General features: G+C 38.4%; 1 protein-coding gene across 2 annotated transcripts; it reads right to left on the reverse strand.

Moving 5' to 3' along the window:
• Positions 1 to 726: 726 nt before the first annotated feature.
• On the reverse strand, positions 727 to 45,682 carry LOC306852705 (tumor necrosis factor receptor superfamily member 16-like). 2 transcript variants are annotated; one of them, XM_079389761.1, is made up of 6 exons: positions 45,356 to 45,682; positions 38,971 to 39,112; positions 27,751 to 28,110; positions 10,676 to 10,952; positions 9,834 to 9,994; positions 727 to 4,257 (listed from the first exon to the last, which is right to left on the reverse strand). In XM_079389761.1, exons 1-6 carry the CDS (start codon positions 45,386 to 45,388, stop codon positions 3,929 to 3,931), a joined length of 1,302 nt encoding a protein of 433 aa, XP_079245887.1. In that variant the 5' UTR covers positions 45,389 to 45,682; the 3' UTR covers positions 727 to 3,928. The 2 variants fall into 2 exon arrangements, with proteins under 2 accessions (XP_079245887.1, XP_079245888.1); XM_079389762.1 differs by having other exon boundaries at positions 733 to 4,257; positions 10,676 to 10,844; positions 45,356 to 45,679.
• Positions 45,683 to 51,058: the final 5,376 nt, after the last annotated feature.

The following is a 51,058-nucleotide window of genomic DNA, read 5'->3' on the forward strand; positions in this document are numbered from 1 at the left end:
TATGTTTTTTTCTAAAGTTCCCCATAACGTAAGAAGGACCAGGTACACACAAGCACACACACACATACACAGAGGAATGCTGGCTTCGATGACTGTTTGCTTATTGACCCAGAACTGGGGGAATAAGTCATCAGTTGTGTCAACACTTTTCCTAATACCCAAAATCCTCAGAGACATTTGTGCAGATGTAAGAACTACAGGTCAAATAGTGTTAGGAGACCTGAAACATCAGTACGATTCATCAGATTTCATCTTAAATGAGTGATTTATTTTTTATTTTTAAATAAAAATAAATTTCTTATTTGTGTGTGTGTGTGTGTGTATGTTTATGTGGTTTATGAGGACACAAATTTGTATAATGACATGGGTATGACAGAGGTATTACAATATGAAGGTGGTTTATGAGGACACTGCCTATGTCCCCGTAATTCAAGAGGCTTAAAAAACTTTGTTTTTTTGAAAATCTAAAAATGCACAAAGTCTCCTGTGAGGGCTAAGTTTAGGTGTAGGGTTGGTGTAGGGCAATAGCACACACAGTTTGTTCAGTATAAAAACCATTACGCCTATGGAGAGTCCCCATCAACCACAAAAACCAACATGTGTGTGTGTGTGTGTGTGTGCGTGTGTGTGTGTGTGTGTGTGTGTGTGTGTGTGTGTGTGTGTGTGTGTGTGTGTGTGTGTGTGTGTGTGTGTGTGTGTGTGTGTGTGAAAAAATCAGACAAATGTCCAGTTGCATTCTTATTTAGTTTATTACTTATTTGTAACAGTAACTGCATTAAACCTACTTTATGAATTCTAGTAAATTCACATTTATATGATACAGTGTACATAACAGTAAATAGATGTGACATTTAATATTGTTTCTTCCTGCAGAACCTGTGTCCAAATAAATCCAACAAAACATCTGTTCACCATCTAATGCTCCTCATACTCATCTCACAAAGCTCATCTACCAAGTGCAAGATTCATTCTCTGGTTATTAGGGGTTTCTGAGCAACTCCATGTCCAATAACTGCACAAGTGTGATTGTCAGAGAGCAATGTGCCACATTATTACATCCGTCTCAGAGATATGTGCTCTGATGTTGTGTGTAACACTACAAAAATAGTCTACAAATAAATTCAAACCAAAATGGTACATTTGTCAAATAATCAAAAGGATTTCAAAAACAGCAAAATAGTATAAGGGTTGAAGAACAGTGGCAAATCATGTGACTTTCTTTTAGTTTGTTGGGTTTATGGTTGCAGGATTGTTTGATATTGACCTCCAGAACAATTTAAAAAATAATAATAAAAGCAGTTTTCACAAACACAGGAAAATTCTGTACATACTGAACAGAAAAAAACAACACAAACCTGATAGTAATCTCAGGTATTTGTTATACAAAATATTATACTTTGCAAGTGCTACACTCTAATCTTGTAGAAAAAAAATTCATAAAAAAAAATCGCATCCAGAAATGGAGAACACCTTCATTTTAAGAGACAAATTACATTGTGTTTGCATTTTTCCGAAAAATGTATGGCCATAAAGTGTCTTTCTTCAGTATTTAGGCTGACTGTAATATTCAAATATATTAAGAATGTACGCTGCTGCATCGCTTTTCGAACTGAATGAAAATCACAAGTATCTATGAATACTGACAATCATGCAGCTAGAGAATTTTAATGTTGTTTTATATCTTTTGCATAATTACATCAAACATTTCTCCCTTGTCTGACCATCTCCCATCCTTGTAAATAATAATAATTATAATAAAATATCTGAAGTTCAGAAGATCAGCTAATGCTTCCTGCAGCCTCCATTGTAAGGCCACTGATATACAGAAACTTATATAGAAATAATATGGAATAGTGATAGATGGGCATATCTCCACACAAACCCTGAGACATTACAAAGCCCTGGAGATTTCTTTTGAGTTGATTTCTAAAGACCACTGTATCCTACACCAATATCAGTATATGAACCAAATATATCAGTTGCACAAATTAACAGATTTGAATTGTTTGAGATGTTCTTCTAGTTTCTAAGTCCTTCAGTGTTCCCACACGCTTTGACCAATGAACGTCCAGTCACCCCTAAAATTCCCTGAAATATCCAGGTTTTCCATGACCGTGGGAACCCTCAATTGTGCCTTCAAAAGAGTCGCATTTAATCACTCTAAACGGTCATATCAGTCACCGGTTAATTTTATGGGGAAGCTTGTTTCTTTGGTGTGTGTTTATGAGCAGATATGTGTCTTGTGTCTTTAACATTTTTCTATCTGGGTCACAGAATGCATGGCCAAGCGCTTTTGTCATGGTGATGACTTGAGACAGGTAGTGACCAGTGTCACGTTACCGCTGTAATAAAGAAAAAAGTGAAAAAAACAAAAAAGGAAACTGCTATCATATTTCAGCCGGACCACCAGGATGACAAAAGCTCCTGCTTATTAATTCCATCTAGAATGTTCTGACTCAACTGCCCAGATGCAGACAGAACAAACACTGATAAAGACAACATAAAATGAACAGATTAGTGGTGTTTCTGCCATTGCTAATACTATTGCTCTAGGGGTTAGGGGTCTGAACAAATTTGGGGAAAATTATACATCAGTTACAATTTTCGCTATAATTTTTCTCGAAATTTGGACAAGCCACAAAACTACAATGTCAGATATTTTGGGTTTGGCTCTTTTAACTAATGTTTCCTTTTTCACCATTGCACCTCTGCAAAAAAATAAAAAATTGACAATGTCTACATGACAGTTTAACTCTTACTGAAACATTCCTCTCTGTTACTGACACAGCACAAGATGAGATATGGAGGTGCTAGACCTGGAACCAAGAAATGCAGTTGATTACTCATGTCAGAGTCGCTTTAAAGACAAATGAATAGTTTTTAGTATATTTATCAATATGCCAGTATACTTCTTAGTTGACATTCAAATAAAAATTGAACAGATATTTTTACTACATATAATTCACAGAAAATATTGAGTGCTACACAATTTTTGGTCCAAACCAATGCTCTCCATGAGAAGAACGTCCCTCTCCCTAATACCACCTGGCACTGTCTAGCAATAGCAAGTAGTAAATCAGGGCTCATTGTTAGTTTTCAATTAAATAAGCAAAAACGCTGACAATAATGGCATCATAAATCTAGCGTCTTTATGTCACGTGACAGAAAAACTGACAATTTCCACAATTTTTACAGTTTCCATATCAAGCGTTGTGACTTCTCTTGTTTATTTTTCTACGACTTGCTCTTCTCATACTGTATCTGGTTGTATTTACAGCACAGGAGCACAACATCGACTGTGTACATGAGAGTTTAGGGGTCAAACTATGACAGGATATAATCAGTGGATATGGTTTGTGGTTATGGTACACTCAATGCATAGACAATGACTGAACTGGCCACATTTGACATATCATTAGCATATGCATTATGGTATGCATTATGGATGTTACATACAGGTTCCCGTACAGAGACAGACAAATGGATTAAAGAATGCTAAAAAAAAAAAAAATTTTAATGCTACATTTTTTTTTTTTTTACTTATACTTAAGCATAATAATCGGTATGCTAAAGATGGATGTAGTGTGTAGTTTCTATAGTTGTGATGTTGAAATGTGTTAAACATAAAATGAATGATTTTGATTTGATGAGTCATTTATGGTGAATTTCTTCAGGAAAGACATGAATATTCATGTTCGCGTCCGTATGGCTTTCCTCAAATTAAAGGAACATGCAAACAATATTTACTAAATTGTGCATTCTTTGTGCACAGTTTGGCCATAATCAAGGGTAAAGGAAAACGACACTTGAGTTTACAGCCTAAAGTTAAGGATATAGTGATACATCAAGATCGAAAAATGCTGAAGGCAATGTAAGGTGTGTATTTGAGCGCTTGGGAGCATGTGTGTGTTTGCAAGCTCATGTTTTCTCATACAGTAGATGTAGCAGTTGGTTTCACTGTGATGCTCTGCGCGATATCCTCCCTATTGATCTTCTTCAATGCTGTGCAAAGCGTACCAATATTAGCCGAATCCTGGCTCGCCCAATGAGACAGAAGGGCCTGGATGGGCCTTTCTTCCTGCTTGAAATTAGCAATGTGTTCTTCTTTGTATCCAAGTAGACCTGCCAGGCTGCACCAATCAGTTTCCTCATTGGCTCCTGACTCCTCCCCTTCACCGGTACGAGTTAGCAGTTTCTCAACCTCCTCCCGTGTGTGTAAGGGCAAGGACAGGGCCGAACCTCCATCTATCTTGACCACTAAAACAAAAAGACTACATTTAGCCATTTGGATTAATATATCTAAAGTAAGACTACAAAATGTCCCAAACCATATTTATACCCATTCTGTGTTTGTTTGTAGACATAACCAACACGCAAACCACACAAATGCATGGAGCCCCGGAGGCCTGGGGGCCCCTTGCTAAATATATATAAAATTCTGTTATGAATCTTTAGAATGTCCAGCCTAATAGGTTTAAACTAAACTTTGACTTTAACAACTGTAGCCTACAACTTGGATTGTAGCTTAAAAGTGCTTTTTTGTTTATATATGTATAATTTTATATAATTTACAAATAATCATCCAACTGTTGCAGTAAATGAGCTTGCTTGCTCAATATTTAAATAGTCTGGTTCAGTATTTGCTATAAGCAGAGTTCCTCTGAAACCCTCTACTACCCCCAGCTCCACCTGTCTAGGGGCCAGGTTTATCAAATAATGAAAATTAGCGTGAGACTGTAAATCTCATAAAAGTGCAGATGGGATTGGGACGTTTTGCAGGTGATCTACTGAGCAAGTTAGAGAATACAGAAAAACGTCTCAGGTTACGTATGTAACCATGGTTCCCTGAAGGGAACGAGACGCTGCGTCGAAGCGCATATGGGAACGCCTTCAGCGTGACCAGGCTCTGAATATGATGTGCAATCAGTCAAACAAGGGCGAGGCGTCACGGGCGGGGTGACGTCACGACCAGGAAGCATATAAGCACGTGCGGTGGAGCCGGCTTCAGCTTCAAGTCATGAAGCAAGCGCTGGCAGGGATGCCGGAAGTGTGGCAACGCGACGCAGCGTCTCGTTCCCTTCAGGGAACCATGGTTACATACGTAACCTGAGACGTTCCCTTCCAGGAACTTCGAGCTGCGTCGAAACGCATATGGGAACGAGATACCAACGCCGCCAGACTGACAAGTCCCTGCCTGGTGTGAGGACGAAAGGACAGAGGAGCCGGGAGTGGCTCGGATGTCGAGGTCATAGAACCTAACGAAAGTCAGGGGCGTGGACCACCCAGCTGTGTTGCAGATGTCCTGCATGGAACACCTGCCCAGAAGGCCTTGGAGGCCACCACACCTCGGGTTGAGTGCGCTCTGACTCCCACCGGCAGGGGGAGCTCAGAGGCCTCGTATGCCAAAGCCATGGCACCCACAATCCACCTACTAAGAGAGGGCTTCGTAGCAGGAAGACCCCTACTAGGCGGACCATAGCACACGGGCAGCTGGTCCGACTTTCTCCACAGGGAGGACCCGTGGATGTATGCGTCCAGTGCTCGCACTGGACACACACGGTTGTGCTTCTCCTGGTCTGGCTCCCCGAAGGGACGAGGACAGAAGGCCTGCAGTACGACCGGCTGTGGAACGACCGACGGGACCTTCGGAACATACCCCACGCGGGGGTAGAGGAATACTTTCGCCGAACCGGGCGCAAAGTGAATAGAAGCCGTTGTCAGGGCCTGAAGGTCACCCACCCTCCTCAGAGAGGTGATAGCCAATAGGAAGACGGTCTTGATAGTGAGGAGTCTCTCAGTTATCTCCTGAATGGGCTCGAAAGGTGCAATGCACCGAGCCTCCAGAATCACAGCCAGATCCCACGTAGGGACGCGAGATCGTACCGGAGGCCTCAGCCTCAGCGCACCGCGGAGGAAACGTGTAACTAGGGGGTGTCTACCCACTGACTGGCCACCAATAAGGGCGTGGTATGACGAAATAGCTGCCACGTAGACCTTAACAGTGGAATGGGTTACCCCTGCGGAGAAACGGGCCTGCAGGAACTCCAGTACTGCACCAACGGGGCAGTTGACTGGGTCGAGCTGGCGGTCCCCGCACCAAGAAGTGAAGAGCCTCCACTTCAAGGCGTACAGTTTCCTCGTAGAGGGAGCTCTGGATTGGAGAATGGTCTCGACAACCTCGGTTGACAGACCGGAAGCTATGAGCTGTGCCCCCTCAGGGGCCACACCCATCGCTTCCATAACTCCGGGCGAGGGTGCACCTCGGTGCCCCCGGCCTGTGAGAGGAGGTCCCTCCTGACGGGCACTTCCCACGGAGTGCCGTCGAGGAGAGATATCAGGTCCGAGAACCATACTCGGCCCGGCCAGAACGGTGCTACTAACAGTAGACTGACCTCCTCCCGGCGCACTCTCGCCAGAACTCCAGGGAGCAGAGCGATCGGGGGGAAGGCGTACAGACGGAGCCTCGGCCACGTCTATACCATAGCGTCCAGTCCCGGAGGAGCTGGAGGAACCAGAGGGGACATTGCGCTGACTCTCGAGTGGCGAAGAGGTCCACCTGTGCCTGGCCAAAACCTTCCACGTCTGCTTCACCCCTCGGGTACCCCGGGTCTCGGCCCCTGTCTCGACAGGGCGCCTGCTCCCACATAAAGATGCCCAGGAATGTGCACAGCTCTCAGTGATAGGAGCTTGCCCTGGGACCACATAAGGATCTGGTGTGCCAGCTTATACAAGGGGCACGACCGCAGACCTCCTTGGTGGTTGATGTAAGAGACCACTGCCGTGCTGTCGGTGCGCACCAGCACGTGGTGATCTCTTAGGTCTGGGAGGAAGTGCTTGAGCGCACGGAACACAGCTAGGATCTCTAGCTGGTTGATATGCCACATCAGGTGGCGACCACTCCACAGACCGCGGGCAGGGTGGCCACTCATGACCGCACCCCAACCGGTGAGGGAAGCGTCCGTCGCTAGCGAGACGCGGCGACAAGGAGCTCCCAGCACCGGGCCCCGGGACAAGAACCAAGGATTCCTCCACATGTCGAAGGCACGGACAGCGGCGTGACACTTTGACAGCGCGGAGCGAGTCTCCCCTCAGGGAGACCCCCTTGGTCTTGAGCCACCACTGTAGGGGCCTCATGTACAGCAGGCCAGAAGGAATCACGCTGGACGCAGCTGCCATGAGCCCAAGCAGTCTCTGAAACTGCTTGACAGTGAATGGTATCCTTCTCACACTCTCTCGACTGCCGTGAGGATCGACTCGATCCGAGCAGGGGTCAAACGAGCCTGCATCGTGGTCGAATCCCACACTACACCTGGATAAGTGGTTCTCTGAGCTGGAGAAAGCACACTTTCCTTGGCGTTTAGTCTTAACCCCCCAAATCTTTCATGTGGGCGAGAACGACACCTCGATGCCGAATCGCCGCCCACTCTAATTAAGCGAGGATCGACCAATTGTCGATATAATGGAGTATGCGGATGCTCTGCAGTCGCAACGGGACCAGTGCCGCATCCACACACTTGGTGAAAGTGCTTGGTGAGAGTGCTAGGCCGAGGGGAAGAACCCGATACTGATACGCTTTGCCCCCGAAAGCGAACCTCAGGAACTCCCTGTGAGAGGGAAGGATGGGTACATGGAAATAGACATCTTTGAGGTCTGTCGTGACAAATCAGTCAAAGTATCGACTTCCTGTTCCAAGACCAGAGCCTGCTCGGGGCGGACCGTAGTCACACAGACCCTGTTGAACAGCGGAGGTGGCCCATCGAACTGGATGGAATAGCCAGCCTCTACCGTCCGCAGGACCCAAAGAGACACATTCGGTAGTCGCTGCCAGGCTGCCAAACGATCTACTAAGGGAATCAGTCTCTCGAGACTGACCTCTGGTGTTAGAGAAGCGGCCAGACCGCTGCCTCGCTGCGGCACACCGGTAGGAGACGCGTAATCTGGCGGCCGAGGCGAGTTTCTCAGGTCCGCTGAAATCACAGGCGGAAGAACCTGAGAGTAATACTCGCTGGGACCTGCTGTGCCCTGGAACTGCAGGGTTGACAGACAAATCCCCGGAGGGCACCGAGGGGAGACGGTCACCGCGTGCCGCGGTGTAAGCCGCTCCACCCCAGTAGGGGTCGTCCTCCGTAGTCCTGGGGCTCACCAGTCAGGACCTCTGAACGAACCAGACCCTGCAAGGCAGGACCCAAAGAGACACATTCGGCAGCTTGCTGCCCAATGATCTTCTAAGGGAATCAGTCTCTCGAGACTGACCTCTGGGTTCAGAGAAGCGGCCAGACCGCTGTCTCGATGCGGCGCACCGGAATGAGACGCGTAATCTGGCGGCTGAGGCGAGTTTCTCGGCTCCGCGCTGCCGGGCGGACAAACCTGAGAAATATACTCGCTGGGACCGGCTGTGCCCTGGAACAGCGGCAGGGTCAGCAGACAAGTCCCTGGAGGGCACCGAGGTGAAGTGGTCACCGAGTGCCGCGGTGCAAGCCACTCCACCCCAGTAGGGGTCGCCCTCCGCGGTCCTGGGGCTCGCCCGTCAGGACCTTTTGCGCGAGGAGCTGGTATGCGGAGGAGGCTGCGCCCGCCCAGCAGCCACCTGAGTTTAGAGAGCGCGCATACCCTCTGCCCACCAAAGATGTTGTAAGCAGAGCAGGAGCCTTCAAAGGCGATGCCGTAGAGGGAGACAGATAGCTCGCAAGCGTCTGTTCAACCCGCGGCATCACCGCATACCCGCGCTCATTCAGTTCCCGCGGGAACGAATGGCCGGGACGAAAAGATTTCACCCGCGATCTCAACACCTCGGTGAGGAGATCGGGGAAAACGGAAGGCTCCTGTGTATTAGTAGCTCTCTGGGGCGAGAGAGGTGGCGAAACCTCGTCAACGCTCGTCACATCAACCTCCTCGGAGGAAGAGAGACGAAGCGTTGAGCCCTCGTCTCGGGGGGGGAAGAGACCGCTTCCGAACCGAGAGACGGGGCGCCAGATCAGGCGCGGGAGGAGATAGGGACATGCCCGTCTGACTCTCGCCAGCCAGATCAGCCTGCGAGCCCCACGAGTGCAGCCGCCGCTCTGCCTCGGCAGCAGCGGGACCGGCACCGCGTGGGGAGCTCACGAAGGCTCCCTTCTCGAAGAGAGCCCTCCGGGTGCGGAGACCGATTCTGCGTGCTCCGCACCCAGGCAGACCACGCACAAATCGTGTGTGTCCTCGCTCGTGATATAGCGAGGGCAAGGATGCACACACGACTCAAAACGTGGTCTGAAAGCTTCACCCCTGAGCTTGCCCTTGGCTTTGGCATGATACTGAATGCTTTCCACTTAAAACTAGGACAAACAACAGTAAATAAGACTGACACACACAGAGCGCTTCGCTGAATGACAAAAAGCTGAAGCCTGCTCCGCCGCACGTGCTTATATGCTTCCTGGTCGTGACGTCACCCCGCCCGTGACGCCTCGCCCTTGTTTGACTGATTGCACATCATATTCAGAGCCTGGTCACGCTGAAGGCGTTCCCATATGCGTTTCGACGCAGCTCGAAGTTCCTGGAAGGGAACCAGGCTCATTTCCATAATGATTAATGCAAACTACCAAGAGCAGAGCAATTTAGCCACTTTTGCAACCATGTGAAGTGCAACATGGGTTAAGACATGATTTCTTTTGGCATTAAATTATGGCACAAATATCAATAAATTGACTACCATAAGCCTTAGAAAAATCATGTTGTGTAATTTATTTAAATACTCTCCCATAAAGTTTGTGTCTGAAAAGGAAACTCCTCCAAATGCATATGCAATAAGGTCAGCAGCAGCACGTGTGTGTGTATGTGTGTGATTTAAGGGTTTGTACCTGTATGTGGAGGCCCCTGGCCCTCCTGTAAGCTCTGACTGTCCACTGAGATGCCGCTGTCACTGTGGAGTTTCTCTCCCTCAGGAGAAGGCGTCTGACTGGGGTTTGCACTGCACGCTCTGTTATTAGCTCCTTGCTTGTTCTGCTTACAACTGTTCCACCTGAAAGATATCAAAGGAAGCATCAGAATATTTTATTAGAAAATCAGCATTCATTTCTAACCTAAAATTGTGATATTTCTGCACCACTCTTCCTCCTCAAGTCAATGTTCAGACAAGCTTGGCCCACCCAAACACACCCTATTGGTTTAGCCAGAAATGGAGATGTTGGACCACTCAAAGAAGCAATGATTTGAAAGCACCAGGACATTCACACCCTAAATGAACAAAAGCTGATCAAAGTTACATTCCCAGCTGTGATTTTAATATTTTATGAGCCCTTTGCACCACAATCTCCATCTGTGTCTGCTCAGAAAACTATCTGACTTATTTGAATTTGTATCAACATTGTTATCAGTCAGTAAAAACAATCACTTGTTATTTTGCATATTTGCATATGCGGTCTTGATTATTATATTGCCAGATTTGCTTAAGGCTTTGAATGCATTACATTAAATCAGAAAGGAAAGTTATGTTTTTAATCTGATCTGAGATCAGTGTCTCTGTTTTACTCCACATAATAAACAATGTGCTCGTGATGGATCAGATGGAATAACAGCCTAGAAGCGTTTTTTGCTTTTTGAGTTTATAAATATAGCTGAACTAAAGCCTACATAGCTGTACAACGCTTTGTGAGTGGAGATGAAAACAGCTCAGGGAGAGAATGAATCTGGTCCTCCTCACCGTTTAAAGATGATGAAGGCCACCAGGCCCAACAGCACTGCAGCCAGTATAGAGGTGTAGATGGGAATGAGGTTGTCACTCAGCCCATGGAGTCTCTTCAGCCCAGGGTCAGCCGTGGTCACGCTCTCCGTAGGACTGTCAGGAGGAGTCTTGACTGTATACAAGACATCTGATGGAGCACGAGAAGAAGAATAAGAGGGAGAAGAAAAAGGAGGAGGAGAAGGTGTAGAATATGAAAGAGGAGAAGTAATGGTTGAGCTGTTAGGGGGATCTACATCTGTTGGAGGAAAGGGACAAAGAAAAAGACAAAATCTGTTAGTTGCTAAAAATAAGGAATTGGCATGAGAGATTTCTAAAGCAAGTTAAAAATGCATAAATCATGCAGTTATTACAGTATATGAAAGGAGGTACAGCCATTCATGAAACACAAGAAGAACACGTTGCTTATTTCTTTTCACAATTTAAATAAAACTAGTTATAGAAATGATTTACACAGATATTCTTATTGCAACTGCTGCAATAATATTTTATTTGTGAAAATCATTCATGAAACCACTTTCATGTAAATTGTGGTATTGAGTTGATAGTTGAAGTTAAAAGAAAAAATAAAATGAACAGTTTGCGCACAAATTCTTTCTGTTTGAATAAGGTCAGTTGTGTTTAAGTTCTTTATTTACTCATCCTCATATTGCTCCAAACATGTATACACAAAAGATGACACTGTGAAAAATGTTTGGACCCCATTGACTTTCATTGTATGGACTCACACATTTGAAACATTCTTCAAAATTCCACAGAACAACACAGAAACAAAAATCATACAGGTTTGGAATGACATGAGGTGACTAAATTATGACAGATTTTTTTGGTCAACTATTACTTTAAGATCAAGTTAGTTACAACATTAGAAGACCTTGACATGGAATCTGTATCTACAAAAAAGCTCAACTGCATAGAATTGAAAAATGTTCCACAAAGTTCTCACATTGCCTATGTGTTTGTTTGTTTTTTGTTTGTTTGTTGTGTGGAAAAAAACCTGTGTACAACGTTACCAGATTACATCTATGTCTAGTCATCAGTTTCTAATACAATCTCAAAATAATAGACACAAAAACAGCCCAGTGAACATTGTAAAATTGAGTAAAAGCACATTAGTACTGAGACTGCTTTGTCTTGGCTCTGTGAACTCCGGCAAGTAAAAAAAATGATTCTTTAGATTTGATTATCTTTGATTCAATTGGGGGCCGTAATAAACAGGCTTTGTCCTAAGTCAAACCTAATGGACACTCAACTAGTGCAGGAGACTGTGATTAGATTGGAGAGGTAGAAGGAGAACAGGCATCGCCCCGGGCTACTGAGTGAGTGTGTGTGTGTGTGTGTGTGTGTGTGTGTGTGTGTGTGCACCTGGTATTCATCACGTCCTGGGGACCAAATGTCCCCACAAGGATAGTAATACCAGTAAATCTTAATCTTGTGGGGACATTTTTTGGTCCCCATGAGGAAACAAGCTTATAAATCATACAGCATAAAGTTTTTTGAAAATCTAAAAATGCAGCATGTTTCCTGTGAGGGCTAAGTTTAGGTGTAGGGTTGGTGTAGGGCAATAGCACATACAGATTGTACAGTATAAAAACCATTACGCCTATGGGATGTCCCCATAAAACATGGAAACCCAACTGTGTGTGTGTGTGTGTGTGTGTGAATGGGTGGTGTAAGTTATACCATAGACAGATGGACAGGCACATTGAAGAACATCAGATATTCTGGCTGTAGGGGGATGAGGGGTCATTGGGGGTTTGGTTTTGGGGAAGGGCTATGCTTCAGGCAATGTTGAGTATGGATTTATTGATCAAAGTACTGCAGCATGAAACATTTTGGAGGGAATTTTGGGCTTGTGAGCTAGTTTTGTGGCACACTTAATAATTTACCACATTCATGAAATAAAAGCAGAGGAAATTTCTGAAACATTATTGTTGCATTAATGTGACAGTTTGTGTACTATTTCTTAGAATCGATTTACAAATAAATTGTCCTTAATGAATGTGAATGAATATAGGTGTTGTTGCCCATGCAAAAGTCACTGCCACAGTGTTATTGATGGTTGCCAGGTGTTGCTAAAATTATATTTAACTTAAATGTTAATATTTAAAATGTTTTAATGTCTTGAGACAGTATGCATTTGCCAGGGTTCAGGGTGTTTGTTTAGGCATTGGTGTTTAAGTGGTGTTGTCAAAGATGGTTTTAGCACATTGCTGTGTACCGTAATTGTAGAAGTACTTTTTCCTTTTTTTTTTTTTTTAAACATAGGAATCTTTAAAAGGTATTTGTTAAAGTGTTATAATCCAAGAACCAAACCAACCAGCTATGAGGTGAATCAAAATATTACAAACTTTGATTTGAAGCGATACATACATACATACATTACATTGCATTAAAAAAAAAAAAAAAAAAAAATTATAAAAATTTGAAATTCAGACAAAAAGACAATGGTATAAGACTTAATGTTTTCAAAGAACTAAAATCCCATGAAGCTTTGTGAATGACATATTTGGTTTTAAAACAATAGAGAAGTATACTTGCTGTTTCTTTGTGAAATTTACAATTCCCCAAAAAGGGAAATTAAGAAACTTTTTCTACACATCATGTATTTTTTTTATTATATATATATTAGTGCTGTCAATTGATAAACATTTTTCTGTAATTAATTAATTGCATATTAATATAGTTATATTGTCATAATGTCACATTGACTCGCCAAATTAATCAAGAAACAACATAAAGATGGTTTCAAAATATGTTTATTGGCATCTTGCCAATGGCATGTTATCTCTGTCTTTATTCAACTTTTTCTTATGGTTTCTCAGCAGAATTACATTGCTAACATAATATAAGAGTAATACTTGCAACATCTGCAACTGTGATTTAAACCCAACTATTTAGCTAGGCATTATAGAATTCTCTAATCTGGTAAATAACAGATTGAATATTAAAATAATAGCAAATTTGTCTTAATTAAAAAAAAATACTAAAAACTGAGAAGAAAAAAAACTCCAGTAAGAAATATACTTTTGCTAGAGTTAAATGTTCAGTGATATCTTCTTATTTTTTGTATTTTAGCACAATTTCTATACTGTTGATATGGCAAATAACTTAAAACTTAAAATAAAAAAGGTATTGTCATGCTAGCATGTGAGCACCCTCAAATGAAAGAGAACCATCAGCTAAAACTGTAATATTAGCAAGTTGATGAATCAGATCTGGCAAATGCTCTAGTGTGTATTTGCATTTGCACTCTGGAGAGCATCAAAGCTTTCTTTTTACAACGTGTTTTTGCATTGTTGTGCAATCACAGACATATCTGTAGCCAATCACAGTTTGTTAGTCACAAATTTTAGTGGTTATAAAGCGAGCGATCTTTGTGTGCTTTCTAGGGTATATTATCCATGCAGAATTTGAATAAATTAAAAGTTTTATTTTTTATGCTGCTAAGAGGACCAATGGCCACACACTGCTAATTAATCTGTATAGAAATGTAGGACTCACTTTTCAAATTGCAATGAATGACATAGCGATAACCATAGCAAAAGACAGGACAAAAATATATGTCAAAATATATTATCAAGGCTAGAGCATCCTCACTAATTTCACAAGCACCCCTAGTGATTTAATTCTGGAATCGGGCCTGTACTGATTAGAGGTAGTGGATATTCACACGAGTGGCAAATGTGGTGCAGTTTTACTGTGAATGCTCTGCGTGGATTACTGGCACAAAAGTGTATGTTCATCTAAATTTGGAACGATTTAGTCTCTTATCTGATTAACAGTAATGAAGCAAAATGTCTAATGCTAATTTATACAGTGACTCAACTTCCTTGAGTTCAGGAAACCCAAACCCGATGGTAAACCACTTACTTCAAATATGATGCACACTGGATGAAAAGTGTCATGCCACCATGTTCCCATATTCAATGCAACAGCCCAACATCTAGTCACCAAATCTAATCAAGCAAAACGTTTGCTTCAAGAATGAAGATAATGGCATTGATGAGTTTTGCTGTAAAAACAGCGCAAACGGAAAGAGCAATCTATATATCTCTCTATATGAAGCATAGACCTTATTCAGTCCACAGAAAGACAAAAGTATTATTGAAAATTGTCTACACACACTTCCAGCCTAGGGTGAAGACATTCATTGCACTTACAAAGAATATATATACATATATATAAACATATACAAGGTTATAAGTAGCCTCATCTCATTTCCAGTGCTTCAAGGGAGTGCTACAGTGTTCTTTTGGTGCAATTTGCTTGTTTGAATTTTATATGATTGGTTGAGATTTCTCGGCAGAATCATGGGTAATGCGGTTCCTCACCAGGACCTGCACTGTTAAACACGGTGATTTAAAAATATGACTAAATAATGTAGACTGATGGTTTTAGCAAAAGCGAACATCATTAGTTAGCAGCTTTATAGCTCACAGTAGTTATGCCTTTAACGGTTTCTAAGTTACTGTTACTGTCCCTAAGGAGAAAATGAATGTGATTTTTTGCAGTATCTCTTTTCCTTATGCAGTCTCTGAATAATATGCCAGTCCATAATCATACACACACTCACTCTCTCTCACACACACACACACACAGACACACACACACACACACACACACACACAGTGTATCATTGGACAAGGGACACCAGACACCATCATGGACAGAGATGTTCTTTGTCAAGAAACAATCCCCACATCCAAACCCTCATGTCTCTGTAACTCCTTTGCCTCTCCATATCGCTTTCTTTCTTTTCCATTATCTCTCATCACATCTCTCTCATGCATGGCTGACCTTTAGTCAGGCGGTTATCCTCTGCCTCATAAAGACAACTCACTCATCTACACAGTTCTGTCTTTTCCTTTCTAATGCTCTGCTTCCTGCTCCTTCCTTCTCGGTATTTATTGTTCTTTTGATGTTTCTATGTATCATATTGTTCTTTTGCATATTGTTCTTGCACACATATGATCAGTGGTGTGAAAGTTGAAGGGAAGTGCAACATGAAGTGTCACATGACATGAGAGAGGGCAGTGTCACTGTGATTGGCTGATTATCCGTCAATGTGACAGGCTATCATCTCAACAAGGCCCTGCTTTCATGATCGTAAACGGTCCATAAATCGAAATGGGGTGCATTTCCCATTCAAAGACTGCTTACCATAGTAGTATGATGTATTGTTGGAGAAATTATCTAGTCATGACTGTTTCCCGAAAATGTAGAAACACAGTTACATCCCTGCTGTTTGAGCCACGCTGGTTCAACAAAATATTACTGTTATTCAACAAAATAGGCTACTGTTGTTAATGACATCAAATGCAGGAACTAATTCTGCTATTTACTAATTTGTATTACATCTTTAAGGGTTTAATGCTAATTCTGAGCTGTTCAGCATTCTGGGATATTCCCGCTGCTTTCATCTTCTTGGATATGTGGTTAAAAATGTTCAGTTCCTTTCCTTGCATTCCCTCCTACGTGCTTAACAGGAGTTTCATTTCACTTTACAACACATAATACCCCAATTATCTGCCATTTTTCATAACTTGAGAGAGAATAACATTAGTAACTGTCAAAAAATTCTCTCTAAGCTTGCACCTCACACTATATATTTGTCAAAGACCAGTTAATATATGGCAGTTCTCTCATTATAAACTAAAACTATAACATATACATACAACTACAATGATAAATATAATAACGTCCACACCAATAAGTGATAACATTATGTTCATTGTAAGTGTTCTGCTGCAGTCATATTCTCGCACTAGCTTTAAAGTAAGGCGTACTGTATATATATCAAAAGCTGTGTTGCCAGAAATTTACTGTAAAAAGACCTGTAGCAACATTAATGGAGTTTAGAGATTTCACTTAAATTTACAATAAAACTCCATAATTGACCGTTTGCAAAGAGCTTGATTGACAGGCGATCTGACCAATCATAACTCTGAATCCGCCATCTTCTCTGACAGCTACGGCCGGAAACTAACAATAAATTAAATGTTCTATTAGATTGTGTTTTATTAATGTCTACACCTACCCCATTCCTAAACAATAATGCAAAAACAGTAATTATTATTGTAAAGTGTAACAAAAATTGCGCTTTATTGATGTCCGCATGCCCAGTAGCTGCAGCTGTATCCCTTCTAGGCTTGATCACAAATCAGACAGGAGAGTAGATTAACTCTGGTGGACTTAAACTTGAAAAAATGGTGTCTTCAGAAAGAATAATTTCTGATGTTCATTTCGTGCTTTAAGTACATAAGAAAAGACAATCGGTTCACGTGAGGCTTTCACTGAAGCAATACAGTGATCTGTCATTAAAGAGCCACAAAATGGCATTTATTGTTTGAATGTCTTTAAAAATTACAAAATTATGAAGGAAAATTGAAGGCGGGCTGGTCTTTGCAAAGGGTCAATTGTAGCACACAACACTAAAATAATGCTGTGAACATTATTTAGGGGTGCTGTAAAGGGGGGGGGGGGGGGGTGGGGGGTTGGCGTTAGGACGATTGCAAGGGCCCGGCGTTAGAGGGGGTTAGAATGTGATTTCTACCAAGGGGGGCCCTGAGTAAATGTGTTGTTCAGGGGGCCCACAAACCATAGCAGCGCCCCTGACATTACTAAATATGATGTAAACCCCTAATGTAATGTACTTATAGCAAAAATCTAAGAAGAAACAATACTTTAAATGTAAAACCATCAAATGTGAAGGGTTACACACTGAATTATGGGAATGTCCGTTTTCGTTTTTTCACTGTAAATTATGTGACTTTTTCTTTTTCACTTCCAAAAAGGTACATTTCACAGTAGTGTACTGTAAAATTACAATAAATGTCCCAGTTTTTCAGGGAATTCATTGTCAAGCAATTAACTGCATTTTGTCATGGCATTTTTACAGTCTTTTATTTTTAAAATGATAATAATTTTAAAGTGTGGATTCTGATTTGTTTTCAATGTTTTTATTGTTACTGTTTTATAATTATTGCTATAGTTGTGCTGTGGACTCCATGAGTGACTTTTTAAAACTTCATGTGTTGTTTTTTTTTAGATTATATTTTGGTCATATTATTGTCTGCAATAGGATAGTGACAGGAAAGTAGGAGAGAGAGAGGGGGCAGGACCAGGAAAGGTCCATAAGCCGGGACTCAAACTAGGGACACCCGAACTGCAACAGCACTGTATGTCGGCACGCTTTCTAGAGGCTATTGGTGCTGACTATAATGTTGTCACGGTTTAGTTTCCTTTCAGTTCTGTTTTGACCTTATTTGGTAGTTCCTGTTCTGGTTTAGTTAATTAGTAATCATCGTTTAGTCCTGTCACCTGTTTTGTGTTAATTATCTCGTTTGCTCCTTTGTTCCCTGGTCTTTATAAGTCTTGAGTTCCCTAGCATAGGGTGTCGTGTCTTAAAGTTATGTTAGTTAGAATTATGTAAAAGTTATGTTATCTGACGTTATTCTGAGCTTGTGTACTCGTGATTTGATTTGTATTATTAAAATATCTGTATTGCGTGAAACCCTCGCCTTCTTGCCTACCTGGATCCTCTAACCGTAACAAACGTCAGGTTCGTAGTTATTGTTTAGGTTTTTGTTCTTGGTGTGAGTGGGCCTTTACTGTGTTTGGTCATTTCCAACATAGACACAGTCATATTTGGAATAATGGCACTAATAATGTTGTTAATTTACATTGCATTCATAGTGTTACAAATCATCATACTGTACAGCATAACACAGTATGAGCAACAGAAGCGGACAGGCCTGGACAACCACAGTCTCCTTTCTAACACATTTTATGGTATAATGCATTACTGTAATTATGTATGCATGTGAAAGCAAAAAAAAAAAACACACACACAGACAGGTTATTTTTCACAATCACGACTGTTTGATTCTTGATTGCGAAGGTGACTAGCTGCCTCATATTAGTCTAAAATGAGAGATGGTTGGGGGAAAGTATTTCCTTTAAGCAAGATCTGACTATGTCATTATGTTTATTGGGAATATACACAGTGACATGACTTGTCATGCTGGTGAAGAGAGCAGAATATGTAGTGTGTTGTTCACGTGCATGCATGTTCTTGTCAAGGTTGTGGGGAGAAGGGATGAGGCGAGGACTCAGTACTGCAGAGAATGGGCTTTTATTAATAAGAAAAATAAACAAAACCAACCAAAACTACCCCGTAGGGGAAAAACAGGACAGCTGGCAGGCTCGGCAAGGCAGGACATGACATGACAAGGCAAGGCAAGGCAGGATCAGCACACGACGGGAACATACGACAACGAACTGGCCCAGGACTGAAAACAAGGAGATTATAAAGGGAGCAAATGAGAAGGGTAATGGGGTAACAGGTGGGGCAAATTAACCAATAATCAGGAAACAAGGTGGGTGGGGTCAAGACAATTGACAAGAGCACATGGCACATAGAACTAAACAAGACCAGTCTTGTGCTCAAACAAAAACACAAGCACATGGCCAGCAAAACGGTCCGTGATCTTGGCGGCCAACAGATTTTCCTTTTGAAATTAGAAAACCAAAATCGGGAATCGAGCGTTCAGTAATTTTTTGATTTAATATTGAAAGTAGAAAAATTAGAAAACGGCTCCTTTTTCGTTTTTTCAATTTTTTCCAAGAAACGAAAAACAAGAATTCAGCTTAATTTTTCGTTCAGGGGTAGAAAAATGCATAAACAGATTCAATATTCGATTTCTACACGTGGGCGGGAATTAAATGTCCCTTTCTGCTGATTGGTCAGCCGAAGATCAAACCTTGCCGTCATCAGTTCTTCCGCAGTTTTGCGAGGCAGAATAATAGTCCTCCACTGCTGCAGGTGTACGAATTCTTGGTGCGTTTATTGCAACTACATTTAATCTTTTTCTCATGAAACAACCAGATTAATTAATAGCTTGACCTCTAGGGGTCAGCCAGCTGTTTTTTTCGTTGTTTTTGTTTTCCGTTATATATATATATATATATATATATATATATATACAGAATCTGAATTAAAATGTGTTTGATTTAAGCCTACATTTCACAATTTTGTGTCATAAAATTTCTTGTTTGTAAGCAAATGTTGAATTTAGCCAGAGACAGGAGCGCTCAGAGCTGTCATATATCATAACTTTTCAGTGTTTTCAACCACATACTGTTTATTTTAGGTTTCAGACATATAAATTCACATAAGTACTAAAAAGACAATACATTTAGAGTTTGTAAAATACACACTGATGTCTATGGAAGAGGTAATAATAATCCTTTCCATTATAATTCGACACGTTTTATTCATATCAGATACACATTGTGTAAGTAACTTTAATGTTTACTCTATTCTTCTCCCAGTTCACCAGCCACTTACTTTTAAGTATTTCAGGAGAAGTGGATGAATTCACGTGTTGTAAATCCAACAGATCCGATTCTCTGAACTGCGTCTGCGGCACAAACTAACATGGCGGCACCCATCGCGCATACAGCTCAACTAACGCGATCGTTATAAAGGTGTTTAAACAACAATACACTTCCACTTGCATGTATTCGACAATAGGAATATCAGATATTTCATGCCATAGCTAACACATTTGTGAATATTCTGAATAAAAAAGGAAAAATTACATAAAAGCAGTTTAAGCAGATCATCATTCATTCAGCGCTGTTGCTGCTGCGGTGTGTCACGTGACAAGCAATGATGCGTCACCATGGAAACCATACTCATGGTGGGGGGTCAGCCAGATTATTTTAAATTTATGTGTGAAAGGGTTATATGTTGTATGGATCTAATGTGATCAGTGACTCAAGCACTGATGGACCAAAGAGCGCGCATTTCAACATTTGCAGTAAAAACTTGAAATATAAATTCTCAGAAAATGCATTTAATACCAATATATTGAAACGTCTGTTTATATACTCCATTAATAAAGGAGTCCAGACATTGGGAAAATATCAGTCCACATGCGTTTCATATTTAATATGAGGGAAATAGACATGCATGCATGCGTGACACAAAAAATCTTTAACTTTTAGGTAGCAAAATATTTTTTAGTAATTCTGTCAATTACACTAAGGTTAGATTTCATTGAAGGTAAATTGGAGCGGCCACACTGAGCTGTGCGTAACGCCCACAGACGTGAAGTGAACGAGACAGAGGCTGTCTGGTACTGTCTGAAATGATTAACTCTGTGGCGATGCATGTGCAAAACAGATTTAACTAATCATAAAGTCAATCAGGATACATAACACAAAAGGCCTACACTAGCCCCCCCAAGAATCCCGCCCCCCCTCTCACAATATAGTTCCCATGTCCCTGGTCAGGACTCTGTCACAAAACCATGAATAAACTAGACCGAAGTGACAGAACCCTGACAGTTCTCTGTGGCAAAATGTGATACCGCTCACAAAAGGTCAGTGTGAGAGATCACAGAGGAGAAACTTCATCTCTTTTATCGACCACAAACGCTTCTGTACATATGCTTTCTCCCTCTCGCCACTAAATCTGTCTCCTGATACACATCTGTCTTTTCTTTTGCATTTCTGTTTTCAGTTCTCTTTTGTTTTCTTTCTTACTTGCAGATCTTTTGCTACGGCTCTTTCCTTTCTGGTTCAAATCCTTTTTTCTTGATCAAGTCTTGTCACAATAGTGAGCCAGCAAATGTGTACGATCTGTATTGTGTCAACAGAGTCAAACTGAGCCCCTCTAATCATCAAGTTAACCTAGTCTAGAGTAAGTCAGAACTCACTGGCAGGCAGGGAAATCTGATCTTCAATCAGTACTTCCTACTACCTGATTTAATTAAGTGCTAATGCATAAATCCTGTTCAGTGCTGTCCGTGATCCTGCCAGTTATAAAGACAAGAATATTTTCTTTTTTAAGACAGATTAAACTGTAAAACTTGATTTTTCTTTGTAAATAAAACATTATTGGAGTGTCTGGCTTTTCCAAGAAAAAAAAAACTATTCAGAACTTTTTCAAAATATCACATTTAATTCAGTGTGCTGTTATTATTTTATGGTGTTCTCAGTAAAATTATAAATTTAAGTACTGCGTTATATTAATTAACTACATGTACTTACTATATGGTTAGGGTTTAGATTGGGGTTTAGTTTAGGGTTACTTGCATGTAATTATGCATTATTTATTGTTCTTATAATAGAATAGTAAGAACTTGTAACATGTGTAACAAAGGCACCATAAAATAAATACAGTGCAACTTAAAAATTGCCTGTTTTTTAAAAGACAATAATTATTTTTATTCCATATTATTTTAAAATGTTATGTTGTGACCAATAAATGGCTGACATAAAAATCCATAATATTTTCTGTAACTAAAAGACACAAAGGTGAAATCAATCAAACATTGTAATGTGCATGAGAAATGGATATTTTTGTCGTGACTTTCTAAAAATGACAGTGTTATTAAATTATTAGTGTTTTTAAAGGTCATCATTAAATTAGCTTTACATGATGGTAAAATAAATTACAGTAATACTTTAGTTTAAGGACCAATTCACACTATTAACTAGTTGCTTTTTAACAGGCATATTACTAGCATATTAATTGTTTGTTTATTAGTACTTATAAAGCATCCTATCCCATACCTAAATTTAATAACTACCTTGCTAACTATTAATAAGCAGCAAATTATTAGCTTAATGAGGCAAAAGTTGTAGTTATTTTTTAGTTAATCGTTTGCACTGGTCCCCAAGCTAAAGTGTGACCAAAATTACTGTAAAATAAGAAGGCAGCATTACAGCGGGCAACCCCTGAATAATCGGTAACATGTAATGATCGATTTGTCAGACATTTTTATTCATGTTTGTTAAATAAATGTGTAGTCAGTTTTGGTTTTAGAATCTTTGATTATCTTCTAGCTTAAAAGTAGAACATAATTGTGGCCATCAAAGATCTGAGCATGTCCTGCACCTCCAATCCTGGTTAACACAGTTTATAATCATCAATGCTCATTAATTTCACCAGCCAATGAACTTCCATGTTTGAATGTCAGTGATTTCATCCAGACACACTCTTGCCGCACAATTTAGTGGGTGAACCTTGACACTGGGGTTGTAAAGGGGAAGATTGTGAGATAAAAGAATAGATGTAAATTGTTCTCAACTGAAAGGATTCTCTTGGAAACTTTGGCTCAAAAAAATCTTCGTAAGGAGCTTAAATTCCACACTGGGCATCTAGGAATTTCAGTGATGTAAATCCAGCCACAATCACAGCTATATCCCAGAGGGCGAGCAGGACAAAAACCACTGGCTAAAAATTTCAGAAATTCATTAGACACAAACTCAGACACAAACTCAGGCACACGCCGGGGCATCACCCCGAACCCTCACATCAGGGCAAAGCGTTACGTTACTCCAGAAAACAGCTCATCACTCCATCCACTAATGTCATAGGGCACATGCCAGACAAGTGCAAACAGCTGGGGGATGAGCAGTTGTCATGAATGGACACACTTCATTGTCGTAGGATGGGGAGGGTGGGGCAAACAGAGGGAGAGATTGATTATTTCTGTCCAGTACAGACAGGCATCTCTGTTTCAAGGCATACATTGTACTCGGCAGAAAGAGAGGTCAAAGTTAAAGAGTCAGTATGGGTGATGATAAATCTTTAGGTTTGGATGGGAGGGATATTGACCAATAAAGCTCTTTTATGTGCTTCCACACATTCACTGTTGAAAAAAAAGCCCTCCACTGTCTCATGGCCACTTACAAATAATGAATCACAAGAAAATTGAACTATGAAGTTTCATTTTTAAAGTTTTAAGTCTTGAGCTCATAATATCTCATAATTCTATCAAAAAAGTAAACAAAATGTATTTAAATAATTCATTTTTAAAAAATATTTTAATGTCTAGCTTTAGTTTAGTCAAGTGTTTTATTTTTTTCCCTTAGATTTCAATTATAAAACTGTAACATTTTTTCAAGACAATTAAGTCTATTTCCACAAAAATTGGCATTACAGTAATGTAAGAAATGTATGTACATAATACATCAGGGTGTATTTGTGGTATTGCCTTTATACTTATTCAAAATAATTGTATTACAGTAATGAGAATCAAATGATAATCACCTTCAACAGTGTTAAATTATTTGTGTTTTTACAAAGTAATTTTAAGTGAGATGATGGCAAGTGAAATCACTGACAAGAAAGAAACATTACAGCAGGCAAACCATAATCTAACATATTCACTGATTTTTTTGTGTTGTTGTTCAATCAATTTGTACTCTGTTTTGGTTTTATAATCTTTGATTATCTTCTTGTTTTAAAAACTATAATGTTTAAAGTTCAAATTATTATTTTTATGTGAATTAATTTTTATTCTCTTGCATCAGTTTATTAGTTTTTTTTCTTTACCTTTGATTTGAATTCTAAAGTTCTAACATTATTTTTACAACGTCATTACAATAATGAACAAAAAACTGTCATTACTATGTAAAAAAAATCATATTTACTATGTATGTTATATTATTCATCATGATAGCATTTGTGGTTTTACATTTGTACTGATGCTAAGAATTGTATACAGTAATGAGAGTCATCAAAATATAAAAACATAAAAATAAAAGTACAACATCTTGATGTTATAAAAACAGTAACAAGGCTTTGGTTTTTTTTGGAAAGGCTCTGCTTTCTTTGCCAAAATATATTTTTATTTTTGATTGGGGGTGAAATGTGACCTGTGACATGAAATGTGACAGATTCACCCGGGTATGTTGAGATTGATGGGGCTCTTTGACACACACCACACACCAACACAACTTCATGCTTTTTAATGAAATTACACGCCATTTTCATGCTGCCTGTTCCCACACATGACTAATCTCCCATTAGAGCAGAAAAAAGACAAATAATGTCTCGAATCTGAATCCGATCTAGGTTTTTTCACACTTTTCAGGGGTCTGAGTGCAGTTTGCTGGATCAAATGTGAACATTCCAAATGATCTCAGACCCTTATAAAATGAACTTTGTGCATTGCATTGTGTTTTGTTTTAGGGTTCAAGGAAACCTTAACTTGTCCGTAAACTGAACGGAAAATGTTCTAGCAGAAAACTGCCATTACCTTTTCTTATGTAAAATATCTTGGTGGCAGTAAGGGGTTTTACACTGGAAGTGAATTGGGCCAAAATGTGGTGGGTTTGAGTCAGCCATCTTGCATAAAATTACTGTACCCACATCACACAGCACTGAAGTGGACTTGTTCCAAAGAGCAACAGTAAGTGGAACAAAAGAGGCCTGAAACCTAATTACTACTTAAATGGACCAAAAACGGATCTGAGTCCTCTTTCATGGGAAGGGACAGTGTAAACATAAAGATATCTGGTTCCTTTTTCAATTGGTTCACTGCTTGGTCCACTTCAAGGGATCTAATTTTGGTTCTTTTAAAAAGGACTCAGGTGTGAAAACACCCTTAGATCATTTTTTATACGTCCACATCATCCGTAATCTGGTAAATTCCTGATACATAAGAACATTCTCTATCTGAAAAAAATACCTCACTTCCTTGTTGCAGACAACACCACGTTTTATTTACTTTAAATTAAATATTATTATTATTATTATTACTTACTTCTGGAGATTTCCATGTTTATAGAACCCAGGACGAAGTGAAATCAGTAGCTACCTATGACCTCTCACCTTCATGTTAAGACCCCAGCAAAAGGTCAGACGGGGTCAGATAAAATCTTACGTTGATCATTAACAGATAAACATCACTTACACACACGCATGTCTCGGCAATCATTTACAAACTGATCCAAACCAGATTATCACTGTTTAATATTTGCTGATTAGCTATTGACAATGGCAATAATAATCTTTGTTATGTGTCAAAGATAATTCAGAAACACACATATTCAAAGAAATTAGAAATAATTGAAGTGGCGGCGAGTTTGTCAAGTTTAGCTTTTTTCCAAGTTATGGGTTATACCTAAGTTTATGGATTTTAAGAAACCTTGCCCTGTAAGTTTTAAGTAATAAAACTTAGTGAGGAATGAGTTTGGAGGATGATCTTGTAAGTGATAAGATTTGCAATTTTTCATTTTACAGATGCTGTCTATCTCTATACACACACACACATTGCACAGAATGCTTAAAATTTCATCACATATCAATTTATGGACCCAGCTGCACTTAGTATGGTTTCTTTTGATAGCAGAACGTGTACAAAGCCTCTTTCTCTGATCCTCTTCTGAAACCATGTTTGTGGCCAGAAACAGAACAAAGCCTGTAATGTTGACTGCAGATCTTTGAATGCGATCCTTTGCTCAAGATACTGTTAAGTTTATTCACAGCTAAGTTCAGCTCAGCAATAAGATGGCAAATGTTAAGCTTCCGGCTATGCCAAGAGCATCTGGCATTATACAGAGAGTCCAGTGAGCTGGGCACACAAAAAGTTGAAGTGTTTTGGGCTTGCACAGTTTTAAATCATACTGATCGTCTGTTTATCATACCACATACCACATCAACACACAAGCACAGCAGTGAATTGAGAATGACACAATGATCATTAGCAAATCCCATTCATTCATTTATCCAGCACGTGTAGTCATCAGCTGAACTCTTTATCATACATTTTTATTTTTATATATATTTTTTTTTTCGCCAATTTTCTTTTTGTTTTTGACATAACCTTTATATAAATAATTAAATTTTTTATATTTTATTATTTGAGTCTGTCTTACTTAATTTTAACTTTTAACAAATATAAATATGAACACTACTGGTCAAAAGATTACACATGATTTTATGCTTTTGAAAGAAGTCTCTAATGCAAACCAAGGCTGCAACTATCTGATTTAAAAGAACTGTTTTCTATTTTAATATATTTTAAAATGTAATTTATTCCTGTGATGGCAAAAGCTGAATTTTCAGCAGCCATTATTCCAGTCTTCAGTATTACATGCTGATGTTGAAAATGGTTGTTATACTTAATATTGGTGTGATAACTGTTAAATTATTTTCTTCAGGATTTATTGATGAATAGAAAGTTCTAAATAACACTGTTTATTTGAAATAGATAACATTTGTAATATTATAATTGTCTTTACTGTCACTTTTGATCAATTTAATGCACCCTTGATGAATAAAAGTTGTAGTTTCTTACAAAAAAAACATACTACAAACTTTTGAATGGTGGATTATCCTGGTTTTTAACATTGATAAAAATAATAATAATAATTATAATAATAAATGTTTCTTGAGCACCAAATCAGCATATTCGAATGATTTCTTAAGGATTATGTGATACTGAATTCTGGAGTATTAATGTTGAAAATATGGCTTTGATTCACAGGAAAAAAAAAAATATTACATTTAATTTATACATACAGTAGAAACAGTTTCTTTAAGAGTATTTCACAATTTTACAGTTTTTACTGTATATAAAAAATAAATGCAGCCTTGGTGAGCATACAGTAAGAGACTTCTATCAAAAACATTAAAAAAATAGTAAACAGTTAGTAAATACAACTATAAACTATAACTATGAAAAAGTATTAAACATATAAAGATGTATCAAGATAAATACAGCATGTGAAATGTTTTTGTTGTGACAAAAGCTCCTGAAATACCAAATAATGAATATACTACAGAGTTTTTGAAGCACTGGTGTTGTGAATTCTTTACAGACATGGAGAACATTTATGAAAATGCATTAAGTGAAAGAAGTGAAAAATCGATTTGTATCAATACAGCATGTAAAATGGTGGTAGAAAGTTACTGACCACCTAGAAATGCCTTAGCAATCACCGAGAACCCCCTAGCAACACACACAAAAAATAAATAAATAAATAAAAGCCAGTTCACTAGTATTGTAGTTCTTATTTAAAAATCTATAATTGTCATAATTAACTTGTCTTCAACTGTCATCTCCAGAGAACAGAGTCATTGAGGGCCAACACAAAGGGCAATTTCTTGGCCAGTAATTTTAAAACCAAGCAAGAAGTTGAGTAACAGAAATATGTTTGTCCCACTGTGTCATGAATGATAACCCATCTATTTACAACTTCTATTTGATTTTTATTCTCGAATCTCCTACCTTGGCAGACAGCGTCACTGACAGGCGTGCAGCTTTTCAACTCTATCTCAGGCTGATCGCAGACGGTGCAGGGCATGCAGGGGTCAAAAGAGGTCTCCTGATCTGAATACGTGTCATCCATGCACTCCTCGCACACCGTGTCACGTTCATAATTACAGCGCAACAGCACACCCCAGCCCACAGGGCACATCGTGCAGGCCTCACAGCGGCCCGTCACTTTGCTGAAGAAGGACCCATATTCACAGACACACACCGCATCGTTGGCATCCGTGCAGGGCGTCAGCATGCGTGTGAATTCAGAACACGGTGTACATGGCTGGCACTTCTCCATGTGGCTGAAGTTCTCTGAGAATGTCTCGCCTGAAGACAGAAGAGAAACGTTTAAGAGGACAGTCTCTTTGAACATACAAAGTTTCTAGTTGTGTATTTCAGAGTTACTATCATTACATAACCATAAAACAGATGTTTCAATATCTGAAATAAAATAAAAATGAGCTGAAATTAAATAAAAAACTTTACCAAAATTTATTTCAGTTAGTTTCCATTACTTATTTCTTATTTTCATTCAAAGCTAAAATAAAACTTAGTAAAAGCTATTAATAAAAATTACATTTTACTAAAAATACAAAATTACTAAAAATGTAACAAAATTCAAACAGAAAATATATTAAAAAATGTAAATCAAAACATCAAGAAATCAATTAAAAGATCATAGTATATTAATGATACTAAAACAGTTCATTTCAACCCTGTTATATGCACTCAAGTGTAAAATAAATATACAGTGATGGCCAAAATTATTAGAACATTAGTATTTTCACCAGCTAAGAAATGGTTTTAAGTCAGTTATTTATATGTTTTGCTGTAGTGTGTCAGTAGGAAATATCAGTTTACATTTCCAAACATTCGTTTTGCCATTAATTGTTTTAAAGATTTTTGTTTGCACAAGGAGTCTGACAACAGCCAGTGCTCACACAGAGATCTGATCCCACCATCATCCAGTCTGTCTGGAATGACATGAAAAAACAGAACAAACTGAGACAGACTAAATCCAGAAGAACTGTGGTTGATGGGCCTAACTGGATGGTGAGATTGTGATGAAGTGATGGATTTGTTGAAACCACAAGCAGTTCTGCCTTAGCAAGGTTGAGTTGAAGGTGATGGTCCTTCATCCAGCCAGAAATGTATTTTAAACAAGCTGAGATGTGAGCAGCTATCATTGGCTCATCAGGATGGAATGAGAGGTGAAGTTGAGTGTCATCAGCATAGCAGTGATTTGAAAAGCCATGCTTCTGAATGACAGAACCTAGTGGTGTCATGTAAACAGAGAAGAGAACAGTGGTCCAAGAACTGAGCCCTGAGGCACCCCAGTAGCTAGATGTTGCAACTTGGACACCTCACCCCTCCAAGATACCTTGAAGTACCTATCTGAGAGGTGAGACTAAAACCGCTGGAGTGCGGTTCCTGAGATGCCCTTTGCCAACAGGGTTGACAGGAGGATCTGGTGGTTAACCATATCAAAAGCAGCGGACAGAACCAGCAAGATAAGTATTGAAGATTTGGAAGCCACTCTTGCCAGTCTTAGGGATTCAACAACTGAGAGCAAGGCAGTCTCGGTTGAATCGATAGAGAGATTATCGATTGCTTCAGTCTGTTGTGCAGCTGAGAGGTTTGCATTTGTAGCTCCGCTTTTTTATTGAATCTTTACCTTACTTTCACTCTCTGTTGTTTAAAGTGATAATATATAACTTAATTCCCACCATATTTCTGGTATTATCTATCAAACTAATCTAACTAATTTGATTGTTCGCTTTTCCATTCCTGTTTCTATTCGCGCCTATTATTGTTTTCTTTTTTTTCTCGCTCCATTTTCATTTCTCTCTCGCTCCGTTTTTCACGAGTTCATCAAACAACAGTGGTAAGTTAAGTTGGTATCATTCATCAGTCACGGTGAGTAGGCTTCTTCTCCTGCTATTGTTGTTTGCACTTCATGTCACATGTACAGTTTATCGCTTTCTGACGGTGATGAGGGATTCACATGTGATAAATGCAGGGAAATAGTTAGGCTGACAGAGAAGGTTTCAGAATTAGAGACACGCATCCAAACTTTAGTTGAGGATAGTAAGAATGTGAGGGCTGTAGATACTGCTTTGGGTGTGACTAGCTCAGGGAGTCCTGTACATTGTTCGGTTCCGGTTGAGCCTGTGCAGCAGGGCAGCTGGGTGAATGTAAGGCGACCTAGTCGCGGGTCAAAACACCGCTCTTCCGTTCCGATCAGAACATCAAACAGGTTCTCCCCACTCAGTGAAGCACCCACTGAGAAACCTGATGAAAGTGCTCTAGTAATTGCCGATTCTATTGTACGGTACGTGAAAATAGAGACACCAGCCCCCATAGTCCAATGTTTACCAGGAGCCAGAGCGTCTGACATTAGTGTTGTTTTTGGCGGCCTGTTTTAATTTTAGTTTTAGTCTAGTCTTTGTGTGAAGCTGTCATTTTAGTTTTTATTAGTTTTAGTCACGTTCATACTCTTTTTAGTCTAGTCTAGTTTTAGTCGATGAAAACTGATGACTATTTTCGTCTAGTTTTTGTCAACGAAAACTGATGACATTTAAGTCTAGTTTTCGTCAATGAAAATTGTATTTTAGTCTCTTTTTAGTAATACAATTCTATTTAACCCAGTCAATATAGTATAAGTACCAAGTAGTATAGACGAAACCAAAATTTTCTTTTAGCCAAACCCATTTCAAACAAGGTTATCTTATTATATTATTGTTACCTTATAGACTCAATAATACATCCATGCCAGACACGGAAGACGCTCTGATTTGAATTTACAACATTTATTTTACCAACCAAACATGTTAGAAGTACACACACATCTCCCAAAGACGAACCCCGGCTGGCCGACCATCGGTCCCTTTCTCTGTGTCAGACTTAACTTTGTTGTTGTCTTCTAAATAATGCCGCGAGTGGGGCTTGAGGAAGTGATGTCGCCTGCGTCTGCGCAATGCGACCCGAAGTGAGACACCGGAAACAGAAATACTGCAAAATAATAATAATAACGCGACTAAACAAGACGAAATAACGTTATAACATTTTGTTTCGTCTCGTTTTAGTCAACGAAAATGAAGAGCCATTTTAGCATAGTTTTTATTTTGTAAACCACATTTAGTCTCGTTTTTATTCGTCAACAATATTGCATTATACATTTAGTTATCGTCATCGTCACATGACCAGCATTTTCGTCTCGTTTTCATCACGTGATAAAGGTTCGTTGACGATGATATTTAGTCATAATTTTCGTTGCCGAAAACAACACTACCTGACATCTTGGCAAATTTAAAAGTGCTGACTAATGCTAAACGTAAATTCAGTAAGATTGTCATTCACGTCGGCGCTAATGATGTTTGACTTCGCCAGTCGGAGATCACTAAAAATAATGTTAAAGAGGTGTGTGAACTTGCAAGTACGATGTCAGACACTGTAATATGCTCTGGCCCGCTCCCTGCTTAACGGGGTGACAAGATTCATAGCAGACTGCTGTCACTCAATGGCTGGATGTCTAAGTGGTGCCCGCAGAATAACATAGACTTTATAGACAATTGGACGAGTTTTTGGGGCAGACCTGACCTGTTTAAAAGAGATGGTGTTCATCCCTCCTGGGGTGGTGCCACTCTTGGCAATATGGCACATAGTCTTAGAGTCTGTACTTGACTAAATGGGGCCCAGGTCAGGAAGCAGACAAACTGGCTAAACCGCCCGTCTGCTAGCCGCCTCACGTCACAGAAGTCAGTTAATTCTCAGCACACAGAGACTCTTTCACCTAGATATCACACTATAGAGACTGTGTCTGTTCCCCGAACTAGAAAATACAGAAAACGTCCAAACCAAATTAAGAGCAACAATTGAATTGATGTTCAACAAATTAAAAATGTTTACAATACAGAGAAACAATTGATAAAGCTTGGCTTACTGAATATCAGGTCCCTTTCTACAAAAGCACTTTTTGTAAATGATTCGATCAATGATAATAATCTAGATTTGCACTGTTTGACAGAAACATGGCTAAAACCAGATGAATACATTACTTTAAATGAGTCCACCCCCCAAGATTACTGCTATAAAAATGAGCCGCGTCCAAAAGGTAAAGGGGGAGTTGTTGCTACAATTTATAGCAATATTCTCAGTATTTCTCAGAGGGCAGGCTTTAAGTATAACTCGTTTGAAGTTATGGTGCTGCGTATAACATTATCTAGAGAAACACGTGTTAGTGATAAATCCCCTGTGATGTTTGTACTGGCTACTGTATACAGGCCACCAGGGCACCACACAGACTTTATTAAAGAATTTGCTGATTTTCTATCTGAGTTAGTACTAGCTGCAGATAAAGTCTTAATTGTTGGCGATTTTAATATCCATGTCGATAATGAAAAAGATGCATTAGGATCAGCATTCATAGACATTCAGAACTCTATTGGGGTTAGACAACACGTTTCTGGACCTACTCAATGTAGAAGTCATACTCTAGATTTAATACTGTCACATGGAATTGATGTTAGTGGTGTTGAAATTCTGCAGCAAAGCAATGATGTCTCAGATCATTATCTAGTCTTGTGTAAACTCCATATAGCTAAAACTGTAAATTCTACTCCTTGTTACAAGTATGGTAGAACCATCACTTCTACCACAAAAGACTGCTTTGTAAGTAATCTTCCTGATTTATCTCAATTCCTCAGCATATCCAACAGCGCAGAAAAACTTGATGATGTAACAGAAACTATGGACGCTCTCTTTTCTAGCACTTTAGATACAGTTGCTCCTTTACGCTTAAGGAAGATCAAAGAAAACAGTCCGACTCCGTTGTATAATGAGCACACTCGCACATTAAAGAGAGCAGCCCGGAAAATGGAGCGCAGATGGAGGAAAACAAAACTAGAGGTATTTCGTATAGCCTGGCAGGAAAATACCCTATCCTACAGAAAAGCGTTAAAAACTGCTAGATCTGATTACTTTTCGTCTCTTCAAGAAGAAAACAAACATAACCCCCGGTATTTATTCAATACAGTCAGTAAATTAACGAAAAATAAAGCATCAACAGGTGTTGGCATTTCCCACGAGCACAGCAGTAATGACTTTATGAACTACTTTACTTCCAAGATCGATTCTATCAGAGATAAAATTGTAACCATGCAGCCGTCAGCTACAGTATCGCATCAGATATCGCACTATAGATCCCCTGAGGAATAATTCCACTCATTCTCTACTATAGGAGAGGAAGAATTGTATAAATTTGTTAAATCATCTAAACCAACAACATGTATGTTAGACCTTATTCCATCTAAACTACTAAAAGAGCTGCTTCCAGAAGTCATAGATCCTCTTTTGGCTATTATTAATTCATCACTGTCATTAGGATATGTCCCCAAAACCTTCAAATTGACTGTTATTAAGCCTCTCATTAAAAAAACACAACTTGACCCCAAAGATCTATTAATTACAGACCGATCTCAAATCTCCCTTTTCTGTCAAAGATACTAGAAAAGGTAGTATCCTCGCAATTATATTCCTTCTTAGAGAAAAATAGTATTTGTGAGGAATTCCAGTCAGGATTTAGACCCTATCATAGTACTGAGACTGCTTTCATTAGAGTTACAAATGACCTGCTTCTATCATCTGATCGTGGTATCTCTTTATTAGTTCTACTGGATCTTAGCGCTGCGTTCGACACTATCGACCACAACATTCTTTTATATAGACTAGAAAACTTTGTTGGCATTAGTGGAAGTGCATTAGCATGGTTCAAATCGTACTTATCTGAACGCCATTAGTTCGTAGCAGTGAATGAAGAGGTATCATATCGATCACAAGTGCAGTATGGAGTACCTCAAGGCTCAGTACTAGGGCCGCTTTACATGTTACCCTTGGGAGATATTATCAGGAGACATGGTGTTAGCTTTCACTGTTATGCTGATGATACTCAGCTCTATATTTCTTTGCGGCCCAGTGAAACACACAAATTGAGAAACGGAATGCATAGTCGATATAAAAAACTGGATGACGAGTAACTTCTTACTGCTAAATTCTGAAAAAACAGAGGTGTTAATTATCAGACCTAAAAAACCCACATGTAATAACCTAGAACACCATCTAACACTTGAGGGCTGCTCTGTCAATTCTTCTTCATCAGTTAGGAACCTAGGTGTGTTGTTTGATAGCAATTTTTAATTTGAAAGCCATGCTTATAGAATCTGTAAAACTGTGTTTTTCCATCTCAAAAACATATCTAAATTGCGACCTATGCTCTCAACGTCAAATGCAGAAATACTAATTCATGCGTTTATGACCTCAAGGTTAGACTATTGTAATGCTTTATTGGGTGGTTGTTCTGCACGCTTGATCAACAAATTACAGTTGGTCCAAAATGCAGCAGCTAGAGTCCTTACTAGAACCAGGAAGTACGACCATATTAGCCCGGTTCTGTCAACACTGCATTGGCTCCCTATCAAACTCCGTATAGATTTTAAAATCTTGGTAATTACTTATAAAGCCCTGAATGGCTTAGCTCCTCAGTATTTGAGCGAGCTCTTATCACATTATAGTCCTCCACATCTGCTGCGTTCTCAAAACTCTGGCCATTTGATAATACCTAGAATATTAAAATCAACTGCGGGTGGCAGATCCTTTTCCTATTTAGCACCCAAACTCTGGAACAATCTATCACAACAGCAACGTGCAAACTTTGCGCAATAGTTATGCCGGTGAACGTCTTTAATTTAACAGCGCATATTCTCAAGAGACAAGAGACGAATATACTTCAACGTGCTGATAACAGTATAAATTAATCGACCTGTTTTAAAGACCATCCACAACAACAACAACAACCCATAGGAGGAGTCAAATGAGTCATATTTTGACCACATATATTCTCATAGATATCGAGAATCTACAGGAAGCTAGAATAAATTATGATGTCAGTATTGCAAAGAGTGGAGAGCAAATATCTAATTCAGCATGCTTATTGTATTGTATTCCCATCCTCCATCCCATTCAGATATATTAGTGGATAGAGGTCTAGCTATCACTAAATTATTCAGGAAGCTATTTTGTCCGTTTATATGTGTGTGTGTGTGTGTGTGTGTGTGTGTGTTTGTGAGACAGCACAACTCTTGTGGCTAGCCCCTCTTTAGGGCACATCGTCTCAGTGTCCCATACCATATCAATTGTTTCAGTATATGCCAGAGACAGGATATTCATGGAAGCAGTGACCAGACAGTGGCAGAGAGAAAGATAACACGCTAATGCCATAGTTATCCTTACATCTACCCATCAGAGAGGATGAAACGCTATTGTGTATTTGAGCTGGACAAATAGACTTTGCACTTTATGGGTTCCCCTGTGTGCTGGAGCTACTAATGGCCCTAATGATAACGGGGTAATGTGTTGGCTTCTGGGGGCCAGTTATGCAGTTATTGGGGCTTTATTTAGGAGACTGTGATGGGTAGTCTGTGCATTTCCTGCAGATGAAATCCCGTCCACTCAGCCTTTCTCCCTCTGAGTCTACTCTTCTCCTGATCGCTACACTTTGAGATCCATTAGCATAATGCTAGCCATCAATAATGCATGTCTATGCATTATGACAGACGGCCAGTGTATGGGGGTGTTCTCAACCATACAAGTCATGGAGTTTATGTGTCAATTAACATTAGGACTATAAAGTGCTGAGGTAAAGTTCTGTCAATAGCTTCTGTTTATCAGTTCCAAAAAAAGGACACAACCCTGCAGTGCATTTTAGTATGAACTGCTAGAGAACTAAGTAACAAGTACGGCTGATAATACTCATGTCTTCAGATTAAAAACAGATTAAAAACAACCATTATATGTCTTCTGTCTCAACTGAGACAGAAGACATATAATGTTCAGCTGATGTGGGCTATTAATGGCTGATGCGATACAGATATTTGAAGAGCACTGGCAAATGGCCAATACAAACCCAAATTATAATTTTTTAGCTTAAAGAGCTGTTTCTACTTGATCTAACCCATAAAATGAGTTTTGTTGGTTATAACCGGATGTGTTTAAATTGATTCCATAATTTTAAATATTTTTGACTTGAATAAAACCAGTTAATTTAGATGTTACCATGCAAAACTTCTGAATTAATTGTACACAATATTTACTCAAACTTTACAATAAACATTTGAAAAATTGCATCACTCATGAAAAAAGCAGTTGGTAGACTGATACTGAATGCAATAAAAACTTATGTAAATGGAGCACAGTTATCGACCAATGCAAATAATGGTCAAATACAATCTGACTAATCAGCCTGGCTGATATATTGGATTAATAATGAAAGTTGACACGTCCTTTCAGATTAGAATTCATATAGTTACCAACCATGTACAACTTTAACATTTACTCCTTCACAAAGCTAGCTTTTTCAAATCAGCTGAGCAGTTTCAGCACACCTATAACCCAAACAACCAAAACCTTGTAACGTAGAAGTACACTTTAACATACTTAAAAAAGAGTACTTGCTATATACTATACTTTAAGAGAAAAAAGTTATTTGCAATTAAATGAAAATGTATTATAGTTTAAATTTATATTAAATGCAGTTGCGTTGAGTGTTTATATATACACATTTCTAAATATTACGTTGCAATTTAGTGCATTTCATTTATTTTAACTGTAAATTTAATATTTTATAACACACTACAGTTAAGCTTATAATCAAGTACTTTACATATGCTTTAGTATGTTAGTCAGCACATCGAAATAAGTGCACTTATTTAAAAGATTATTAAAATGCAATGATTTAAAATATACTATAACGTAAAACATTTAATTTGACATGACATTAATTTTTAAAAGTGTGCTTAAGTGTGTTAAGAAACATATTTATGAAAGTGTAGTACTCTAAGTGCACTTAAGTGGCCCTTTATTTCAGCAATATTATATTATCTGCAAATACAATTTTTTAAATATATTTTTAAGATTTGAAGTACTCTTAAGTGTACTTTCAGCACAATTAAGTAAACTTCTTTTTCACAAGTGAACCCAAAATATACTTTAATCTTAAATGTCTTGTCTTTTTAAACTAAACTATGATAGTGCTTACCTTTTACTCTGTAAAATCACTGTATTGGAGCATTAGACACGGTATGATCAATACAAGTTTGCTAAATACTGAAGCTAAAGAGTCATGAATTCATCTACAGTCAAATGATGGGAGGCTGTAGTGACAACTGCAAGTAAAGATTAGGCAGATAAGGTAAACTTCACAATCTCCCTGCAGCTACAGGCGGTAGCTAATTTTAATCGGTAACTGGGTGGAGTCATCCGGTGAACACAGCCACCTATAAACACTGTAAATACTGTTATTGTGCTGATACATCCTAAATTCACATCATTGGTGAGCCAGTGTTGCTGTGTTGGGCTTGTCAGGACACTTATTTTTTCCCCTTTGATAAGGTCAATTGTGGAGTTGACTGGTGAATATGCACACCTGGTTCTTTGACATTACAAAGCGCTTATGTGTCAGGAATTAATATGACCCAGTTAACTTAAATTATCACTTCTTAAACAGCTGTTTTCATTCCAGTACCATCCCAAATCCTACTTTTACATGTCAACACATTATTGCTGAAGTGCTGTCAAGCAGCATTTGCTGACTTATGAGGCTATGAAAGGAAAAGTTTGGGGTTTTCGGCATGCAATGGTTAAGTTGATTGATGAGGAACACAGAGCCCAGCACAGGCCCTTAGGAAAGGCCTAACGAAGAGATGGGAATTACAGAAGGAAGAATGTTTGAGGTTGTAGTGAATGACAGTCTTGGTGGACATGCCTTTCTGTGACCTTTACCCAAGGCTACTAAATAGTAACAAAAAAACTAATATGCACAGAACTCAAGAGTAGGTCAATATGTTGGATATATGAAATGGATATTTATACGATATTATCCTATATGAAAAAAAATCACAAATTGAATTTCTTTAATATCTCCTAGACATCAGTAAGTTTAGATGCACAGCACATAGAGATTTTCCTGAAGTCTCCTACTCCCGAGAAAAAGACCTCAGTAGCCTCACTCATGTCTCTCCTATAGAGTATCTTAATAATTTCTTAAAATGTTCTCATTCTCATCTCAGACCATATGATCTGAGATATGCTATCCATACTTTTATAGCTCTATACTCTTAATGCATGTCAACAAGTATTTCATTTGTGTTTGCATTTTAGAAGAAGCATTCAACATTCATACAGCAATCCAAAGGTCTGATTGCATTACTTTTGAATTGCAGTGTCCAGAGAGCCCCATGACCAATGTGCCAAATAAGATACATCTTTTTATATTGTGTCATTTTGACATAACTTTAAAATGTGTCAATACACTAAATATTTCTGTCTATGTAAAAATATTTCACATATGTTTATGCAAAATATGTTTACTGTGAGCTATGCTAGAGCTATTAAATTATGACTATGTTTAACACACTTAAGTACAAATTTAAAAAGTGCACTTTATAATAATGTCAAATTAAAAGTTTTACCTTAAGAGTTTTTATACTTTCTTTTGTCGCACTTTAAAGAAAGTTGTGTTGTGTTGACTTACAAAGTGTGTCATTTAATATTACACATACACACATATAATTTATTGTATTTAATTTTATATTTATGTATTTATTTATATTTTTTTTAAGAGAGCATGAAACTCTACATAAATACTCTATTACTATTTTTGGTCATATTTCTTGCTACTTGTCCTCTATTTCCATTTATCTCTCTTCTCCTATCTTGTCCTGTTCAGCTGGGTCATGCAAGCAGACATGTGGGAGATGGTGGGATTCTGGCAGGCTCTGCCCTAAGACTTGGCTCAGGACCAGCCTCTGTAAATAAAAAAAACTCTAACCCCCAAATCTTGGTACAAACACTCTGTCACGTGACCCTGCCAGCACAACAAATGCATGTACCACTGGATTGTGCTTTAATTAATCTCACTTAGAGCTCACTGAAAACACTCAGATTGGTCTCCGAGCTCTCCAGACAATGTTTTGTCAAGTTTCATTTCCTAAAAGCATTTCCCTTCTATCTACTAATTGCTGTTCACAGCTCAAAAGCACACGGCCTCCCCTCAAGTGAGAGTTCAGCACAGGAAATGGCATTTTAAATAAGGCAGCTGCTTCATTTTAGCAACGCCTATCTGTGGATACTCACTGTCAAGACACGGTTCACATACTGTCTGTGTCACTTCGCAGGGCATCACCATCCCTTCCCCAGGTTGGCATTGTTTGCAGCACTCCCCACTGTTGGTGAACGCCCCTGAAGGACATGAATTCTGTGTAGACAAGACTTCGCCCTACAAAGATAAAGAGGGGGAAATTAAAGAATGATATGAAAATTTAACATGAACGATTCACCCATGTATTTAAAAATGTATTTCATTTTTAAAAATATATACACTCTGATGTAGGGTACGTCACAATATGGAAGAAAAGACAGAGTTTGAGCAAATATGTACATAAATACAAAATAATATTTGATCAAATAAACGCATTTAAAATCTATTCATACTAATGATGTCACTTGCACTTAGGAGTGTTTCCAAATTTTCGTCCAATGAAATGCTGTCTACAATAAAGACGTCCTTTTACCAGAGGTAGTCACATTTACCTTTGTATGGCGAAATTCAGTGAATGTCTATTACATGTTGGATTCCTGTTTGTTAATCTTTTAGTTTTGTATAATGAATAGTAACTTAATATCTTGCAGCTGTAAATTTATTCATACAATTGCAACTTTTTTCCTCATTACTGCAATTGTGACTTTATATCCCATAATGTGGCTATATCTTGCAATTGTGACTTTGTATCTCACAATAGCAACTTTAGATAAGTTCATTTTATTTACTTTCATTTATTTATTTACTTTTTTCAGTGATACAGTTACTACATTATCAAGTTTGTTGAACTTTTAACACACAATTTGCTGGGTTTACCAATATAAAGCTGCTTAGCTTGGAAGTGACCACTGAGCATGCGGTGCTTTATGAATTGCTACGCTATTGACAATAGATCTACTTTGGCCATGAAATCTCACCAAAGATTTACTAAAGTGACTCTGCCTTAATACTGTACCACCAGCCTCGGACCACCAATAGCATATTACATTGCTGTAACATAAACTAAAGTTTATTAGCTATTTTTTAAAAGGGAATATTTAAAAATTAGTCAATATTTGGCATCTAAAAAAATTAGTTGCTGCTGATGGCACAGAAATGACTTGTAGATACTAGATACTGGTAGAAGTTAGCATTGTGAGCTGACTTAATATTACAGCTTTACAAATTGAAAGAAATAAAGCAATTAAACTATATTTAGGGAAACATTTAGAAAAAGCCTGCAGATGTTGATACAGATGTGAAACCATTGACCGGTCAGACTTTTCCCACTCCTGTGTCTTTGCTTTGGTTGAGTCTGTCTCCAGGGTATGCTATCCCAGAAACTGACAACTTCCCACACAGACTCAGAGCCAACAATACTATTTGTTTAACAAGACTTGTTACATTATTTAGTCCTGATAATGATGCCTATCAACAGCATTGCTTTGGAGAGGATCAGAGAGAAATAAATGCATTTTACTAGACTGTATCCGCATATACAGTAAACCTTCACACTATGTTTAACCTGAATTCAACTCTCTGACAGCAAGCCTTTTATTTGAACATCTATCAAACTGAAAGACTGACGGGTACAGCCTAAACATGGCAGATGAACAGGGGCAATCGGTGTTTCACCACATGCCTCTTGTCCAATGATTTTTATTTATGTCAACAAGGTAAAATAAATATTTTATGATGCCTATAAGTCATTCGTCCTGTACTCAAATGTAAAAATCACTATGACAGCATGATGTACATTTGATTTTAGGTGAAATAAAATTGGCATAAAAATGTATTTTTCTTACTGATTGTCACGAGTCTGTTCTGTTTTTGCCATGTTTTCCATTGACCCAGTTTCCCCGATTAGTTAATTAGCTCCTCACCTGTTTCTGTTCTCCCTTAATGATGACCTGCCTTTATAAGCCTGAGTTCTCCCTTGTTCCTATGTCCGTTATTATTTGATGTTACACGTTGAAAGCTCTCGTTATTAAAACCTCTCTATTTGTGGATACTCCTGTCTACCCTTGTGTTTGTTCTGCCTACCTGGAGGCACGTACCGTAACACTGATAAATATAGGAAGTACCGCAAAATGAAAGAATGCGTAATGGGGCCTCATTCATAACATATGAGCAGAATACATTTCTGTGCTAATCGTACATAAAATTGCTCTTAAGTAAAAGCTTGTTTTCTGTATAAATTGCAACTTTATATCTTGTAATTTTAACTTCAATTCTCAGAATTGCAACTTTGTATCTCCTGATTGCAAATTTTGTTTCTCATAATTGTTCCTTAATATTTTGAAACTATAACTTTACATCACACAATTGCAACTTTGTCAAATTAAAGTCATTCTTAAAACTACTAAAATAAAAAAATAGCACCAACGACATGATTGTGTTGTGATTTTGGCTGAAATAACATTGATTTTCATTTTTTTCTTTTTCTTACTGATAAATATAGGAAGTGTTTTGTAAAATTACTGTGAAAAAAACAATAAAAAAACAAAGGATGTGCATTAGGCCTCATTCTTGAAATAGGAGAAGAACTCATTTCTGTTGTAATGATTTGTAAAAAAAATAAAAAATAAATTGTAAGTGTAAATTAGAGAAAATTCAATTCAATGGAAGTGTTTTTCTGCCTCAGGGTAAAAACATTTAATTTACTTGTAACTTTATACATTTTCTGTCTTGCAAATATTTTTAAAACTTCATTATTTTTTATCTAATTTTCATTCATTACACTTTTCAGTGAGCGTTAAATAGTTACGTATTTAAAAATGTTTTATTTACACAGAATTCAGGAATACATTTTATTATTCTCACGATGAGAAATGATTGTTTACTACTTCTAAAACTGACATTGTCATGCTATTCAGGTGAACATCCCATAAATATGATTTTTCCAACATAACTTGAAGGCACCATAAGCTTTATACTAAAGCAGCTGATGTCTGAGGGGGTAATGCCAAAAGCTGATTGGCTGAGTGAGTGGCTGTCAAAATAACGACGTTTGATACAGGTGTGAGGAATGACATTTAGAAGATTGAGAAGAAAGACAGAGATAAAGAGTGAAAGAAAGACAGATTAGAAGATTCCCTCAAGGCGTTTGTGAGTCAGCTGGAGTAGTGACAGAGCTGAGTGAGAAGAAGAAGAGGTTGAGAAAGCACAAATTAACATTCCTTCGTTTCTACCTGTCCCTCACATTACCCCCTGGCATGGGGCAACCTCCTCCTCCTTCTCACTCACATAAAAAGACAAACACACACTTACAGGAGCATTCCAACTCAGGTCAATTTCAACACCCCCCAAAAGTTCAGCAGCCCATGACTCAAACAGATAACTCTAGAGATTTGTCCACACAGCATTTGTGCGCAATTATGAGGTTGCTGATTACCATGTTTGTAGAAATGTGTGAAGGGTCACAAACAACGATGCATGCCATAGAACCTGTTTACAGTCACATTCATCCTGACAGGAGGCCAAGCTGCTGCAACTTGTGCAGCGCTGTTTAAGTAGACAATCAGTAGCGAAAAAGTCAGTGTAACGTTTCAGAACATGTTGACTTTCATTAATCATACTCCTAAGAATGGTCCTAATTAAATGCATTCATCAACAACATTTGTCTGGCGTTCATAAACTATCAAGTTTCAGTGTAGTCTTTTACACTTTCTAAAGAGAAGTGAGTGGTGCTTGCCTTGCAAAACTTACCACCATGTGGTGAGTGAATTTTGGCAATATGATCGCTAACACCCTCAGACGCAAGAGACAGTTTTATTAAGGCCCTTTTTATTTTATTTTATTTTACAATTTTTTTAACAACGTTTAATTTATTATAGGCACACAATAATTTAATAAATACCCCAAAATAATACATTATTAATATAAATTATATAAATATACACTACTGATCAAAAGTTTGGAATAGTTCAGATTTTAATGGTTCTTGAAAAAAATATTTTATGCACACCGAGGCTGCATTTATCTGATCAAAAATACAAGAAAAACAGTCAAACTGTGAAATATTATTACAATTTAAAAAAACTGTAATATATTATTAAAATCGCGTTGTGCCTGTGGGTGCCTCTTAGCTGTTATAAATTCACTGTAAACCAGAGCTCCATGGGGCTTATTGCTTTATTATTCCTGTGATGGTAAAGCAGACATTACTCTAGACTTCAGTGTCACATGATCCTTCAAAAATCATTCTAATATGCTGATTTGGTGCTCAATTATAATTATCAATAATGGTTTTTATTATTGTTGATGTTGACAGCAGTTCTGCTAAATATTTTAGTGGAAACTGTGATATATTTAAGGATTATTTAATACATAGAAAATTCAAAAGAATAACTTTTTTTCCATTTTTTTTAAGTTTTATTGCCTGCCTAGTATAAGCTATTAGTTTGATCGCTTAGAAAGGTAATAACACAAGTCTCCTTAACATGAAGATGCTTGATTTTATGTATCATTCATGTCTGTAGCACAAACAGTGCAAGATGAGTTCTGTTCAAAAATGTATTAACCTTAAGTATAAGGTGAGCAATAGTGATGTTTAAAAGGTACAGGTGTAGATAGGAATAGGAATAGCAAGCATGCCAAAGTTCTCCTTTATTTTACTGAGAACTTGCAGTCCGAACTAACACTCACACCATTTTTTCACCTAAGTGATTTATAGAGCGTTTCATGAGACATACTGCACATACTGATTGACCAAAGGATGATGGCAAAAAAAAAATGATACGGATGTATTAGTCAGTCCTGCAGAATGTTTCGCCCTCCCGTTCTGTCTGTCACAAAGCCAACCTGATGTTTGAGAGCTGCTGTTTGTATGCTTGAATGCACTTAACTCTTAAACCTTCTAGCCTGCTGGCACTTGTCAACATTTCAAAGTCGTCTACTGTTCTGGTAAAGCTGACTCTCACTAATGAGGATAGTGGAGCTAATGGAGCTCTTTCTCTCTGGTTTGCTTTAGTTTGTAATTTAATGCTACATGATTTACAGCATTTTCAAGAAGCAATGAGACTAGAGGAGAATTTTCAATTTTGCAAGGACCTATTATGACCTGTTTAATTTCTTATTTTTCCACATCCTCTGCCTGTAAACCCTTTAGAATTGCATAATAAAAAGTTCCAACCACAAAACCTCACATAGAACTTTTTAAATTGGAGCAGTAAGCAACAGCTTCATACCAACCACCCAGAATACCTTTGCTTTGTGGATGTAACTTTTGCAAGGGCAAGGGCATTTTCTTCATTAATTGCAAAATCTGTGTTTATGTGTCTAAGACAAATGCATGTTTCATGTCACATAAAACTTGCATGATATGGGGACAGCAAACAGTCTGTGGATCTTGAGATCTCGGTGTGCCAACCGACTGAACATATTGTAATATGTTTTTAATATGTCTACATGTACTTTTTTCCTCTAAGCAAATATCAAAACATCCAGAAAAATCAGCTGTAGTACCTATAAAGTGTTTGTAAACTTCTTTTATGGAACAAAAACATACAGTAATTCAGCTATGAAGGATACACGCTGACTATGACATACAGTAGTTATTGCCCACACACCCATCATGTCGTTCAGATGGGTGTTGCTCCAGCTTCAGTCCAAAAACAAGACAAGGCATGTGACCACAATTCAAATCTCTATCAGGCAATTGGTACAAAGACAAAAAATAAAGCAGTTAAGCTCACAAATGTGCCTGCAGTTATGTGGTGTACTTCATGAATTGTCTATCACTATTGATACTGCTTATGTTTCAATAGCACACACATACACTCCTCATTCAACGCACCCACACAAACTAAATAACAATTAACCTTATAAATAACTATATTTTAGTTTGTAAGACAAGTGAAAGAACACAATGTGCTGTCTGTCAAAGTGGGCGTGACGAGGTCAGAGTTATCCATCAAATAAGAAAAGAACAGAACTTGAAGCCTCATTGTATGATACATTAGATAGTAAAAGTGTTCATAATGCCTTATTATACACTTCATAATGTATTTAAAGTTTTCATAAACAATTATAAAGCATTAAAACATGCCCGAATGAATGGATTATAATATATAATATTGTGTTTGATCATTTATTGTAATGCATTATTACAATTGATTATAATAACTGATTGTAATTCATTATTACACTGATTATAAACTATAAAGGCATGCTGTTACATATATATTTATTTATTTATATATAGTTGTAAAAGAAATTAAATGTTATCAAATAATCAAAATCAATCACTCACTAAATAAACAAATAAACAGGTAATTCCAATTCTAATCTGAAACAACTTCCACAATCAGAAGACACAAAAATCATATAATTCTTCAATCACTGACAGTCTGCTATATCAATGATGTTCCGCTTTCTCAAATGTGACAAGAGCAGGAAAAAGTACTAGAACTGCATCTGAGTTGAAGACAGTGTACTCACCACGAGAAGAAATACTACTGTCAGGGTAAGCATGCTGGATGAAGGGCGTCCTGGATGAAGTAGACTGCGGATGGATTATTCACTTTTTACATGCGCTCGGAAATAATAAATTAAGCATCATAGTTCCTTCACAGACTCAAAGGCAGAAATCGCTCTGATCTTCATGCGTGTCCGCTGAAGTTTCACAAGTGAGCGTGCAGCATTATTGAGCAATCGTGGAAGTGAGTGCGCTCTTCACAGATTAATTCTTTTGATGGTTGTGGTGTGAAGAGTCTCTTCATATATGAGACGCAACTGCAATCTGTGCACGTGCGCGTGTCCACTGATACAGCTTTGAAAAGAGAGAAAGATTCACCCCCCCCCCCCCCCCCCCCCTCTCTCTCTCTCTCTCTCTCTCTCTCTCTCTCTCAGCCTTTCTAATTTATCAGTTCAGTGTTTTCGCCTCCCATCCGCGTCCAACTCACATCGACACAATAAATCAGTATATTAAAACGAAACAAATATTTACGCAATATTGTGGGAAACACGTCTAGTCACGAATAATTTTGGCAAAAACGTTATTTCTATATTTATAGTATCTTAAGCATAATACAATTTAAAAATAGCTCTAAACTTCATGTCATCATTTAGACTTGTAGTGTGGCTTTTGTGGGGTAAATAGCCTAATGCGCTCATTATAACTTATGGTAAGTTACGTAATTGTAGCAAAATCGTAAGAGGCTCATAAATCATGTGACCTGACAGTTTACGACGCATTGGGCTTTCATAAAAAAATCAACAGTGTAAGAAGAAATATCCTCTCCTCATCCTCAAGCTAAAGTTCCTCCACTAGAGGGCGCGCGCACACTTTATAGACGTGTCAGAGTTCAGGTCAGGGTCTGTTTTCCTATGGCAAGCCATTTTGACTTTTATTCCTTCTCAGGATATGAATTCTTGATATCAACAATTCAATTGTTACTAGTTAAAATGCTAATTCTTGATATCAGGAATTAGATTTCTACTAGTAACAATGGCTATTTTTGATATCAGCAATTACATTTCCACTAGTAAAAATGCTAATTCATAGCTGAGCATAACCAACCATCTGTCTCTATTTTAAATCGTATGTCTGACCTTCTCTGCTTACCTGGCTTTACAGTTACATTTACATTACATTTATTCATTTGGCAGATGCTTTAATCCAAAGCAATTTACAATTGAGGAATACATCAAGCGATTTACAATAAGTTGGCAATAAACATGAGAATTGTCTGTTATACAAGGTTTCAGTCATCATTCAGATAGTAAAAGCTAGGACAGGAAGAGATAAGGATAAAAGAGAACAAGTGAATGCAAAAAAAAATTATAAGGGGGCAGTTAGATGATCACAGAAGGGATGAGTTTTCAGCTGTTTCTTGAAGATTGTGAGGTTGACCTGTGTGTCATCAGCATAGCAATGGAAAAACTATGTGCCTGAAAGATGGTTCAAAGTAATGTAGTGTATATAGAGAAGAGGAGGAGCCCAAGGACTGATCCCTGAGGCACCCCAGTGACCAGTTGATGTGATTTAGATACCTCACCACCCGAGGACATCCCGAAGGATCTACCTGTGAGGTAAGATTCAAACCAGTGGAGTGCATTTCTGGTGCCTGCGTTTAGAGAGTGGAAAGAAGGATTTGATGATTAACACTGTCAAATGCAGCAGATAGATCTAGCAGAATGAGAACTGAAGATTTAGACTTAGCTCTCACACTCTAGCACTTCAGTGACTGACAGAAAGGCAGTTTCAGTTGAATGGCCACCTTTAATTCCAGATTGGTTATTGTCCAGCAGGTTGTCCTGTGAGAGGAAGGAAGACACTTGGTTGACACTTTATTACTCAAATGAACATGCTGTTGACTGGCAAACTGATTAATATAAACCAGTACAACAAGAGACTTAACTTCTCTAAAACTTTAAAGCTTAAGCATAACAGAAATATTGCTCTCCTGATTAAACCAATATATTTTGTGTATATTTCCACAACCGTTGTGTTTTATTGTGGCACTCAGATGTAATATATTCATGTAGGAATCCCACCAGTGACAAGAAACACTGGAGCCATTGGAGGATCATCTGATGCAGTCATGACAAAATCATCAAGGACCAGAACCTCTTTAGCAGGAGACCAGGGATGTTGAGAGAGCGGCTCTGGGACTGAAGCAGCCTTGGACACCAAGGTCCGGCTGAGGCTATGACAAGAAACACAGGGACAGCCTATAGATAGCTGGAACTTTTTTGGCAGTGTAGCATGAATCTCTGCACCATTGTGAGAGGACGCTTAGTGGTAGACATGATGGGCATCAGTCGGTCATGTCAGGAAACTCTGGGAAGTTATGCAACTAGAGCTGCTATGACACTCTGGAACTATAGTGGGTTTCTGGGGTTGCAGTTGCAGGAACCTTCAGGCCATGGCCAGAAGCTCTGGGACAATGGCAGTTCTATAAACCATGTACCCTATCAGGTAACCTCTATGGTGCCTCTCTGACCACAGCTAGTTTTGGAGCAGCAGCATCAGGAAACTTTAAGGCACCCTTCACAGTTATTTCTGGACCCGCCCTGACAGGATCTTTCAGACCTGGTTGCCGATGGCAGGGAACCTTTGGAGCAACAGTGTGAAGAACCTCTGGGACCAGCAACGCTCAGAAATGGGCATCAAAGTACGTTCAAGTCCGGAACATTTCACTGGAGCAACCCTGACAAAATCTGTGGGACCAAAGCAGCTGAGAAAGGGAGCTCATGTGGCCAGAACTGAAAACTCTAATGTATCCGTGACATGGATCTCTGGGGCCTGGACCCCTGCGGCAGGAACCTCTGGGGTGGCGGTGTGAGAAACTAGTGTGGGCAGGCTTGACGGAGAGCTCTGAGAAGCTCTGAGTAGCTCCATTGTTAAAAATATGGTTGGATGGTTCAGTGAAACTAAATTAACTATTTACAGTACATATCCCTTGGCTAATACATCCACAAGATGCTATCAGACATTTCCCAGTTTTGTCTAGAAATGTCTGGTTATTATTACACTTGATTTAAACTTGCTCTTTAAGCTGTAAAAGGGTAAGTTGTCTCTCTTTGTTTATAAGGATCTCACCATCAGATGATCATACAGCTACCTGGCATAGATGACTCTTGTTCAAAAGTATTCCACTGTGATTTCATTGTTTCAATTATTTACCAGCTATCATGATTATTAACAGCTATTACAAAAATATGTTTTTGATTTAGTTTGGAGGACAACATTCACAAAAATCATCCTGACTTTGTGTAATTTTGCTCTTTGTACTATATTTAGATAACAGATCTATTGAAGATGCATTTAAAATTCAGCAACTGTCTCTTGATCTTTGATCAAGCCACACAACCAGCAACTGTGAGAAAAAGAGCTCTTATCTCTGTGACTGATACCAAGAGAATAGCATCCCATTTTACATTGTTATAAAATATGAAACTGTGAATGTCCTGCTGTAGGATTTTGCTTCTCTTCTGCGCAGATACATTCTCCCCAGATCTCTTCAGTTCACAGCATTACAGTGGACAATGAGGACCAAGAACTTACCAGAGACCTGCTCAATCTACTGAGACCTCTGCCCACTGTTTGTACTTTCTTTATTTAAGAAACTTGTTCTATCTTTCTTTTAAATAAATGACACTTGGTTTAATATTTTGCTAATGCAAAGACATGTACGTATTCCTAAATGTGACTTATGGTTTTGGTTAATGCTGTGTGAAATATCATCAAATCATGGGGTTTCAACCACAAATGGAGTCAGATGGGCTCACCCCTGACAGTCTATGTCTGGGAACCACTGCGAAAGCTAACAGGGTCAACAAATCTTGCAGAGCACTCGGAAACAACTACTGAAGGATTGACAAACTGCACACCATCATTCAACATATTACCATAATTCACAGAGCAAGCAGAACTATCCAAACACAACAAAGGAAATGGGAAAGGAAAAATACCACATTCTTATCCCAAGGAGGTTAGTTCTTATGGAAGGAGAATAACAAGACACCACAAATCTTCTGAGAAAAACATGGGAACAAATTAGAAAACTCACTGAGATCAAGAAGTTGTCAAGTTTACGGTAAATTCCATACCATGTTCAAGGCTATGACGCAGAGCAGTTCGTCTTAACCCTTTATTGCGTGCATTATGAAAGCAATGTTGCACTAAAAAGGTTTCCTTTGGCTTTCTTGCATAAAATAGACCTGGTTACTTAAATTAGTTATTAAATATTAATAAAAAATTATAAAAAATGAATGAATAAACTAATAATATAAAATCAAGAAATTCATATTTTACCTAATTATATACTTTTTATTGATGTCAGAACACAAAAATAATTGCAAAGATTTCTAATTTGAAGCTGCACATAAAACAAAGATTGTTTTATGTTTTACAAGAGAATTTAATTTCAGTCTTTCTACTACAAAATTTCACATTTAATTCAGTGTGTTACTTGCCATTTCTTTGTAACTGTGAAAATTACTAGAAATAGTAATATGATCGTAGTATGATCATTTTTTTCCACACCATTTTTTTTTTTTTTTCAGTGAAATATGTTAAAAACAGATGATGTTTTTTGCTATTTAGTGTTTTTGTAGAGAATCAAATCAAAAGAGCCTTTTACCCAGGGGGCCCATTGGTCCTGTTTTGCTTTCTTACAGTGTGCATCTATGCAACATCTGTTGCCATTATGCCATTATACAAAACTGGCATAAGAGTCATAAGTGTTAAGACAACAAAGCCAGCGTGTGACAAAAACCAGAAGACATTTGTTTCCATTTCTCAGGTTCTTTTTCTGCTCTGTATGTGTTGGATAAATTGGATCCAAGGGTGTCTGAGAACATTTGTTTTCCTGCACGGCAATAAGCTTTTCTCTCTGGTTGCAGTTTCAGTATTTTCTATGCTGTGTAAATGCTTTTAAGCTTTTCAAAGTTATCTAATGGGATATTTTTTATTTTCTTTCAGATTCTGATTTAGACTATTTTAGTGTGAGGCTGGAAGTAACTAACACACTGTGGTCTATAACAAGAACAAGACGTGTTAAAACAGCTATTTTATACACTCGTTTAGAATTTATGAAAGAACAAGATTCACTATTTGGACTTTTATTACAGTATATATTGTTATCAATACCATGTGTATTCTGGAAATGCACATTTGACCTGATTTCGCATATACATTTCTATTTTATTGTATTTTGATCAAAATAAATGCAGACAGATCATAATGGATTCTATGACCTGAATCCCGACCCTGTGAGCCTGCATGGAGAACGATAGAGAAGAGGAGAATGTCCCTCAAGCAGTGCTCTGTTCGTTGAAATGTTGAAGGTGAGAGGAAACTAGTGTCAATAGTGTATGTGTGTGTAGGTGACACTGACTCCATATTTGTGATAAGATACAGAGAACACACACACGCTGGATGTTTCCAACCAGTCCACAGTTATCAAGGCATAATGTTTACTGCATCAATATTATGGGTGACTCCAAGAACACATCATCTTTGGTGTGTTTGTGTGTGTGTAAGAAAAAGACAAAAGGAGATATGGATACATTTTAATACTTTAATGTGTTCAAAGTCACATGCATCTGCAAATGTACATACAGCCATCCTAAAAAGTATAATGATATTATGAAGATCAAAGAAAAAGCAGCATCTACAAAACAAATACTGTTTTT

The sequence above is a fragment of the Barbus barbus genome, assembly GCF_936440315.1.
Source record: "Barbus barbus genome assembly, chromosome: 32".
Classification (NCBI taxonomy): Eukaryota; Metazoa; Chordata; class Actinopteri; order Cypriniformes; family Cyprinidae; genus Barbus; species Barbus barbus.

Coding starts and splice junctions, on each gene's coding strand:
- LOC306852705 (XM_079389761.1), bottom strand. CDS start 45,388: ATGCTTACCCTGACAGTAGTATTTCTTCTCGTG. Junction 28,111..38,970: donor ATGTGAACCGTGTCTTGACA/GTGAGTATCCAC, acceptor TTCTGTCTTCAG/GCGAGACATTCTCAGAGAAC. Junction 10,953..27,750: donor CAGTGACGCTGTCTGCCAAG/GTAGGAGATTCG, acceptor TTCCTCCAACAG/ATGTAGATCCCCCTAACAGC.